Raw genomic sequence first — 68,305 nt, forward strand, 5'->3', positions numbered from 1 at the left:
TGACTGTGGGGAAGGGGGGTGTGTGTGAGCGAGTGTCTGCCGTGTGCCTGCGTGTGCATGCGCTCGCCTGTGTGTGCGCATGCAGAGGGGTGGGGGGGGGGTGGGGGCTGCCTATATGTGAAGCGCTCTGATACCTGATTCGGTTCGGGGCTGGGAAATAAAAAAAAAAAAAAAAAAAAAAAAAAAATGCTGAGTTACTCTGCGCATGCGCGGGTGAGACGCGCGCTCCCGCGGTGAAATCCGCGAAGGAAACGCTCGTGTCAGATTGGTGTCCACGCTCCCAATAACGGGCAACATTAGGTCTGAAGCAGACTCTCTCAATGCTCACGCATTGAGAGTACGTCTGCTCGACCTAAAAACAGTGGGAGCACTTCAAGTGTTTTTTAGACACGGAAAATGTTTTCCTCGAGGATTATCAAAGGAAACGGAGCCAGTGTTGCCAAGTCGAAAACAGAAAGCGGATAATTGTATACCCTTCCTTATTTAAATATACACCCAGGGGGTGCAATCCTATGCAGGCCGAAGGAAGGGAGGCCGCTCCAAGGGCCCTGCTTGCCAGATGCCCCAGGCCCCAGCTCACCTCTTCGGCGCCCAATCCAAGATGGCCTCCACAGTAAGGCGCCCAATCGAAGATGGCCGCCACGATACGGTTCCCAATCGAAGATGGCCGCCGCGCCTCTGTATCCTCTTGGTCTAACTTTATTGTCCCTGCCGGAATACTTCCGGTTCACCTTGTTTTGACTTTATTGTCCGGACAGAAGCATGCAGAGCCTGGGGAAGCCGAGTATGGAGGCTCCGGGGGGACCCGCGGGCAAGCCGGAGAAGAGAAAGAGCAAGGTGGGCAGCGCAGGGGGTGGCCCTACGGGGGCGCCGGGAGGGGCCTGGGGTGAGAGAGGCACTGCCGGCCTCTGGGAGAACCGCAGGCTGACCTGACAGCGGTGCCCTGCTGAGGACATAACACCTCGGTGGAAGGGCTGTGTCTCTGTGTTTAAAAAGGTGTCGTTAGGAGCACCAGGCCTCAGAGCTCTCAGGTTTTTCAGGTCATGTATCTCAGCCATTTTAAGTTTTCGTATTGGATTCTGGGACTTGTAGTCTTTATGCATTCATAGATGACAGGTCCCATAATGTAAAGACTAAAGCCTGGGCTGGTTGACATACTCCAGCATAGAATGGAAAGACTAAAGCCTGGACTGGCTGACATACTCCAGCATAGAATGGAAAGACTAAAGCTTGGACTGGCTGACATACTCCAGCATAGAATGGAAAGACTAAAGCCTGGGCTGGCTGACATACTCCAGCATAGAATGTAAAGACTAAAGCCTGGGCTTGCTAACCTACTCCAGCATAGAAAGTAAAGACTAAAGCCGGGGCTGGCTGACATCCTGCAGCATAGAATGTAAAGACTAAATCCTGGACTGGCTGACATACTCCAGCATAGAATGTAAAGACTAAAGCCTGGGCTGGCTGACATACTCCAGCATAGAATGTAAAGACTAAAGCCTGGGCTGGCTGACATACTCCAGCATAGAATGTAAAGACTAAAGCCTGGGCTGGCTGACATACTCCAGCATAGAATGTAAAGACTAAAGCCTGGGCTGGCTGACATACTCCAGCACAGAATGGAAAGACTAAACCCTGGGCTGGCTGACATACTCCAGCATAGAATGTAAAGACTAAAGCCTGGGCTGGCTGACATACTCCAGCATAGAATGTAAAGACTAAAGCCTGGGCTGGCTGACATACGCCAGCATGGACCTGGGGAAAGTGAGAGCTCTGCATGGTTCAGTCCAAGGCTTCCATCTAACAACAACAGTCATTCTGAGAGTTGCATCCGGGTTCACCTCATCCAGTTTGAGTAAAGTTGTAGCTCACATGTGTTCGTCAAATTATAAACTTGAATTGAATGTGCTGTCCTCAAAAACCCTTGTAGTAGAGTCCCAACGATAGGTAGACACTCCCACCTTCCTGCAGATCCCAGTTCCTGTAATCCATCCACACTATATGTATTGTACTATTATATAGCTCTTCAAGTTCCTCATGGGCCATGATGCATCCTGATTTGGGCGAGTTTGTTGGTGCCCTGTCAGTGGGCATGGTTGGTAGGATGCAGACTTTGGGCGTGTTATACCGCCTCCGGTGTTACCACGGGTGTTACACGTTTAAGATGCATGTGCACTCCCACATCAAGAGAGGTGCTATACTATCCATGACTACGTACACAGACTCTATTTCATTGGTCACAGCTGTCTATACCTACAGCACAAGAACATCAGATATTGAGCACTCTTCTTTAACCAAATTTGTCAATGCACTTCCATTTTTTGGGATGGAGTCTAATTAACTGATAGCAAAGAAGGCTGCTGTTGCTATCAGTTCTAACATTTTGCTACCCTGGTACCATTTGGAAATGCACCACCTTTCACAAAGTGTTACGAAGTCTTTAAGAAGTTTATTTTTTTATAGGAACCAAACTTATGCGGTCTGTATTTGGATCTGTTTTATGGTCACGTTACAACGTAAGAAAAAAAGAAAGAAGGAACACAGGCATATTATCAACAGATATATCGCCGCTTTTTCGGTACATAGCCTAATCTCAATATTATCAAGGCGTCGTTAACATTCATTATCGCATGTTAGCAGCCGATTTTACGCATCTCGTGACAGAGATAGCTATCGCTAATGAGATGCAAAGTAGGCGTTCCCTCCTAAGACAACATGGGAAATGATCGCAAACCAACATCGCAGTATTGACAACGTGGCCCCTGAACAGTGAAGCGATAACAAAAGTCATGCTAAGCCCCCATTATCGCATGATTCTAACACCTGCAAAAAACCTGGCTTCGCCTTATTGCTTATGGGAGGTGGATTGTATGGTTAAGTACACACTGTTGTATCAGCGAGCTTTTCTATTATCGCTGCTCAGTTATCTCTGGATTTCTCGCGATAATGGGTGTTTTCGCCGCTATCGCTGTATTTCTTATCGACTTTGAGATGAGAGTTGATAATACCGCGCTATCACGGCGATGAAATCCAGAGATAGCTGGCGATAAGAAAAACAGCGCTAAGCGCGCTTTGCGATACTTATCGCAATTAGTTGGTAATATGCACCACAGTCTTCGAGGTTCTGATTGATTTCTCCAGAAACGGCTTTAAAACATAATTGAACGAATGTGTAACCACTGATGTCCTACCTCATTGGATTGACACAGACTTGGAGTATAAATATTTTGATTATTGAATCAGCCTGTGAGTGGCAAGATGGGAATTTTCTAGCATCCAAGAATTTGTCATTATTGTGAAACGTGGGTCAGAGGGTAGTTAGTAGTTGTGCATTGTTAGTCACTGTCGGTTCTATATATATATATATATATATATATATATATATATATATATATATATATATATAAATGTATTATTGTCTGATGCAGTGTGGTCAATATTGGAGATGTTGGGAAGGGTACGTGAGGTTCAAACATGATGCGGTGATCCATTGCCTCACCATAACACACAATAGTCCTCTAATAATTGTTTGGGTGTTTTTTTTGTTTTGTTTTTAAAAAACGAAGCATTTATTCCAGAATGACTGTATGCATTATTATGGCGGAATGTTAGACCCTTCGTGGAGGAGTGGTCACTTATAAGAAAATCAAGATGGACCCGTGACATAGTTGAATTAAAAACCAACGTGGAGAAAAAGGGACTAGTACCCCATCACCACTCATTCAACGGTTTCAGTGGTGATGGGGGTATGAGTTCCCCTTTTCTCCATGTTGGTTTTTCTTACCCAGTGGTATTCCATTCAATAGAAAGGTCAGTTTGGCATATCAAATTGTTTTTTAATTATACTTTGTCACAGGGTCATTCTTAGTTAGAAATGCCTCCCTGATCTCCAGGCGTAGGCGCACTCTTCATCAAACCATGTTTTTGAAGAGCACGGGGATTCCTCTGATGAAGCATGACACTTGTGTGAGGCAAGAGGCTGTTGTGAAGTGTAGCATTGGTTTTAAGTGGTTCCTCAGGTTTCTCAGTTGTGTTCAACAGTGTCACAACTATCCAGTTATTGAGCTGAGGTTTGACTGTTGAAAGCTAAGGATCCTAAAGGGGTTGGTGAGTATTATATGTTAAGGGTGCACACCATATAATACACCCTGTTTCCTCACAGCAGGTACCATTGCAAGAGCAATGAGGCGAGTTGCTACACATTCCCCACCCTTCACTACAGTGCTCCCCAGGAAGGATCAACCTGGCTGGTGCGTGGGTGGGTCAGCATGGCAAGTCACTACATAGCCACCTCCCTTGGTCGCAGTGGGAGTCAGGCAGGCAGACGTACTTGCCAGTATCTTAATCCAATACACTTATATCAAATTTGGGGCAGCCTGTGCATAGCTATCTCGCTTCTGGGCACAGCATCAGTCCTCGGGACATCAAGAGATCTCCATCAACACCATTCCTTGCCACTTCGTTCCGACACCACCAGCGAACCAAGCTACTCACTAGGGAACCTTTAGATCGGGCTATTTCCATTAGGCAGCCGCCTCGGATTTTAACTGCGTGGCCTCTGCCTCGGACTTCTATCAATTTATTCTGGCTCTCGCCAATTTCCTGCAGTAGTTACCGTCACGGTATCTTTCTGTCCTTCTTGTACCTCGCCCAGTAGCCCTGGATGCCTCTCGTAGTCTCTGGACATGGTGTGCTTGGGGCGGCCAGTGGAGAGCTCAATAGAACGGGTGTTGCTCCCTATCCTATTTCTGGAGTAATGCTCAAGGCAGTTACTCAAAACCGAAGTATAGTCTTTAATCAGAAGAATTATAGAGAGCATTTAAAACATACTTTTGGAGTATTGCAAAGCCCTGAACTCAGCCTTAGTGTGTATTCAGTTCTCCAGGTTCTGAAAATGTCAGGAAGAAATCTATCTATTTATCTATCCTTTTAACATTTTAAGGAATTCTATAAAAAGGAAGCAGATGCTGTTGCCAGTGGTACTTGTGGTTCTGCTGACAGTGTCTGCCATTTTTAGGTCTCGTCCTATTTATCGTGCAAGCGATAATTGGACGAGAGTATAGAGGGCAAACCAAGCTCTGAAACCACCAGGTGGATTACGTCGAGTGCATGTGCTCGTGCACGCGCTTACCATTTGCTCCCCGAGCCGCCTGCCTCCGAGAGCTTCACTTCAAAGGGATCCGCTCCCCCGCCCCCTGCTTCACACTTTTCACGGCCACCAGGCCGTGTCTCGCATTTCTCCCCCCCCCCCCCCCCCCACAACAATGCCAAGAGCTTGTTTTGAAACTGAGAAGGCCTGTGGAGTGACTGCGAGTGGTATATTTGTGGTTGTTTTGTTTGGGAGTGTAGGCTGGCTCTTTTTTTGTGTTGCAGATGTAGACGGTAGGATGGGATGAGGACTAGTGTTGTTTGTGTGCATTGGGGGGATATCTGTTACTTAGGCAGAGCAGATATACTGTGCATTCTATGTGCGCTGAGTTCAAATGAGGCAAAGGTGTGCACAGTGTGGTGCTTATATGGTAATTGCAGGGTAGGTATCCTGTGCGTCGTCACAGTACGTGCCTAGCAGGTATTGATTGCACGCATAACATGTTTACAAATGGTAAATCATATAGCTGTGCCTGCCGCGCACCTGGATTGCAGAATGTATCCAGTGAGTGTATTGTATTGAAGGGAACTTCCGAGAATGTATGCCGTGGACACTATACATACATACATGCTCTGTATTCTCGGAGGTAAGGGACGTTTCTAGTCACATCGTGTGCATTGTTTGACTATTTAACGCGTCTACCTTGTTTCCCCCCTCCCTTTGATGTCCGCCGCGCGTGGCCTCTGCTTCACAGCCCCTCTCTGTCATGGAATCTCAAATTTGGGGACTACATCTTCAAAACAAGCCTGTTCATGTTGACACTTGCAATTAGAGTCCTTTCTTTCTTTCCTTTCATCCTTTCCTTCTTTCCTTTCATCCTTTCCATCCTTTCTTGCCTTCCTTTTTAGGGCTCGCCTGGCGTTGGAGCGCGAAGCGCTCCCGCCAGCGAGTTCTATAGTCACCTTCCTCCCTGCCAAGGGAGTGTGAGCTGTGAACGGGCAGCTCTAGACCGGTGAACGAGCCGACTCAGGTCCGTGAACGCGCGGGAACGTCAATGTGCACGTTCACGCGCATCACGCTCCTGTCCTCCCGCGTCTCTGCCGAGGCGCGCTCCAGGCCGACTTTCGGTGTGCGTCACAGCGTGTTCCAGCGGCCGGAGGTAGGTAAGTGAGGGCCGGGGGGGATTTTTGTTTATAGTTTTTCTGTAGGGAAGCTGTTGTATTCTGTTTAGTTTCTAGTTTTTAATTGAGAATGTCTCACGGCTGCATGCACTCTCCAGAAGGTTTGGTGTTTTGAAAACTGCACTTTCCTTCTCAGTTGCACTAAAAGAGCCTTGCAGATGATGTCCACTTTTAATCTCTGACGTTTTAATGTCCTTCTACGGTTATACAAATGTCTGAAAGCTCTGGTGAACTGCCAATGCCCTTTTGCTTTCATTCTATAATTGCAATGGTTTTTAATAACCGCGCGAATAAAGATGTGACACATGAAAGTGTTTAAGACCACCACAGAGCACACGCTAGAAGCTGAAGCAGGCTGGGTTCAAAATGTCTCCCTAGCAGGACTTTAATGGGATGAAAAAACTAGGGGGTCTCTCAAAGGGGTGTAGTCAATGTAATTAAGGACGTGGCATAAAATATAGCGAACCCAAAAATCTGTGCTTAGCATAGTGTGCCGCCCAATTTGTATTTTGCTGTTTGGAACGCGCTTGTTCAGAAAGTGTCCTTTTACTGCATCGTGACATAGTTCCCACAATTCATGCGGAGAGTGAGGGATTCTGCCGTCTGTCAAAAGCAGACAGAATGTAAACAGCTCTTAATAGTTTTTGATAAAAATATTTAGCACTTTCCATAAGACTGAAAGCACGTGGGCAACCTTGGTTTGTGTTATCCACTTAAAGTATTTTCCATCTGGGAAGTACAGAGCTCTTCATCGCAGAAGCCTAACGTTTCAAAGGTAGCAAGCTGAGATTCCTAAAAAATGGCGAATATACTTTAGTTACTGTAAAGAGAAAACGGTACAGAACATTAGTCAACCATTTTCATGACCTTATTTAGCCCCCCCCCCTTAATTACAATACAATATGATCAGTGATTTTGTATATATCCAAGGCATTGTATAAAGCTGTTTTTAAAAACAAAATACATGCATAGTTCTGTTACTTGGGTGGATCTTGAAAACGGGGAGAGGTATGCACTTTTTTTCAGCTACTCTATTTCTGTACGAGGGTTGCTGCCGAGCTCATTTTGGCAAACGCCGTATTTACAGCGACGAATCGTCCACACACACACCCACAGCTGACCCGGACTAACAGCCAAGGCAAGTGGCGTCGCGAGTACATTAACATTAACAATGCAGCCCCCTGGGCCCCAGTAGAAGAGCGCCGAGCGCAGCAGCCACGCACCCACCTTCATTTTTATTTTACTGTAAAAGGCATACTGTGCAGTGGCTATTGACCTTGCATGATTCTGGGATGCAACTATGATGCTCTTTTCTGGCAGTCAGAATTAGTTTCTTTTGTTCACAGGTCAGTACAGCAGTCAAGAAAAATAAAATGCATTATGTTTAATTATAGCCACTCCTAAATAAAATCGCTAAGGCTCGCATTTCGAGTAGCAAAAGCAGTTACCATTACTGCCGTGATTCTGATCGCCAGGAACGCCGTGTATGTTTAGGTTTTTTTCCCCTCTTAACCTGGAGAGTAATCTCTAGGTTAAAGTCTGTAAAGTCTGTAGGATAATTTGGGGATGTGCTAAGGGACAAACGAGCCTTGAGAGAATCACATTGAAATGTCTTTAGTAGTTTGCATACTAATGTTCAGGCATAATAAAGCAAAACCGGAAACTGCTCGAAGACCTTCAGCAGTAGCTTATGCATGCTAATAACAAATGCCCCATACAGCTGCCACAAGCACACAGTCCATGGGCGTCCAAGTGATACTTGATGAAAAATGTCTTAACAGGTAATGGGGGAGCTGTTTAGCCAAAGTCCTTATTTGCTGGATTCATTGTCCGATGGTAATTTTAATTGGAAGCCATGGAATGTAATGCAGCCCTACAACTCACTGACTCTCCCTCCCATTCACTGACTCTCCCTCCCACTCACTGACTCTCCCACCCACTCACTGACTCTCCCACCCACTCACTGACTCTCCCACCCACTCACTGACTCTCCCACCCACTCACTGACTCTCCCACCCACTCACTGACTCTCCCACCCACTCACTGACTCTCCCACCCACTCACTGACTCTCCCACCCACCCACTCACTGACTCTCCCACCCACTCACTGACTCTCCCACCCACTCACTGACTCTCCCACCCACCCACTCACTGACTCTCCCACCCACTCTCCCACCCACCCACTCACTGACTCTCCCACTGTCCCGCTCTCCCACTCTAAACACAACACATATTGCATTACAAATGCAATAGGTGTCACATTTGCGAAAGTTTAAGCTATTGGCATTGTAAATAACAATGCTATTAATTTATCCATTTTCAAAACCAACACATCCAAAAATATTGTCATTTACAATGCCAATAGCTCAAACTTTCCTAATGCGAGACCTATTGCATTGCAAATGCTTGTTCTTTCTTCCATTCCTTCCTTCCTTTCCTCCCTCCCTTTCATTCCTTTCCTCCCTTCTTCCTTCTTTCTTTCTTCGCTTCCCTTCCACATTATCACTCAGCACCACCACAGCATCACTCAGCATCACTCAGCGCCACTCCAGGATCACTCAGCGCCACCCCAGCATCACTCAGCGCCACCCCAGCATCACTCAGCGCCACCCCAGCATCACTCAGCGCCACCCCAGCATCACTCAGCGCCACCCCAGCATCACTCAGCGCCACCCCAGCATCACTCAGCGCCACCCCAGCATCACTCAGCGCCACCCCAGCATCACTCAGCGCCACCCCAGCATCACTCAGCGCCACCCCAGCATCACTCAGCGCCACCCCAGCATCACTCAGCACCACCACAGCACCACCACAGCATCACTCAGCACCACCACAGCACCACCACAGCACCACCACAGCACCACTCAGCATCACTCAGCACCACCACAGCACCACTCAGCACAATCACAGCATCACTCAGCGCAACCCCAGGTTATAGGTGTCACATTTGCTTAAGTTATAACTATTTGCATTGTAAATGACAAAGCTATTAATTTAGCTATTTTCAAAACCAACACATAAATAAAAATTGTCATTTACAAGACCATTAGCTCAAACTTTCCTAATGCGAGACCTGTTGCATTGCAAATGCTTGTTTTTAGTTTGTTAAACACCACCTTGCTGTGAATTGGCATGAAACATGGGAGTAGGGCTCAGATGCGAGTCTAGATTTGGAGTGTGACAACACTTAATTACTTTGGAAATATTGAAAGCAATTATGACAATGCACTTTTGTAAAACTGAAACATAAATGGGTGCACTCAAAAACATATATCGCTGTCTCAGGACGTACTGCTCTAAGCAGACCAATACATTTGCTTATGATCATGACGATCCGCGTTGAGTAGGGATGTCCCACATGCATTCAGCCCATTTAGATTTTCAATCGCTTTCTTATATTACAACTACTCTATAATATTATCTGTAGCTAAAATTAGATTACTAGGAAAAAAACATAAAAATAAAGTATTGTTGATAATGATCAAAATGTGCTAATTGTCTTCATGACCCTCCTGTTGTGGTGAAAGGGAAAGAGCCAGTGACCTTTTTCTGTGACATCTCGCTACGGGTTAGATTGTTATTATTTAGAATGTGGCCCGTTGCCAGGATCCTAGCTTCAAGGCACAGCAAACATCAATTATTCACTACACGACGAGAACATAGAAGAATATATGCATATCACATACTTCAAAAAGTGCTTTTGCAATACGCGATAAAACAAATATCTTCAAACCAGAACAGATGGCCTAAGGTATATTGTTTTAATTTAGAGTGACGGAAGCGCTAACCTGAGTAAGGCATTTGTGAGCCCCTTGCAGGTGCATAGTGGTTGACTAGAGGGATAAAAGCCAGTATAGGAGAGCCAGGATGAAGTTCAGCTGCCTGCAGCTGAATGCTGGAAAGGCGGAGTCACCTTTAAGGCGTTGTGCTTTTGCCATAGGATCCTCAACGAGAAAGGGCCAGGATATCTATGCCCCCTTCTCACTGCCTATTGACCGGCTCGGAATCTGAGGTCGCTGGGCACGGCGAAGCTGATCGTGCCTAAGGTTCGTAAGGTACGGGCAGGAGGTAGTTCCTTTAGCTTTCTCGCGGCTAAGGCCTGGAATGACCTACTTGTGGAATTGAGGATTTGTCCATCTGAGACATTGTTTCGAAAACAATTAAAAACCTGGCTCTTCTAATCTCCCCCAGTGGGCCAGTGGTTGGCCTTCTCGCATCTTAGGGCCTTGAGGCTAGGACGTGGGGGGTCCGGGCCAGTTGCTGTGGTTTTACGGTGTCCTAGCCTGGGGATATGCGCTCTACAAGCTTAATAATAATAATAGGAGAGCCAGGAGTCTTGACCGGATCCTATTTTAAAGCACATATTGAATGGTTTAAGACCATTCTAAAGCTTTGCTCTTGTTACATTCCTAGGTTGGCCTCCAAATTTGGTTGGACGTAATTTCGGGATGGTTAGTTTCTAATTGTGGCCACAGCAAATGAGTCTGGCCGGTTAATGGGAAAGGAAGATGTCCATTAGATACTTGGTGGCTTTCCCTTTTTAACTTTTTTTAAAAAAAACCTAACTCTGCGCTCTTACAATATTTCTATCTGGATACCGCCATTGCTTGGCATAATAGGTTGCAATGTGCGATCGTCAGCATAGGACATATTTTGGAGAAGACCTTTAACTGAAAGTAGGCAGATCTTACCACATCCAGTATCTATTTCGTGAAGCAGTGACAGGGTACATCACTGTGATGACGGGCAGATGACTGGGTGTACCCAGAAGGCCAGATCAGCGAAGGAGAAAGACTGATGGATTGGCACTCATAGAAACCTCTGTTTTTCCAATGTTTTGGTATAGTTCATATGGTCACATCCAATTTTTGATGGCCAAAAGGTGTACAGACAACCTAGAGTCCTCTATAAAGTTGTTGCTGAGGTCAGTAAGAAGTTGTCCTTGGCGCATGTTTCACAACAGATTCCCCGCTCTAAATAGACGTGCAGTGCTAATGTTGGTGTCTTTGCTGATATAGTGAACTAAGCAGTCAAGTGGGGGGAGGTCTCGGTCGTGCAGTTCTAATGGTGGCGTCTCTGCTGATATAGTGAACTAAGCAGTCAAGTGGGGGGAGGTCTCGGTCGTGCAGTGCTAATGTTGGCGTCTCTGCTGATATAGTGAACTAAGCAGTCAAGTGGGGGGTGGTGTCGGTAGCGCAGTGCTAATGGTGGCGTCTTTGCTGATATAGCTGACTCTGCAATCAAGGGGGGGAGGTGTCTGTCAAGACAATTGTCCCAGGCTGATCTGTTGGATGCAGTGTATGAAGACAGGTCATAGCCCTTCCCAGCCTTTGTCTGAGATACTGACCGAGTTCTTCAGATGCAGTTAGATTATGTATCGGGCCTCTGTGTTGGTCGTTGAGTATGACTAGTGCTAGTGGGTGTCTCTAAACCCTGCAAGCCATTTCCCTAATGTGCAAGATGCAGTATCCCTTCCTCTTAAAGGGCATACACCTTATTTTCTCCTGACATTGGTAGAATGAATACCTGGGCTTCTAGAATCTGAGCCACAAATCGTAGACTAGAGGTGCGTCTGAAATTGGAAGTAGTAGATGAGTCAAGTGCACTTTTTCAAACAGTGAGAGGACACAACTTGTTTATTGACCCCTCTGCAGGTCTGCATTAATGATCCATGTAATGTGCAGAGCCTTTACTCCGATATATTACTTTCCTAGGGAGGCGGGGCATGTTCTTTAAGGAGTCCTGATGGTCTTAAATTAGCGACAAGGATAGCCATGTACTTTCTTGAAACAAATTATACGGACATCCCCTTACTAGTGAAGTGACCTGGCGGGTAAGGCAGAAAGCCTATGCCATTGTCAGATTCAACTTTGAATCTTGTCTCAATATCTTGACTTTTTGAGGGAATAGCAGTGTGCCAGGCAGAGGTGGTGAGGTTACTTTGAGGTTCACTCTGTAAGCTACACCTTAAGATAAAAGGTGATTGGTTCGGATCATTTAGTGGCTTCAGTTCACATATAAGAAGTTTGTCTTTACATATGCAAACCAGCAGGTGACCGTGAGGCAGTGGCCCTGTCTGGTTTTGTCGGTGGGGATATTGGTTTCGTATGAATTGGCAAGTCAGAAACTGTAGAAATCCATATCGACATGCTTCCCGGGCAACTGATTTACTCTTGGGGACAGGAAGTATCGTCCATGCCCTCCTTGCAGGGCAGTCTCACACCGCACACCCTATAATCTCTTGTTGTTTGTTTCACAGAATGTCAAGCGCTACTGGGAGGGGACACCGGAACAAGAACCAGGATCTGTTGCACCGGAGCCGAAGAAAGCCAAGGAGGACGGGGCTGCTGGACTGATTCTAGACCGGAAACGGAAAAGGAACATGAAGAAGAAGAAGAAGAACCGACTCAAAGAGAAAGCAGCTGCTCCTGGGAAGAAATTCATCTCTGGGGTGAGCTGATGACTACCTGCCCTTTGGAAGTTGGTGTTGCAAGATTAGGGTTGTGTATCATATTTAACTCCTGATAAAGTATCGCTTGCATCCTGAATGTTGCATTTTATTGTGGCATTGATATTGTTCTTCATACCGCTGACCAGGTCGCGAAGAGCTCAGATTTGCATCAAGTTCCTGTGCTTTCAGAGCGCCTGGTTGAAAGTGTGTTTGTTGCAGATTGTCCACTATGACAGGTTTTGTGTCAGGTGTGTGCAGCAGCATTGTGGGCTTAAGCATGCAGAGTTGCAGCCAGTGTGAGAATAGGCACCTTCTTGTGGGTGGACACCTATCCGCTTTAATTTAGGAGTCCGCTTGTTGTGGATTCGTAAGTGCACATGTAATGTACATCACTCAGGGACACCACCACATCACTCGGGGACACCACCACATCACTCAGGGACGCCACCACATCACTCGGGGACACCACCAGATCACTCGGGGACACCACCAGATCACTCGGGGACACCACCACATCACTCGGGGACACCACCACATCACTCGGGGACACCACCACATCACTCGGGGACACCACCACATCACTCTGGGACACCACCACATCACTCGGGGACACCACCACATCACTCGGGGACACCACCACATCACTCGGGGACACGACCACATCACTCGGGGACGCCACCACATCACTCGGGGACGCCACCACATCACTCGGGGACACCACCACATCACTCGGGGACACCACCACATCACTCGGGGACGCCACCACATCACTCGGGGACGCCACCACATCACTCAGGGACACCACCACATCACTCAGGGACACCACCACATCACTCGGGGACGCCACCACATCACTCGGGGACGCCACCACATCACTCGGGGACGCCACCACATCACTCGGGGACGCCACCACATCACTCGGGGACACCACCACATCACTCGGGGACACCACCACATCACTGGGAACTTTTAGGAGGCCAAGTAGAAGTTAATGTGTTCATCTATACACATGAGACCTGCCTAATCCACTAGATTATACTCTGTGCCCAGCTCTTGGAGGCACGGTTAAGCGATTAGAGCACCTTAAAGAGCCCTCCTAGCAGCAACTGGAGGTCACCTGTTGTAGGCGCTATTAAGCAGCCAGTATATACCATATGGAGTTAACCAAGGAAGTGGAGGGGAGCCGTCGCATTAAAGCCTTAGGTGCAGCATGAAGCAGCCACTGGGAATAGGCCTGAGAAGTGTTGCAAGTGCCTTGTGGTTTACTGGGAACAATGGCGCGATCAAGGACTATTGGTCAAAGGTAACTTGCAGTGTCCTGCTGCACCAGCGCTTAGGCCCTCATGCTGTGTTTTTCCCTGCAAGCTGACATTTCCTAACGAGTGCCAGATGGTACCGAAAATGGATGTGCTGTTTTTAATGAGTTCATTTTAAAAAGGGTTTCTAAAGTCCAAAAAGGGCTAGAATATCATGATTTTAACATGGAAACTCGCAGTCCTGAAATGTGGCAGCCTCATTGTAGTAATCGTAATATTTGAGAAAATTATGAGAAGCTTGCGAGATAAAAAATGCGCGCATCTGTGTGCAAGACGCAGCCTGGATTGGGATGTGCTCGGACTTCTCTGCTCAAGAAGAAGATGTGATCTTAGATTCTGGCAGCTAGAGGTAACAACAGTTTTTAGCCGTTCTCACAAAGGTGTAGTGTAGTCTATGACTTCTGATTGCGCAGCCTTTGGTATTTCCTCTTTCAACCCTGATGTCCTCTCACTCTGTTCTTACGCTTCCTCCAGAAAGTGGACCCTTTCCCCGGCCCTGCTCCAATACCCGAGGAGAAGGTGAAGAAATTTGAACGTGGAACGAAACCCGTTCTGGTAAGTACACAGCAGACGTTGCTGCCTGCACCTGAATCTTTTGTTTTGTGGATGGTGTGGCGCCACAGGAAGCAGAGTGTATTGGCAGTGAGGCACTTTATTTGCTCAAAGTACACACTTCACAACCTGTGCCTCCTGGAACTCTGTGCTGGAACTTCCCCCCAATATGTCTCCCATGTTTTAAACCATAATGCCACATTCCAGTTGTTCTAAAGCTCAGTACAGTTCTGTTGTTGGCCATAGATGTACACTCCATATCTTCACCACACCCTCTTTTCCGTTAATCTACAGACTCCTCTATTCAGCTCCTCTATTTTCCAATTTTGTGACCTCCTTTTGCACTCTCTCCCTCTACTCTTAGCCACTTTTCACACTGCTCTTTGTTTCTAGATTGCCCTTCTTTTTTAAGATCTTAGGAGTGCCTTACATTTTTTGAATCACTTGTGCCCAGTGTTCAGCATCTAATGATTTGCTTTTTCCCCCATTTGGAAAAGGATGCAAAAGGCACTGCGCTCCCAGCAATGTAACCTAACCCTGCATAATCTCTCTAACCTCGGATCCCCACAGATCTGACTGCCTTCATGTGTATTTATAACTAGCACTTTAGGCGATCTTCTGAATTTTATGGATCTTCATACTCAGACTGCTTCTACCCAGGATTCTTTGCATATATGTCTCTGTGACACTGCTTCCAGCCACATCTTAGCTTTGTCCTCTCCCTGCAGAGCCTGGTGTCGAATCGGAGACTGAAGCATGAGCTGACATCCCTCGAAAGTAAAGTGGAGCTGGCCAAGAAGCAGGCTGCACGCTTCGATATGTTACTGCCAGAGGAAGCTGGGTAAGGAAGTGCTTGGACTAATCTCATGCTTTATATGCTACGCTCATCAGTTTCATAAGAGCTTCTGAAATCATTAAAACAAGACCACTGTGGTGCCTTCCTCCCGTTTCCTCTCCTCCTGCCTTGGCTTTCACCAAGATCAGAATACCATGGTTGAGCACTTTTGACTGTGGCAGACATTTTTCTCTCTCCCAGATTCCTGGAAGGCGACGAGGGAGAAGACACCTGTATTATCCAGCAGCAGGACATTGCAGAAGCAGTAGACATCACCAGCGGCTCAAAGGTGAGCATGGGCCTTGTGTACATTTCTTTTATCAGTTACAATACCTTTAATGTACACTCGCCACATCTAATCCCTTTCTTTCATTGCAGTATTTCAACCTGGTTCTGAATCAGTTTGGTCCATACAGAGTGAATTATTCGCGGAATGGCAGGTAATAAGTGGAACCCAAGGTTTGTGCAGCCCATGCACATACAAGTGCAGTTAAGGTCCATTCCATCGCTGTATACACAGTCCAGTGAACTCTTTAGACCGGCCTGCGCATACACCAGCTGTCCATGTCAGAGCTATGTTGGTGGCTTCTTGTCCTTTTCTTGGTGGAGCCTTATTTATTAGCAGACTCTTTGCCACTTGTCATCTCTTGTTCATGTGTTGTTTGCTAAACCACTTTTTGGATAGATGATGATCTTGCATTTTCTCAGCCTCCCTGTTGTTTCTCCACAGGCATCTTCTCCTGGGAGGTCGGAGGGGACATGTGGCCGCCATAGACTGGAACTCCAAGCAGCTGACCTGTGAGATGAATGTAATGGAGTCAGTCAATGATATCAGGTGAGGGAGGCTGGGCACGTGGGTAGCTGTAGCATCACTACATGCACAGCACTTGTTGGTGTCTGCAGAAAAGAGTTACGTATGTGTCAGCTATGATGGCTGGCTGAAGAGCTGATCAGTGCAGCACCCAGTCAGGGTGGTTAGTCATAGACCTTGTATGTCTAACTGTAGGGCTGACCTTTGGATGCAGCAGAAACTCTGAATGGCTGCAAAGATTAGCTGTGTGTGTGTGTATCCGTCCAAGAGGATGACTGTAGGGGTGGACAATGCATATAGAAGCTCATGTGTGCAGCTGCACTGGTGGACCATAGCTGTAAAGCTGGATGGTACACTCTGCAACATTTTGTGCATGGCTTCATTAGTGCACCATCATTGTTCAGTCGCAGAAGGTGGCTGTATAGATGTACTACGCTATAACTAGTCCCTGGAAGTGACCGTGCTGATGGACTGTGCATTGACGACAGCACCGTTGTGCCACTGGTGTTTGTATCTAAATGGCTTTGATCTCAAACGTAGATGGTATGTTCTCCCAAGGCTCAGTACTTCCTCTGTTACTATAGGGTGTGTTTGGTTACAGTCTCTTGTTTGCAAAAGCGGAGCCAGTTTCCTGTGAGAATTGGTGTATTTGACTAGTTAGCTAAAGGGTGTTGAAATGATGGTACATTTTATTACGCTATAACTTATTTTTGCTGACATTCATGCGGGGGAGGTGTATATCTGATCTCTGTGAATCAAAGAAAATAACTTATTGAGGCCTTGCACCAGTGTTTATCTTCAATAAAAAAACAAGTGATGTGACCCTTGTATTCTGGGTAGCTTGAAATCTTTTTGTTAGATTCTTTGGCGTACCAAATGACGCACAATACCAGAATCTAACTATGAAGATAATATTTAAACTATCGTTCTGGAGTGAGTCGGCACCACACGAGATGCTGGCACCGTGTTGGAGGGGCTTTAATGAAAGCAGAGGCTGCTGGTGTTGCTCACTTCCTTCCTCCCCTAGGAAACCTGTGCCCCCTCAGTCTTACTAGCCTGATGGACATGTGACCCTTGGGCAGGCATGCTTATTTACCCACAGGTCATTATGAAAGTTGTAGATAAGATGATTTCCCAGCCCTAGTTACCGTATCCCAAGTACGTGTTTGTGGTTGTTTTCACTGACGTAACATCCTTATTTTATGAAACTAAAGTAGCTATCTTTGATATTTTATCCTAACTCATTTTAACTCTCTAATTTGTCAATTTTTCTGCCTATTTCGGTCTTCTCCAACCCCATTAAACCAGTCTATTCCACCGTAAACCTTCCCAGTCCTTAATGACGCAAAGAAGAGAAGGAACACCAGAAGCTTGCCAGCCATTGGGAGAAAAGGAGCGGATCGTGCCATCTCCAGGACCAGTCACCCGTGGCTAGAAGAGGAAACTTAAACGAATCACAGAGAGGGCCTGCTTAGCACCTCCAATAGCCTCTCGCTAACTCACCTACTATCAATCCAGCTGCAAATATAGCGCCAGTGAGCCAGCCACATTCCATCTATCAGTGATGGCAGCTGAGAGCCAACTCCTAATGCACAGCAAAACAACCAGGACTGGCATACCATTGCCTTCATGTGACCAGCAGATTGTGAAAGACATACCGTGCTGGTTGCCGGTGAGGCATAGGTCTTCTTTTAAAGCCATGTGCTGTTGTCACAAGACGCTTGCAAAAAATGGACCACGGTACCTTCAATCTCTGGTCAGGCCATATATAACTGTGAGAAATCTGAGATCGGCTGGGGAGAGGGGGATGTCTGTTCCTAACATGAAAGGAGCACGCAGGTGGCAGGTCTTTCAGGCACCGAAGTTGTGGAACTCATTGCCACTGACAGGTCGTCAGATTCAGGCAGCCTATGTGTTTAGGAAAACAAATAAAACTAGGTTCTCTAGTGTGGGAGCTAGCAGAGTTTTTTTGCTGCATTTGGGGCTGCGTACACCTGCACCTAGCGCTGGGACACCTCTTTTGAGGCAGCTGCACACTTTATAAAATGCACTATTATTATTATTAGTGCTGTGTCTCTCTAGTAAAATCAATTGAAACTACAAAATGTGGTAAACTTGATCAAAGGATGCTTTGCTCCTATTGCACGGTGAAACCGTGAGCTCACGCCAAGCCGAGAATAGCCAGTGTTTATCTAATTCCAAGTCAATCCATTTTACCAAACTGTTCAACACAAGTCTGAATGCCTCCAAATAACGGACCTCCGGAGGTGGCCTTGGTCATGGATGAGAGGAACATGGTTATCATAATTGTTCCCAAAACTACAAGGAGAGAATTGAGGACACAACACTCTGGGGAAGATGAGCCGGCTTCCCTTGGGCAGCGAGCGGGTCATAAGTATGTGTTTGGTGCAAACTAAAAAATTGTCAAAAGACTGAACATTCTCCAGTGGGATCAAAATACAGATTGTATTATCTTCAGGTGCAGCGTAGCACTTTGAAAGCATTTTTAAGAGGAAGTGGAAGCCTGCAAAACACACCAGCAACTCAAAACCTTTCCTCTGAGTTAGCAATGGAGTAGAACACTCTTACACTGTTCTTTCTTTTAGCTGTGCCCAGTGAGCCCAACTGTACCCAGAATGTTCTGCACAGAAGATCCCCTGTGAGCTCCATCACTGCTCATGGCAATTACTTACAAAATATTGCAGAAATACTGTAGGAAAGTACCTTGTTTGGACATGGTTATCCCCCACTTTTTGCCTGGAAAATCATGTAATTTCAACTCGAAGTGCTCAGGGTCCCTGCCAACCAAGTCCCCCGTGCCAACCAAGTCCCCCGTGCCAACCAAGTCCCCTGTGCCAGATCTCATTCCCTAAACTGTACCTTTTGTATTCACAATTGGCACCCCTTTAGCTCACATAAGTCCCTCGTAAAAGGTACCCGTGGTACCAAGAGCCATGTTGTTAAAGAGGGTCCCTAGGGGGCTGCAGCACTAATTGTGCCACCCTAAAGGACCCCTCTCTGAGCACATTCACCCTGCCACTGCAGCCTGTGTGTCTTGGTACGGGCAAACCTGATGAGTCGACATGGCACGCATTCCATGTCATGCCCACAAACACCTCATGAGATATATGTAAGACACGCCTCTAGCAGGCCTTAGCCCTAAGTCAGGGTGCACTATATTTCCTGTGAGCGCATAGCTGCGTGAGCAGATATACCCCTGCAGATTCCTTGATATTGTGAGTACCCAGGGAAGCCATCGTAAGAACATGAGCTGGATGCTAATCATTACAAGTTCCCCAGTTCCATGATGGCTTTACTGTAGTATGGGATGTTTGGTACCAAACATCTCCGCGTAATAAACCTGCACTGAATCCAGTGTCCGATGTATTAAAAATTGAACACAGAGGACCCCGTAAAGGGGTCCCCTATAACCTACAAATCCTTAGTGTGGTGACAGACTGGTCTGACCCAGCCTGCTACCACCAGACCGTGTTCTGACCTCATGGTTGAGAACAATGCCTTTCCTGGATGGAGGGGTTCACACCTCCCCTCAGTCAGGAAGAAACATCCGCGGCGGGGAGCTTCAAATGCCTTTCTGTCTTTGTAATACAACTCCAGCCCCTCCTGTTAGAGGGAGCAGGTACCCCCTTCCTGTCCACACCCCCTTTTTAGCTGGAGGACAGATGGGAAAACTTAAAAAGAATAGGAGGTGCGCCCCCCTCTGCCAACTCCATCCCTCAGGTGCCGGAGGTGAGGTGAAGTACACTTTTCAGTGCCCACCATCTTGAAGATGGTGGAACATATCCAATCGGGGCCGGGTATATGTCCTCTTTCCACAGGAGGTGGGCATAATTGAGGGTGTAGACACCCAAGGTAAAGGGCCCATTGGCCACTACTTGATACTCACTTGTAACGCCCCTAAACCTAGTATTTAGGTATCATCCCCAGGCCCTGAACTTCAGTTCCTGATGACCTAAGACGAGTCGGACACCACAGAGTCGTATCAGCAGAGAAGACTGCAGAGAACTGCTGACTTAGCCCCAGCCCTAGCGGCCTGTCTACATCCTTCGACAAACCTGCGCCAAAAGATGACTCTTCCTGAAGCCCAGTTGCCTCCCAAACCTTGGGAGGACTGCCTGCCTTCGATAAAGACCAAGATATCCCGAGAACTGCAGACCTGTTCGCCAAGCCACTATCTTCAAAGTAAAGACTCTATGACCTAAAGAACCGCGAAGCCTGCCACCGGTTCCACCTCTGCACCCGACGCCTCCGGCATGAGTCCAAATGCCCCACCGGTTCCAGCAAGGTTCCCCAGCATTCAAGAGCAGAGTCCACTGTGAGCTGACCTCTCCCAGACACCTTAATGTCACCTGCGGAGATCCCCCTCCCTCCTACAATGCTTGCTTTAACCCCTGGAGACTGGTCGCCCAAGACACTGCTACTTACCTGTAAGCAGCCCCTGTCTGATTGTCCCATTCCCATCATTGCATGATAGCAACAAGTGGTTTGTGTTGCAGGTTGTGCTGATGCTGTTGCAGATGAATGGACACACCTGTTGGCCCTGGTGACTTACGTGTTTCCCTCTTTCAGGTGGTTGCACACCGAGAACATGTTTGCTGTGGCACAGAAAAAGTGGCTGTACATGTACGACAATCAAGGTGTGGAGCTGCATTGTGTGAAGAAGTTCAACGATGTGCTGCGCATGGAATTCCTGCCTTACCACTTCCTGCTGGCCACCTGTGTGAGTCTACTGCTTTCAGGGTGGGCGGGTGGTAAGTTCAGGTGGATCAGGGGAGCAGCCTCTGTGCTCACGTCCCATTGGGAGTGGGATTCTAGTTGTAATGTGTGCACAGTTCTCCTATTAAGCCCTCACTTTAACATTGTACTGCCATGAGGTGGCCATATGTGTATTAATACTCCTTTGTGCAAAAAAGCCCTCCTCACTGTATGAAAAAAGTTGTTCAGGATGTGGTGTACAAATATATACAGTGTTAGAGTTTTGGTACCCTCCTATCCATAACCCTTGTTCTCCAGGCCTATGACCTGTTAAGTCCTATGTTTTGTGTTTTCCTTTCTGTTGTCTTAATTTTGTATTATCAGGTGCTAGTCCATACACGCTAGTGCTTAATTTGAGCCGATGGTTTCCGGTGCTCAGCACCAGCACTTAACTGTCAGCACCCTCTCTAGTGACAGTCAACCAGATGGTGGCGCTGTCTGTCGAATTTTGAGAGGAGACCAACAACAGTGTGTAATAAGTCAATATGCATTAAAAATGCAGCTCACATCATGATTTTAGATTTGGGTGACCAGGAATAGTCTGAATTGTCACACTTGCAGGAGTTGTGTGTCCTGTCATTGGCAGCGTTGGCTGGGGCAATGGGTGGTGCAGGCTGCAGTGGCCTCCCGATTAGGGCATTGGCACTTTTAAATAAATTAGCACTAGTACACACACTTAAGGTAATGATTTTTAACCTCTCCCACCCATCCCTTTAGAGTGCAACAGGTTTTCTGCAGTATCTGGATATCTCCATCGGGAAGGAAGTCGCTGCCATCTGTACCAAGTCTGGCCGCCTGGATGTCATGGCTCAGAACCCATACAATGCCATCATCCATCTGGGGCACCATAATGGTGAGTTTCATCCTGTGGTTTATCTTCCTTATTGAGGTTAATGACTCCATTCAGCATGGTATAACATCTTCGTCCCCGTTATCTTGATTCATCCTGCTATTTGTTCACAGTTACCCTTGTTACCAATAGGGCCCAGAATAAATTGTTTATGGCCTATGTAGCCTTTATAATTAATCGGGCAACCATAAAGAATTCCTTCTATTTTCTACTAAAGAGTATGTCTGTAGGGCTTAAATGAATTTATACTTAAAACTGTCCAACATTACATTTTGGATTGGCTCAACATTGAAAATTCATTTATGTGCCTGTTCATAGATTTCCATTTGCGCCACATATTTCTAAAATAATAGTCTGGGCATGCATGAGTTCCTTCATGCACTTTGCTATTTGTAATATTTTCAGGACCAGCCCTAATGAGATTCCGGTTTCGAACTACCATGCTGGGCCAAGTTAATTACTCTGATGGTTAGCTTGACGGTTCAAAGTCTCTCTCTGGACCAAAGGGACATCCACCTGTCTCACCAGGGGTACCCTTTGAAGTCTTAGAGGGGAGAAACCAGTTTTGCAGTGTCCGTGATAGAGCTAAGCTGAGGGGAGAGGTCTTGATGACCATCAATGGATTCTGGCATCTTTAAAAATCCCACAATGCTCTGCAGGTGGGCGGGCCAGCCTGTGGCCTGCTCTCAGTAAATGTCAGTCAGGAGTGGATGGGTGATGTGGAATCTCTGGATTGGGTAGTGATGCCCACCTACTAGCGTGTTCAATGATGGACCTTTCCCTGATTGCAATGTCACGGGGCATGTCCCTCTTGGGCTCTGTTGAATTCTTGTCTCGATATCCAGTGGCTCTGTCTTCCCGGATTCCTCTTGGGGAGAGTAAAGGGTAGGCTTTCTGGAGACCTTGAAGCAAGAGTGTCCCCTTCAAGCTCTTGCAAATCATTATAAAAAAACGATGTCCAATATATTGGATGAGAAGGCTCCAAGTAAACCTAGAAGGCAAAACGCCAAGATGTCTGCACAGTGGTACAATAATTACGTCCACGGAGAAGTCTGCTCCGATTGAGTGAACAGAGATGGAAACCAAACTCCTCAACCTTGAATCTATTTCCTTTCTGCCCTGAAAAAAGACCCAAAACAGCATCTTTGAGGCCAAAGCCACCTATTTCAGACCATAACTAGGCCAACCGAGAAAGAACCAAGAGAACTTTGAGCTTATTCGGTCACAGACAATCCCCCAGCTTATCCATGGAGGAAATCAATAAGATAATACATCCATTATCAAGAATCCCAGCTCTATCCCAGTTTTCATTCTGAAGTCCAGCATGGTGTGGAACATATCACTCCAAAAAAGAGGGATTGGTATCACAAATACAATAACATCCATTCACAATGAAGACGTGATTCCCTCTGGGCTCAACAAAGAGTACATTTGAGCCATCTCTCCTTCCCGGACACAGTTGATCAACATCTCATTGGCATAGGGAAACGTCACGGAGTGTCTGAAAATGGGTCATCACACCGCTCCTAAAAAAATGGGAGCCAACCCAGAGGACATTAGCAATTTCCGTCCAGTAACCTCCAATTCGTAGCTAAAATTCTTAAAATGCTGCATCTCTGTTCAACTAAACAACACATAAATGCGCCCAACCTGCTAGATAGCTTTCAGTCTGACTTCAGACTGGGTTATGGCACAGAAACAGTCATTCTTTAGATCGTAGACCATGCCATCCACGTGGAGGATGAGGGAGACTCCTGCCCGCTCGTACTTCTGGATCCTCGACCTACGAAAGTCGACCCTAAAATCCCACTAAATGTCCTTGTGCAGAGAATAGGGACAGGTGGAACAGTTATAAACTGGTTCTCATCCTTAGACAACAGACACCAGCTTGTCAAATCGTACAGACCTCTAGTAGAACCGACCACCATGGTCCAAGGCTTTATTCTCTGCCCTCTTGTTTTTAGTCTGTACATAGAACCCCTAACCACCGTCTGAAAAAAGCAAAAATCTCCAGCATCTCTACGATGAGGATGGTAACATTATCCCAAAGTTACATCTCTAGAGACAATCCTTTAGCTTAACCAAATCCTCGTAGTTATCCAAGCCTGGTTGTCTGTCAATTAACTAAAGCGAAATTCTCTTAAGATGGAATTGTTCCACTCCTCGCCCTTCAACACCTCAATATCCATCCAAAATGATTAATCTCGTTAAGTACGATAGACTATGACCTGTAAACCATTGGATGACTCACATCCCTCAAGATCACCATTGACAAGGAGTTAAATCTTCAAGCATCCTTGAAAAACAAAGCAAATAGTGCCCAAGTTAGACTTAGCCACAAAGGATGAAAGGTTTCATGTTTAAGGCTTCAAACAAGTGTACAGGTTCTAGTCCTCTCCAGGCTGAATAATGTTAACGTCCTCCTTGCGGGAGTTCCCATGCTGCTCCTCTCCTCCATTAAGGCAATCCTGAATTCTTCTGCAAGTCTTATCTTGGGAGCAAGACACTTCAGCCGCGACTCCTCAGTGCTTATTGCACATCACCGGCTCCCTATCAAAGCTCGAAGCATCTTCAAGGGGTCTGCATTTCTCACAAAGTCCTGATTAGGTTCCTCCAGAATACTTGGCTCAAAAGCTCACACCATCCTATGGATGCTACTTGGAATGCAATCGCACTCCTTCTAGAACTACTGAGGTTCAGGAAACGAAGAACAAAATGTAGCTCCTTTTCAGGAAGCTCTCCCAAAGTAGTGCATCATGCCCACGGATTCACACCAATCCCTTGTTTGAGTCTTTCACAAGAGAGCAAACATTCCTCATAATCCAGAGATACTTTTATGATATAACTTCTGTCATATCCCTGCACATTTAGGCATCTGAATCCCATGCCTGCCCCTGGGTCGGTTATGGAATCTGACCTAACTCCAGCCTGCTGCGCTTTCTTATTGATGTATGTAACCAGCTACTCCACTTCTTGAGATGGTCTCTACTCTATTCTTCTCCCAGTAGTACTTTATACTTTGGTTGTGTTTTGTGCCTGATGTCTTGGCCATTGGCTGAATATGGAATGGAATGCAAGTAACTTGCAATTCCACAGCAAAGCGCTCTGGACACCCTGGGACCTATTTTGCACTTTAGTAAACCCTGTAAATAAATAAATGAACCAGTTGTGGCTGGATGTGCCCTAGAAAATGATACCCCAGACTCCTGCTCTCCGTCCAGCACTTAAACTCCCTCCTAATCAGAGAGACACAATCCCCTTTTTCCATTGGGCTTTACTATTCCTTTTCTTCTTCCCTTGAAGTCTGCACACTTTCTGATATGCCCTCCCCAGACAAGTTCCTGAGCCTCTGGCTACTGACTGCCCACAGGTGAGAAAATAGCCATTCAGTGCTCCAGGGAATGGTTACTTATTAAATGTACTGTCATGATTCATACCCTGCTACCCACCACTCATACTAATTATTTCTAACAAACAAACAGAGCACCTGTCCATCGCAGTGAGTTGCCCTCATCTCTTTTTTTTCCTTAAGATTTTGTCTTCCTGACTGTGGTGGGGCTGTGTTTACCATCCTGCTTTTAAAGAAGAAGAGCCTTTAAAGCATCTACAGAAGCAACAACATACTGAGTGTCCTGTCTGTAGATGAGTTTATGACCGCAAGGGGGCCATTTTCTGACATATGGTTCCTGCTGTTGGTGTCTTAAAAGGTGTTTTCCATCGATTGCTCTCCCAAGATATTGGCACTCGCATGCGCAGATGAGTCCTCTGGTTTTATGTAAGAACAAAGTAATTGTCAGACTCATGGCTACCGCAGTCAGTCAGTTATCAGAGTGTTCTTTGCTAATCATCCAGTCGAACTATCAGTTTTGTTAGCTTTCCTCTTCCTGTCGCGGAAGCAAGGGATTTGCGGCTTCAATTAATCTAAAAAAGACTTAATTTTTTTAGAAGTCTGCGTAATTCCAACACATTAGCCTCCCCCTCCAAGACATCTATTGTCCCCATTAGTTCTTCCTCTGCTGTTTTCTTGTAAGGGCTTCCTTTTCAATCTCTAATGTATTCCATCCTCACCACTGACAGGCACCGTCTCTCTCTGGAGCCCGAACCTGAAGGAGCCTTTGGTAAAGATGTTGTGCCACCGTGGACCTGTGCGGGCCCTGGCCGTCGAAAAGACTGGCACGTGAGTCAAAGATGCATCTGGCACTCTTTTTTGAGCTTGTGATATAAGTTTGTGAGATTTGTACCTTGAGGCGCGTTAAGGGTCAAAAGAGTGAGGTGAACGTGGAGACAACAAAGCTGGAGCTGTAAAGGTTCTGTGCTCATGGTGGAGAGATGAATGGAGGTGGCTGCATGGATGGGTGGAGGGCTGTCACTTGGGAGGTGTTGGAGGGCGCAGTGTAGGGAGCCGTGGAGGAGGAAAGGTTGACCGGCGTAGGAAAAGTCAAAGGTTCACTGAGTGTAAGAAAATAATGAAAAGAGAGTTAATGTGTGGGTCAATCTGGAATATGAAGTGGCGGGTCGGCTGAGAAGCCCCTTGACTCCCAGCAGGAGAGTGATGGAGCGGGAGGGGATTGGGGGCATGCCCGTTTCCATGCCCGATAGCATGCACAGGTCGATGGGCGGTGGACTTCCCTATAAGCTGCTCTTGAAGTGAGAGGGTCTCCTACCATGAGGGATAGTAGTCTGTTCTTTCTCTGTGACCCTCTCCTTCCTTTCCTCCCCTTGCAGGTACATGGCCACCGCAGGCCTGGACAAGAAGCTGAAGGTGTACGACATCCGCTCCTACAAGCCTCTGCATTCCTACCTCATCCCCGGGGGCGCTGGACACCTCTCCTTCAGCCAGAGCCTTCTGCTGGCTGCCGGCTCCGGCAACGTTGTACAGGTAATGCTCTGGGAGATAGGGGGGGTTTAGGCTTGATCTCTGCATTGTGTACAGACTAAAGGGGCCATTCTTAGATTTACTACTTTCTGGAACTCGCAAACGTTGCTAGTAGTTCACCTAGAACGTGCGTAAGGCGCAGTGTCCAGCCATACCACTGGGAATGTCATCTGAAATGGTCCACAGGCACCCCTTCCCCAATTTGTAATTCTACTTAAAGTACACTTCGGTGCTGGGAACATAGTGCCCGTTGGGCAGATGCACATTTTTCGTTTTTCTCTTTTCCCTTCATGGAGAAAACGTGTATTCTTTTCCAAGACTGGAGGTGATCCATTCTTCCTCCCATCTTGGAAGGGCAGTTACTCCTGGCCATTTACTAGGGGAATCTACTATTTCCAGGGCATGAAAGGGCGGATTTGAGCGCATAAATACCAACAGACGTACACGTTTGTGGGAGTTCAGAAAGTTACATGGCTACCATAGCCTTGCTTCACCTGTATCCCACCCCTTGCGTGGTACTGGCAACTTTATATTCCTTCACAGTCGTGGAAGAGAAATATGCAGTAGTAAAACCATTTACGCCTGCCAGGAATCCCTTTTAGGAATTTCTGGCCGGGGTAGATTTATGGACAAAAAATGCTTTTGTGGCTTGGATTTGAACACTTTTTGAGCGGGCTTTAGGGATTTCCTTCAATTTATGTGGTCAAAGTCAAGCTCAATCAAGCTTTGCTCTTGGTTTTACAATAAAGGTAAAAGATAGCATACAAGCTTTTGTGGAAATCAAAAACTACTTCGGTTTGTAGAAACAAATGTACGTACATTGGCACATTTGATCATGTTTAAGCTAAGAGCACTGGAAATATGTAGTGGAATGACTGAATTATGCAGCAAGAAAAAGCTAATTAATTTGTGTAATGTGCCACATCCTGGGGCAGTGTTACTTTGCTGTTTTAAGGCACAGCAAAACTGTGGGAAAAGATGAACCCCGTTAGTGTCAGTTTAACATCACAGTACACCAATCCGTAACGGTAAGGTGGCCGTTTAATCTTTTCAAAGCACTCGCTTCTGTATACCTCTGTGTATGAAGTGCTTCGTCTCTTGAGGACCCTGCTCAGTGCAGAGTGGCTGGTGGGTAGGATTCGCGGTCCTCTGTAGCCAGCGGTGTGTTTGACAGGGTTGTTCCTGCAGGTGGAAGCAAGAGTCACAGAAAGGCCACCCTGTGCCGTCATCCAGACTGAGGGAGGATCTGACCCAAGTGATGTTTCTGAGGCTGGCACCTGGGTAACTCTTTCCCTTACTTTCTCTTCTGTATCTAGGTTTATAAGGACATCCACCTGAAGCCCCCGAAGCAGCCGTACATGACTCACGCCCTGCGGCAGGCGGTCCATGGGCTGCAGTTCTGCCCTTACGAGGATGTTCTTGGCATCGGGCATGGGGAAGGCTTCACAAGCATGCTGGTTCCAGGTAAGAGGACATCCGGATTACCCCTAATATTACTGCAGCTGTTTATTGGATATCAGTTTTGTGCAGTGTTGTAAATATATGCCCTTTACTTTTCTACACACTTTGAGCTCTCTTGACTCCTATATATACACTTGAGCACTCTGTCTTACACGTTTCCTAGAACATTCTCCTACCTTCTTGACCCTCTAATGATAGTTCCTTTAAATGACTAAATAAATATATTGTAATAATACTTAGTGGTTTTTCTGCACATCAGTTTGTTTTAATTATTTTCACGATTTATAGACGTTTGTGAGCTGTAATATAATAATGTAAGCTCAAATAAGTTGATAATTCTGTTAATCTAACTTTTCCTTGAATAATTGGTCCAGGACCATTGTTTCTTTATAATAACCGATACCCAGGTCCAGGGACCATTTAAGAATACCCCATTGTTTTATAATGACAAATGCAGCATGGTATGCGTATGTCACGTGAATGATAACATCTGTGCCTGTAAGGCCTGTGTAACCTGAATCCCCAGCCTGTGAGAACTTTCTAAAGTGTTTGTCTTTATGATTCTCTCTGCGCCAGTGCCTGCAGTCTCTTTGCAAAATATCTCCCAAATACTAGCCACGTGGCAGTGCATATGTGTGGCTCTAACAGCAGTGTAGTTACACTTGGGTCAGACTTTCCTTAGGAAAGAAATGGTTTTTTTTAATACCTTGGCTCTGTTTGCCAAATACGCACAACATCCTTTTTTAAAAAAAAAAGGTTCATCCACCTCGGCTCCTTTATGAAAAGTCTTGCAGTGATGCATTATGCCGGAACTAGAAAAAGGGGGTCGGGGTCCCAAAAGGCTGATTTCCCATTGGACAGTTTGGTGCTAGATACAGAGAAAAATGTCTAAAGGGATTCGATTTGGTGTAAATCCGTACACTGTTTGCAAGAAATTAGTTTTAAAGAGTGGCTCGGGTATTGAATGGATTATAAAGTTAGGCACATCTGGACTTTTGGTGTTAAGATGGGCCCTGGTCGTCTACTTTAAAGGGGACTAGTCAATACGGTTTAGTTGGTCACAACCTGAACAATATGCTGTGGTTGCTATTGCGTGGTCCCTGCGTCCTGAAAATACATTCAATATATAAGGGGGCAGGCTCTGCACACCCTGACTCCAAAAGACGTGTAGGGCCCCTCACTTGATTGACTGACCACAACATGGACAAAATACTCACTCTACCCCCTTATAAATATTTTCTAGGACTTGGGGACCTCCTCGTTGAGTCCTGTAACGGCTGTCGCAAGATATTGTTCAGGTTGGGGTCTACCAGTCAGGATTGACCAGTCTCCTTTAACGAGGATGACCAGAGCAAAGCTGGGCATGTCCCAACCAGATACTTGTTGTTTTTGTAACCTTAATTTCTCAAAACAGCCAAACTGATTTACACCAAATCACAAAAAGTACGCTTTGTGGATAATGTCTGGCTTATTGGCAAATGTGGTATAGTTGTGTTGCTGTATCATCTACTAAAATTCCCTGTGGAGATTGCAAAGTTAAATTGCTTTTTGGGACCCCCAATATTTTTCACTTTCCGCTTGACGCATCACCCGAAACACTTTCCAGGATGTAGTTGAAGGGAATGTACTTTTAAAATAGTTTTGTGAAGGTTCGTCAACTGGCACCAAAGTTCTTATCAAAACAAAAACCCCTTGTGCAGCCTTTGTGTCTATGGGCTGCTGTCAGGAGGCAAACACGTGTGTGCTATGTGTTTGTGTGAACGTGTGGTAGTCCCCACCTTGTTGTAATCTGACATGGCTGAAAGAAGCCGAGTCACTGTATTCACAGCTGTATTCCGGGGAGCACGGATCAATTTTGGATTGACTACCCACGTTCTGGATGACCGGGGAAATTATGGGTGCACGGTCACATGGAAGGCAGATCACATATTTCCTCATCAAAAGCAAGATTTCCCAATTGGTGGTGTTAACTTTTAAGATATACTGTTATTTATTTATTTTTTGATGTAGCTTGAACAATGCAATCACCTACAACCAGCAGGTCGGTAAGTAGCAAAGAAACTCTTAACAGAACTAACTACTCCTGAGGGGCCGATTGCCCACCAGCAGCCCCCATCTAGCCTAGGTTTTCCAAGTCGCTACTGCGTTCTCCCTCGAGGCTTGTCTATAACGCTGCTCCGTTGAATACTGATACTGCAGTGGGTGTACTCCTCAATGGTATCTATCCCTAGATAATTGTTACTTCCTCCAGTATTGTTCACAGAGCTTTAACATTGCATGGGGAGAGTCAGTAGCATATCACTGCATTCTGCAGAACACTAGTCCAGAATACTGAGTTGGTTGCCAATGTTTGTTGAACTTGGGGCAGTGCCAAAGTAGGTGACGAGTAAACTTGTTGCTTTTCAACCTTTCCGACAGAGGAGCAATTTTCCATTTTCTATCATATTTGCTTTCTCAGGTGTTTTGTACCAGCAGATGAGAATCTTGTACATATCCTCCCTCCAATTCACATTTCTTATTTCCGCTTTCGATTTGCCAAAGGCTTTCTCCTGTTCGTCATTGGTTATCGTTCTGCCTCCTTTTTTGACCTGAGCTTTTGTGTGGTTGTGCAACCAAGGTTATCATTTATACAAGATGGAACCCAAGTGCTTATTGTGTCCGCCACTCTTCGCCTGTTCCTCAAAGAGTGTGAGCTTATATGACACTCCCTCCCTTTCTGTCAGATTCATCGCCTAGTGGAAGACTTGTAGGTATCTAAACCCCTCTATTTCAGGAAGTTAAAATTCTCTTTCCAGCCTTTCAGCGCGTTTAGCATCACTCCCTCTAAATGAGAAACCCCAACATCAGGCATCCACATTTAAAGTCATCACTGTCCAGATCCAGTGTGAAGTTGGGGTTCTTGCACCTGAGGCTGAAGTGTCGGGTGTGAAGCTCTTGATCTTCTCCAGTTTGTCCCATACATTGAGTGTCACCCCCGGCATTGGAGATGAGTATAACCTCCCTTTATGTTTATTGTCTAGCCACTAACTTTCCTGTAAGATACCCCTGCAATGGTGTGGTCTATAAATCAACCTTTGCTTTTCGGTTTCCATCTTCCTGCACACTGCCAGGAAGCGTATTTGGGCCCTTGGAAGTAACCAACCAGTAGCAGGAGCACCAATCCACCCTGGAACACTGGAAGATTGACGAGTCTATTAGTTGCCACTCTTGCTTTCCTTTTTTATCGTATAAAGTTAAAACTGTCGGAGGATGGAGGATGGCAGTGAGCGAGGGAGGGTTTGGACCAGACGGCAGATCTTGAGAAGGACAGATATCTTTACTCAAGCATTCCTGCTGAGCAATGAAAAATAGTGTATGTGCCACTGTTACAACTTTTTTTTTAATTGTCGCCTGCATCACTGGTTGTTTAAAGTGATAAGCTGTGCCATGGATGGAGTAGTTTGGACTCCCTGGTAGGTCACAGCTTTAGAGGATGCTCATACGGGCATGTGGAAAGAGAAGGTCAGGATGGGTGCTTTGAAATTAGGGCTTCTGACTTCATTATGATGACTTTGAATTCAGAGACTATGCTGTATTTCTCCAGTTCTGCCATCAAACGGGATGGGGAACATATTTAATCTGTGATCAAGAGCATAATGTCGTCTGCAAAGATTGTTATTTTGTTTGTGTTCATGTCTGGATGGACTCTCCGAAATCGTCCAGACTCAGTATTCAAGCCTCAGGGAATTCGAGAGGTGATAGTGGACAATTTGGCATGGAATTCTTTGACTTTCAAAGACTTGGGAATTTGTGGGTTCACTGGTAGATATGCCTGTGGGTTTTGATAGCTATCAACCAAGTATGGAACCCTGGACCAAAACCCAAAAACTTCACCAGTCATTTCTTAAATGTCCAGTTCAATCTGTCAAATGCCTTTTTCACATCAAGAAAGAGATGCAGGCCATACCTTCACCTCAGTTGGACATTATCATCAAGTTGATGGAATTTCTTCATATAGTAGTCACTTGTGTGACCCAAAATGTATCTGACTTGTTTGGGTGTCCCACTCCTGGTATAATGGTGTTTAGTCTTATCACTAAAATGACTGTGAACAATTTAGTATTCAGGTTCAAGGCAGATTCTTGTAGGCTCATGCTGAGATCAGTCTTTGCCTGGTTTTGGGATAAGTTCTATAGAAGGGAGCAGCAAAGGGTTGGATACCTTTTCCTTATTCCCAAAGGAGTTGATGAGCCTTGCTAAAATTGGGGTCAGGGGCCTGTAGAATGTTTTGTAAAACAGAGATGCGTAGCTATGTGGTCAAAGCGCTTTTCCTAGTATAGTGGTAATAACCTCCTCTAAACCTACAGGGTCTCTGCCTGTATTTGTCACCCTTTGTCACCAGTATGTGTGCATGTAAGCTAAGCATGGGGTTGGGACTCCTCCATTGGTTACTTTGCTATACAGGCACGAGTCTGCCTGCTTTCTGACCCGAGGCGTAACATGCCCGCTCCCGTTCAGCCCTTTTGTCAGCATGTGTTTTGTTGAGGCGTGAGGACGCTAAGACACAACCTGTAAAAAACACCTTAAACCTATCTCATAGTGCTGAAATCAGCATTGCTTCTTAATCATGGTCTGTCCTACAATTTCTAAGCGCTTCCCCAATCTCTGCTTTGAGAGCTTTGTCACGGAGGAGGTCATCATTGAATTGCAATTCAACTCTTGTATTTTGGGCCGAGGTTTTGAGTGCTTTGCTGTAATGGGGGAATGGCCTGAGAAGCTACTTAGCTTTTTGTTATTTCGGCGATTTTGGTTTTCAAACTGTTATTCGAAAGTGATCATGTCTGGCCTAAGTATGACGGGCAAGCATGTGAAATGATTCGCCGGTGTAATTCGGGTTGTGAGACCGCCTGCTCATTGATATTACCCATTCCCTAAACTGTGTTGTAGCTGCACCAGACCCCCAAATCTGAGTGCTGTACAATACTTGTCATTTGCACTATGACATCTGGCTCAACCGCCACCTATAATGATGTCTCCTTCCACTACTGTGAAAATGTCTGAGATAGTGAGTTCTTGAAAAGTTCTTGATTAGTATTTGGCCAATATATAACCATCAGACTCTCGGAATCCTATATGAAAATCACTGTTGAGCATTGAACCTCAAATTCTGCCTTTTGGTGGGGGTTCTGAAAGAAGTATTAATTAGGGAACCACCCGACTTCAGTCCGCTCCAATCACGTTTGAGGAAGCTGGTTTCTTTGAGAAGGCCGCTCTCGACACCCGGTGCTTCCAAGAGGTTGTTACTAACCAGGTATTTTGCCGTAGAGTTAGTTCTTTACAGTTCGGCTTAAGATGTTTACCATGCTAAATACATAACAATATCTACAGCATCACAAAGATGGGAGTCCCTTTGTGTTCTCTGCGGAATCTGGCATGTGCATAATGTAGGTATATATGGTGAGGTGTGTGATGTAATCTGCTGTACGCGGTCCATAGAATCCCTCCTTGTCCCGTCTCCCGGATCCCTCAATTTCTGACGGAACATAAAAGTGAACACTCAATCCCACATTCTCCAGAAACAAGATTTCATTCTGACCCCGTATAGAGCAGTGATGGTCAACATCTTTGCCCCTAGGGTTCCTTGTTACTCATCCTGCCTTTTAGAGTCCTCTTAATCTACCCCCGCCCCTTGATGGCCTTACAAGGATACAGCCTGGACCAATCTCTGATATAGTTCTGTAAAGTGGTGCCTGTGATACCTCTTGTGTTAACTGAAGCTGGTTCTGGTTAGGACTTTTCCCCAGGTATTGCCTCTCCTAACCTCTATGGTTGTAGTTAAATGTAGTGTTAACGTGGCCTAAGACCATTAGATTGTGTTTGAATTTTTTTTTAAAGGTACAAGATATTAAGCGATTTGCCTACAATCGCAGGATATCGAACCATGCCCGGGTTCCCCAGTTCCAAAGTGGGACGCTCTAATCACCCCTTAAAAACAACATATACTCTACCATCCCCCAGGTAAAACACTGTATTCCCAGACCAACTAATGGAAATCGTTACAACTAACTTGACCCCTTGCTCCAATGACATATTCCTTGGCGACTTCAATCTTCATTGAGAAGTCCCCTTAGACAAGCAGGTCAACGCTATCAAAATCTTCCTAGCAGACCATTCCCTGATCCAAGCAGTTTCAAATCTCACCCATTCCGAAGGTGCTACACTTGACTGGATCATCTCTGAAGAAAAAAATGGTTGAATCTAAAACCCTGGCGACTATCAAACCCAATAACCACTTCAATTACCCTCTCTTCTCAAACTGCCTACCCCCATCTACCATATCACCTCCCCTCTCTGGGCCAAAATCATCAATGCTCCGCTCTCGCAAGTTCACATCCCGGATTGCTTAAAAAATTGGTCAAGTCACCCCTATCCTAAAGAAACCAACAGAAAACCCTTCCGACCCTAATAACTTCCGACCAATAACCAACATTCCCATGCTAGCAAAGGTTTTGAAAAAATGTTTTCAGCAACAATTAAACCAACACATCACGGATTTCAAACTACTGGACGACTGCCAGTCGGGTTTCAGACCCGGGCATAGCACAGAAACAGCAATTCTTCATATAGTAGACGACGGACTACTCGTTCTCGACCGTAATGAAACTTGTCTACTAGTCCTGTTCGACCTCTCATCAGCCTTCAACACTATCAATTATGACAAAATTCTGAAAAGACTGGAAAACAGGATGGGGCTATCTGGCACAATCCTTCAATGGTTTAAATCCTTTCTGGAAAACAGAACGCAAACGTTTATGGTGAATACAAATCTTTCTCCCTCTTCCCCTAACCTACTAGGAGTACCACAGGCTCAACTTTATCCCCTGCGCTATTCAACCTCTATGTCGAACCACTAACCAAACTACTACAGAAGGCGAATATCTCCTTCCACATGTACACGGATGACACTCAACTTTACATCAAGATCACTTCCATTGAAGAGATCAAGATGATGAATCAAGCTCTTGAAAAGACCGTCCACTGGTTAACGACTAACTTCCACAAGCTAAACTTGCAAAAGACTGAATTCCTTTTAATCTCCCCTCCAAAAAACTCTCCGGTGATAAAGGAATGGACCAAGATGATCACTGCTCTAAATTGCACGCTGATTCAGGTGGACTCCACCAAATCGCTTGGAATCACACCGGATAAGAACCTTAACATGCAAACACACATCAACCTGTTGGTTAAAAATGCCCGCTTTCACCTCGGCTATCTCTGAAAAATGAAACCATTTATCGAGAACCCTGACCTCGGATCGAAGTCGGAGTACAGATGTACTACCCTATCGGGGCTTCCCAAAATCTCAACAGCCCCCTTAAAAGCCGGTCTCAACGCAGCAGCTAGACTCCTAACCGGATTTAGGAACTTTGGCCATATCTCGCCACACCTGAAGGCGCTCACCTGGCTACCCTATGAAGCTAGAATTCACCTAAGGATAGCCTGCATCGCTCATAAAGCGTTGCACCACAATACCCCCCAATACCTATCGAAGAAACATACTATATCTGGAGGAAACAGACACTCTAGGAGCTCCGACAATCAACTCCTGAAACCTTCATGCTTCAGCAAGAAAAAAACCTTTGACAGAGTATTCCCTGGAGCTGCACCAAGAATATGGATCTCACTACCTCTGAGCATCAGAAAAATCTCCTCAACACCATTATTCAAAAGGGAAGCCAAATCATTCCTGATGGGCAAATTCCTCCCTTATCTCCTTAACAATCCTTACTAGGGCATACCTCTTGTACGTAATGTTGTATGGGAGTGACCTGATTCTGGAGACATCCGTTTCCACTAATCGTGGCCTGGGGCACTTGGCTGAGGAGGCTGTCATTGGATTCATTAAAACCAGGGCTATGAGAAAGCTGCATCCCCCTCCATCCGTAGAGCGTCCCAGACCGAGGATCATAGCTCGCTGCTCGTGCTCGGACAGATGTCTGAACCAAGGTATCCGTGATGTCCGTGTCTTCAGCAAAGCAATGGACTGTAGTGTGGCTGCTAGCCACAAATAGTCAACCATCATGAGTGTGAGAAATGGGGCAGAATTTGGTTAGATCCGTCAAATGGCAGTTCCCTTTCTTCTGTGGTGAGATTATCTCGATAGCCTTAAGATTGAGTGGCATAGTATGTGACCCGAGGGAGCGGTTCACCTGATGGCGGAGGTAAGAAGCAATGATCCTTATTTTCAGAGAGAGCAGTCCATGGACCATGAGATGAGCCGGGGCTTGTTCAGAGCAGGAGACGCTTTGGATCGACCGCCACCATTACTGGTGGAATGCGAGGCTTTTTGTTTCAAGGGTGGGACTGATATTTTAACAGCTTTACACACATATACGTTATAAGAAAACCTGCATAATACAGGACTTTTAGTGGCATTGGGCAAGCTCAATTTGTCAATAACTTTGAAAAGTTCCAGGAAAATGTTTGATGGAGAGAAACTTCTCAGGAGAGTGTTATTTAGGTCTTTTGCGTAAAGAGCTGTAGTTCCTGAGATAACCAAGACCAATGTATCATCAACACTGTGTGTTCATCTCCATTCACACATGGCCAAATAAAGTTAGTGTTTTTTCAGTCTACTTTTCTAAGTGCAGACCATCTTTGTATCTAAGCGGGCAAATTGGGACCACTTGAATAAAGCAGAGCTTGTCACATTTAAATATAAGGAACTCCAGTCAACCAAATGTCTTAAACAGACCTTCTGTAAAGTCGAACCCTTTCATGGGAGTGACTGAAGAATGCAGGTTGCAGCTCTTCCTTCTCGTCTGGCTCAAGTCGCAGCCCCATATTCTCAACCCTTCCATTGCTGTGTCTTAATCTATGATACAACGCTCTAATACAACTTTGGTGGTGTGTAACGCTTTATAAAGCTCCTAAATTAAATGAATAAATGCTATGAGGCTGATTCATGCTTCCTTCCAGCATGCGGGAGGTTCAAGTCTAGTATTTATTTTATATGACCTTTGAGGCATAGTCATCATTTGCTTTCGTAAATGTCTCCCATCTTCTCAGCTCAGCCCCACGTCAGATCACCCAGTCTCGGTGCCTACATTTAGAGTAGCCCCTAAAAATTCCTACGGAATCACCTATAAATGTTCAAGAACTATCTAGAATTAAGGAAGTCCCCAAGACCTGACTTTTATCCCGAAAACCTAATTCTGTGACATTCAATTGTTTTACAGATAAAGGAAGTACTCACCTCCTTACCTAAGACAAGTCAAGGCCATTGAAAAAATGCGATGGGATGCCTGCGCCATTTTCCTTGTAATTATGGATTTGATCATGGTTTGCTCATATCCACCCTCTGCAGAAAATGTTCAAGATTTCAACAGAAAAACAAATTTTGTCGCGTAAACCGAACAAATGCTACAACAACAAAAACACTGCACAGGGTGCAACGCTGGTGGCAGTCATTTTGCATAGGTTTACTGCTCACTTTGCATAGGTTTGCTGCTCACCTTGCATAGGTTTGCTGCTCACCTTGCATAGGTTTACTGCTCACTTTGCATAGGTTTGCTGCTCACTTTGCATAGGTTTGCTGCTCACCTTGCATAGGTTTGCTGCTCACCTTGCATAGGTTTACTGCTCACTTTGCATAGGTTTGCTGCTCACCTTGCATAGGTTTGCTGCTCACCTTGCATAGGTTTACTGCTCACTTTGCATAGGTTTGCTGCTCACCTTGCATAGGTTTGCTGCTCACCTTTCATTTGTTGATTGCTGGATTCAGACATTAAACTAGTGCTAATGAGATGAAAGGTTTGCACAGATGGCGTTAACACGTCTAATTGCTGAACTGAGAAATGGCCTTTGTCATTTTAACTTCTTGCTGACATATATAATTTACCCAGGGTGTAAGCAATTATAGCTGCGTTGACATATAATGTTTTGTTTCACTTTTCATGTTACACCTCAGACACTGTTGTCAAAGCAGCAGTTAATTCAGGAGGCACTCTGCTCACAGAAATGTTCTGCACAATGTACATCTATTTTAAGGTGTGATCTCTTGAACCTTACTCTGCCTCCTAATATGAAACGTACACATTTCTGAATTCGCTTTCACAAGTATGGCTTAATGGAAATCGGTGTTTCTAGGGCGCCAAAGTGTACAGACAGAGTAAAAGTAACACTAACACCAAAGCATATATGGGCTATGCACAATAAAAGAGGCACACGTGTTACCAGAAGTGTGCACATGTAGCACACACTTAGCGCCTTGACACCTACAGGTATAGTGCGCTCAATATATACTATCTTATCTTATCTTATCTCATCTTATGTGGGCTTGTTTTCTGCTGAGCGCAAGTTGTAATGATTTACACAAACTATTTTACTCTGGTAGTTAGAAGTAACAGTGTTAAACTAGTATTCCTGCTATTCCATGTGAATTATCTTTTCCGTAGAATCTGATTAAAGTGTACACTTTTCTTTAATTTTTCTTTAACTTTGTATTTTGCTTAGTATTTGAATCCCTTTAGTAGCTATGGGTGTCAAAGTAACAAAATAGGGAGTAAAAGGTGCCACATTATTTGCCTTATGTGATCCAGTATAATCCTTGTGCTCTGTAATTTGTTTGTGTTCTTCCGCATAATTCCAGTGACTCTGGACAGACCCTGTATCCACCAGTCTTGGGGTACCTGTTATTTCCATCTACCTTTCCTTCTCTTCTTACCAATGGGTCAGCAAACTCTAGTTCGTGGCAGCTCAAAGGAACAATTTGCAGCCTTGGAAAAAACTATAATCTTAATATCTGTGGTACCTTTGAAACCTACTTAGATGGTGTACTCATATTCTGTCTTTATTCCCGCCCTCTGAACACTATCAGTAGTTGGTTACTTGACTCCAAGGATTTTATTTTGTGTGACTGGTGTTAAGTGCTGGAGGATAGATGGTGCCCCGTTGAGTACGCCCTGCTTGTGGTGATGGGGTGACTTAATTCTATGTAAGTGTAGGGCATCAGGGCAGAGTATATAGCTGTGTGAAACTGAAATTTGAAGTATACCGGAACCAGTGTTACCTAATATTAAATGTATTTATTTTCTTAAGTTATTGACAGTTTTTTAAGACCTGGGAGATTTAGTAGTGATGGTTATCTTTAATATTGTCTAGTTCCTCCGACTCAGTAACACAATCGCAGCCCAACCCATTGCCCTACGTAAAGTTGATTAACCCAATGTGGGATTAATACTCTGCCAGACAAGCAGCATGGACCTATGGGGGAAAGGAGTGCAAGAAATACACTGAGATGGACACATATTTTAATGTTTTCCGGCATCGCAAGAAGAATCCTGAAGAAACAAAAAAAATGGCATGAGCACAAGTCATCTAAACACCTGCTGAATGGATCATTATCCGCATCACAGGCGCCTAATATAGACAGAACTCAGTGGTTGGATGGCTCTGAATTTGGTAGAATGTTTTGATGGTTACGGGTCAAAAGACCCTATAGAAAGAGGGACCTAGGCAAGTGTGCAAAATGTTACTGGATGGAAGTTAGACATCAAATAAGAACTGGGGGTGAGATGAATCTCTCTTTCCTGAGATAGGTAATACTTGCTTTGAGTCTGAAGAAGATATCTAGGACCTAACAACACGTAAATCAGAAAAGCCATTCATTCAAAAGCATCAGTCTCTCAAATTTCTTTTAAATATTCCTCTTTAGTGTCTCTTGCCTGTGCTACACGTTGGGAAGAGTAAGTCCTCGTTGCCATCAGTAATGCTGAATGGCATTGCGCCCCACCTCCGGAAAGCAATCAACATCTCCTTCGAGACAGCAACCTTCCCGGAAAGCTGGAAGCACGGCAAGATCAGCGCCCTACTGAAGAAACCCTAGGCGGACCCCAAGGACCTCAAGAACTTCCGGCCCATCTCCCTGATCCCGTTCCCGGCAAAAGTAACAGAGAAGATTGTCAACAAACAGCTAACCCGCTACCTCGAAGACAACAACATCCTGGACCCTTCCCAATCCGGCTTCCGCAGCAACCACAACACCGAGACCGCCCTCATCGCTGCTACAGACGACATCAGGATCCTGATGGACAAAGGAGAAACAGCCGCCCTCATCCTCCTGGACCTATCAGCAGCCTTCGACACTGTCTGCCACCGCACACTACGAACACGCCTACACGACGCCGGGATCCAAGAGAAGGCCTTGGCCTGGACCACATCCTTCCTCTCCGGCAGAACCCAGAGCGTCCGCCTCCCACCCTTCCGCTAAAAAACCACCGAGATCATGTACGGCGTTCCACAGGGATCCTCCCTCAGCCCGACGCTATTCAATATCTACATGGCACCCCTCGCCCACGTGGCACGACAACATAACCTCAACATCATCTCCTACACCGACGACACCCAACTGATCATATCCCTCACCGAAGACCCCCACACCGCCAAAGCCAACCTCCACAGAGGAATGAAGGCCGTCCCCGACTGGATGAAGGACAGCAGACTGAAGCTGAATTCAGACAAGACGGAGGTCCTCATCCTCAGACCCACCCCCTCAGCCTGGGACGACTCCTGGTGGCCCACATCGCTAGGCACAGCCCCGGAACCCACCGACCACGCACGCAACCTGGGGTTCATCCTCGACTCCGCCCTCTCCATGACCAAGCAAGTCAACGCCGTCTCCGCTTCCTGCTTCAACACCCTCCGAATGCTCTGTAAGTTCTTCAAATGGATCCCTCCCGACACGAGAAAAACCGTCACCCAGGCCCTCATCACCAGCAGACTCGACTACGGGAACGCCCTCTACTCAGGAACAACAACCAAGCTCCTGAAACGACTACAACGAATCCAGAACGCCTCGGCACGACTGATCCTCAACATCCCCCGACGCAGTCACATCACACCCCACCTGAGAGGCCTACACTGGCTCCCCGTCAACAAGAGGATCCCCTTCAAACTCCTCATCCACGCACACAAAGCACTACACAACACAGGACCCACATAACTCAACGACCGACTCATCTTCCACACCCCCACCCGCAGCCTCCGCTCTGCCAACCTCGTCCTCACCACAGTTCCTCGTATCCGGAAAACCGCCGGCGGCGGCAGACCCTTCTCCTACCTCGCCACCAAGAGCTGGAACGCTCTCCCTACGAGACTACGACAGACCCAGGACCTGCCGTCCTTCAGAAGACTACTAAAGACCTGGCTCTTCGATCAGTAGCAGCCCCCCTCCCCCCTCCAGCGCCTTGAGACCCTCACGGGTATGTAGCGCGCTTTAGAAATGCAGTGATTGATTGATTGATTGATTGTTTAGCTGTGAGAGATTGTCTTGGTTTCTAAGGACTATTTACTCCTCAATTTTCTTTCACACATCGCATAGTATTTTCTTCTTCTTGAGGCTCTTGCTGAAGTACTTCCTTGAGACAGACTTCGATGGATAGGTGGAGCTTGAGCAGGGTGTCTGAGAGCCAGATCTATGGGCCAGCAAGCAAGATTGTAGGCTCCTACACATTTACAGATTGTTCATATAATCTGTGTGCAAACGGTTGAGAGCATTAGGAAGAGGTGCGCAAAATATTTCTTTTTTAAAACGTTCATCAAAATCAATAGGAAATGCTGCAAAGTCTTTTGTTTTACCTCTTATACGTGAAAATCTTGACGTTTGTGACGTTTCATGTCACACACTTGCTTATTTAAAATTAACAAAATGTCTGTGAACTGGGAGCCAGTTTAGTGAGGTGGTTTGTGATCTGAGTGTCGGTGGGGGGGAGGGAGTAATGGGGGGGGGAGTTGGAGCGCAAGTCTGGCTGCTGCATTGTAAAGCCCTGGAGATGTTTCGTGGGCTGTGTGGAGATGCCCACGTAGAGAGCTTTGTCGTTGTCTAGTTTGCTGGATATCAGGGCCAGGGTGTCTGTTCATCTGCTGTCCAGTAACAGCCACTCAAAATCCTTTTGAGGACTTTGAAGGTGCAGAATCAGGATGATACCACAACGTTAATTTAGTTGGTAATCAAGATTTGTTTGTCCATCACTGTGCTGAGGTTCCTGGAATCCTTGGCGAGGTTGGGTGCTTGTCCAAGTTTGGCTGCCTACCCGACTGGAGTCCGAACTGGAGTTCAATCTCTGGTATCCATACAGAGATTGAACAGGATGCACTGTGGAGTGTACCCTAGCCGTCTTCCCAGTCAGCTCGTAGAGCTTATCTGGCAAGCATTTCGAGCTGACCCGCGAGGCCCTAAGAATTCAGAAACTACCAGGTGTAAAAAGAAAGTGGACAAGGCGGGTTATCGAGGGAAAATCAAAAGAGACAGCATGGGTCAGTTGCTTCATACAACTCATGAACTTCTATGAAATAGCTAGATATGATAAATGGATCATGTAAATTATTTCTCAAATTGCCATGGCCAGTGTTCTATTCCAAGTATCATTAAGGCATGAGTATCTAATCCGTCTCTGAATGGAAAAAACTAGTACCGGAAGTGCAATTAAAGTACAAGGGGATCCGTCTTTTATTTGAGTGCCTTGTTGTGAAGGTGATGTGTCAACGCTGCTCACATATGTTTTACAGGACTTGTTGTGTTCTGACAGTGTGTTTGTTGCAGAGGTTTCGATATGATCTGTCTTTCAATTATGTGATATGTGAACTGGAAAGATAAACTTTCATTTACCTGGTAACATTTATCAATAAATATGCAGTACATACAGCTGCGTCTGAACAGCGCTTCGCTGCCTCTTATGAGGCGAAAAGCCCTTTCCATATTGCAATGTGTTGCTGAGGTCTTTTGGTGCTGTATGTGCAGCTCGAAGGTGTGTGTCGATTACTGCGTTGAAACACTGCATGAAGCAGAGCGATGTATAAGGGGTATAGTCACATTTGCATATACCAACCATAAGATTCCCAGATTTACGTCTTCTGGTAACTGATACAATAGCGTGACTGGATCCATCCAGGATTGGCACCGATGCAGCCCGGGTGTAACCAACACCAAAGGAGGTGTATGTGATCCATACAGAATCGACCCTGGCACAACCCAAAGTTAACCAATGTACACCACAGAAATAATGAAATCTACCCAGACTCTGCCAGGTGAAAAACACACAAGTGTTTTATACTTAAACATATGCAACTGGCTTGAGACGTAAATAATCTGCCATTCCCTTTAAAATCGTAAATGTTTCCCCGGCACAATGATAAGTGCCAAGAGTTGATAGCGAGGCAGATGGGTTTGGATGTTTACCTCCCATCTTCGGGTGGAGGGAGTCACATCTGCCAATGGCTAGGGCTGCAAGGCCATCCATCCAAGCACCATTATTCCAGATGCCATCCTTTGAATAGTAGAGTCGCTTGGTGAGGCAGATTGGGCTTCAATGAGGACCAGTGCAGCGGGAAGAGGTTAATAATTTTAAAGGATCAACTCAGCGGTATAGAGACATCTACTTTCACTTCAGGCAGAGTCCATATTGTTGGGATACAAGGTCAAGATTCAATAGTCCTGAAGAAGTCCCTGATATGAGGAACGAAAAAATTAAACTGATCCCGGATTCCTTTGAAGCTCTGTCTCTGGATCGGGAGGGTGTTGAGGTCCCCCATCTAGCGGCCTGCTCCAGCCCCAGGGCCTCCCTGAGGGAGTTCCCAGATGTTACCTTAGAGCAATCACTGATGTTGGCCCAGCAAAGGTCTTATCTTCACTACCAGATGTGATTAATCCTTGTGTGAATACTATTCTGAACACGGCTCTACGGGAGGGGCTGATGCCACATAGGTGGAAACATGGAAACATCCTTCCATTATTGAAGAAACCTTCGGCAGATCCTGAGGTAGCATGTAATTACAGACCGATCTCGTTTTTGCCTTTCTTTTCGAAGGGTCTGGAAAAATTTGTCTTAACAAACTTTGTGGAGACCAATGGTTTACTGCACCCTAGCCAGTTGGGCTTTCGAGCCAATTTTTGTACTGAGACGGCTTTATTGGAAGTTGCAGAAACTATTGAAGCTGCATTGGATAGCGGAGGCAGTGCCGTTGTGGTGCTGCTGGACCTCTCTGCAGCTTTCGACACCGTGCTCCATCCGAGACTTCTGGAAAGACTCCGTGATGGCGGTATTGGAGGCACGGTGTTGAGTTCGTTTGCATCCTTTTTGGCTAACCGCTCTCAAACCATCTGGGCTCCTCCCTTCTCGGCGGTTGTTCCTCCTCTGAATCTGGGGGTGCCTCAGGGCTCTATTTTGAGCCCAACGCTTTTTAATTTGTACATGGCCCCCCTGGCCCCTCTCGTTGAGAGCTTTGGTGCCAAAATAGTGTTATACGCTGATGACACTCAGCTGTTGTTTACCTGCGAGAAGGGAGCTGAGTTTGATGGCAACTTAATTAACACCTGTCTTTCCAAAGTCTTCTCTTGGCTAAGTCACAATCATTTAAAAGGCAACCCAGAGAAGTCCGAGATGATCTTTTTTGGGCCTCAGCCACCGGATATCTCGCATGAATGGTGGCCACAGGATATGTCTCCCCCTCTGTCGGGCGTTTCTACAGTGAAAAACCTGGGAGTCAAGATGGATTCCACCCGAAATTTCCTCCCATTGCTCTCGATCCCATACAGGAAGACAGTGGTTCAGGCGTTGATAATCTCCAGATTGGACTATGTTAACTCCTTGTATCTCGACCTGCCTGAATATCTTTTGAGCCGACTACAAGTGATCCAGAACTCAGCAGCCAGGGCCATTTTCCTGTTAGGTTCTAGAACTCCGACCACCCAGCATCTGTCTTCCCTTCATTGCCTTCCAGTCCGGAAGAGAGTTCAGTTTAAAGCATTGGTTTTGGTTTTCAAAGCCTTCCAAAAGATCGCAGCTCCTTATCTCCCTCAGCGCTCCCTAAGATCTTCATCTCAACTTTTGATCACTACTCCTAGGGTGTTTCGGGCCCGGATCGGGGGTAGATCTTTTCACGCAGCTGCCTCACGGTTGTGGAACAGTCTCCCTTTCGCGATCAGACAGTCCTGACCTTCTTACCTTTAGGAAAAGGCTTAAAACCTGGGTTTTCCAGTTGTGAGTTGTTGGCAGTGTTCTGGTTGTGTTTGTTACTTAACATTTGGATGTTTTTTAGTGCCGGGACACTCCAGAGAGTAGCCGCACACTCTATAAATATGCGCTAACATAACATGTTGGCTGTACCCTACCCTGTGATTAAGTGAAAATTAAAGGGCTGCGTGGGTTGTGTGTTTTTATTTAAACTAAGGAGATGAAATCAATTGAGGCATATGTACTTAAGTGCACAAATAACTGCTTGATAGACAATGGTATATGAGCACAGTCGCAGCATAGCATAAGCAGAAATTAGTAATTACCATTCTTGTGTTTACTCTTTTTCTTTCTGTAAGATATTACTCAATATATTACATCTGAAAATTCTGTGAATAAACTTAATATAAATATTTTTACCTAGTTCTAATGCGAGATTTTTGGTCCTACGGCTTATATTATTTGTTGCATAATTCAGTTTTGCTGTTGATATTTGCTAGAAAAAAATTGTCAAAAAAATCGATAAGAATTATTAAAATACTTTGCACATCAGGTGATCAGCAGTGAATTCACTCTGGAAATTTACTGTTTAGACGTGTGACGGACTGTTTTTTAGTAGAACAATATGTTACTTTTAGGGACATACATCCTTTGAACCTTCACTCAAGCATGGCTTTATATGTTTCATGCACATATAAAATCTTTGTGATTTAAGGTCCCTGACTTAGTGAGCCTGGAGCCACATGTCCTGAGTGTGGCTCCAGTCTCATGTACCCCCTCATGGACTAATGCAGGACACTCCTTACCTGCAAAGGACCCCCGTGTGCGCGTTTATAGGCGTTAGTCCTTTTGTATACCCCTTGTTTCCGCTAACGTGGATTAGTAAGTTACTCCCTATGATTGTACGTTGCACCCACTTGTGATCAGCGTGGAGCCACCATTCATCGCTGCGTGTGCCCTCATCGTATTGCTCTGCTGCAGACCGGTTGCTTCCCTCGCCTCATACACTGCTCTCCTCTCTTGTGTTGCAGGCGCCGGGGAGGCCAACTTCGACGCCATGGAGAGCAATCCCTTCCAGAGCAAGAAGCAGCGCCAGGAGTGGGAGGTCAAGGCTCTGCTGGAGAAGGTGAGTGGTCAGACGGCTCCTTCAGGGAGGCGGGAAAGTGCCTTCGCTTATGGGATCATATAAACAGACCTGGAAGCCAGCGGGTCCTGCTGCACAGGGAGTGCTTGTGGGCCTGGAATCAAAGCACTCATTGCTGTGTGGCAACTACTGTGCTATGCTCTAGGCATGCTTGATCTCAAGGCAGGCACCACATCTTGTCTGGAACAGGGTGGCAGTGTAGTGCAATAGGTGGGGCTTAGTCTGGAGTGGGGAAACTTTTCATTGAGCAGGGTCGACTTATGCATGGCAGGATTCCTTGTTGTTGTGGTTTGGGTGCTATGCACAAGGCAGTGGCTAGTCTGTGAAAAGTTGCACACTGTCAGGCTGTCCTGCACCATGCAGACTCAGTGTATGGGAGAGGGCACACCATGTGATTGTAGAGGGCGTGTAGTCAACAATTTGTGCATGGAGGTGAGTGTGCCACCTCGGCCTATGACCCACTTAGCAGCTGTTATGTTTAGTAGAGGACTGCCCCTCTTCTCTGGAGACCTGATGCCCCAAGCAGAGTTTACTGTATGGATGTGTACGCCACTAAGTGTAGTAGTTAATCTGAGCACCAGAGCACAATATGTTAGGGTAGCGATTGGAGTATAGTGCGAGGAGTATCGTCGTAATGGTAATGGCACCATGCCTTGGTCATGGTGGGAGGAGGGTATGTTGCAGGATTTAACCAGTGGCAGAAGCGTAGCATCTTGTAATGGTGACTGGAGTAGGACACAAAATAAGAGTTGGGCTAAGAAGCGAACGCTGTGTCCTTTGTGGTGACCGGATACAGCGGATGAGGCAAGAGTTATCCAGAGGTAATGGTGGTGCGCTTTTCCTCTTCATTGGCATTGTAGTGTCATTGAACTGGGACCTGATAAGTCGGTGGGGGATTGAACACACATTAGTGGGTGGTGATACCGTGGTTTGCTCCAGGCGGGGATTAGGTTCTGGAGCGAGGTGCACCAAGCCACGGAGGCAGTGTGGGCAAGTTGTAAGAGTCCTGCCATGGTCTAGGGTGGGGAGCGTACCCTGTCGGACGAGTTCCTTCTTCTCACGCTCTTCTTTCCTCATCATTCATAGGTGCAGCCAGAGCTCATCACACTGGACCCTCTGAAGCTCGGCGAGGTGGACTTCCTGACCATGGAGCAGAAGCACCAGGAGAAAGTGGAACGGCTGGTGAGTGCGGTACAAAGGACGTTCTGGGAGACCGGGACCACTCGGGCAGTGCTGGTGGTCTTCACGTGAACCATGACCATTTCCTCTCCAAATTGTCGATTTGTGATGGCATATTGGCCTGTAGAGTGAATACTTAAGGGCATGGGGGGAGAGTTAGATGTTTGCACTGGTTGTCACTGTAACCTCATAAGTACTCTCGCATCCTGCTCTCCACCCTCGCAGACTGCTCGGGCACCCTAGCACCGGCGACAATGGACCTCACTCTTACACCTGATGTGGCTTTAAACCCTCAAAGAGGGCACCCTCATCCTAGAGATACACAGTCCTCATCATGCCCGGCCTCTGTCTATATCCCTTATGCAGCATCCTTTGCTCCTGATAGTCCTGTTGCCAATTTGAGAACTCTTCTGTCCTGTTCACCTTTCATTCTGTCCGTTAATGCTGCTTTTCTTGGCCTCAACCACCACATTATTGAGCACTGGGATAGTCTGTCTCAGAGTTGAGCTGTGCTGGGCCAGTAATAGACCCACCCGATATTTATTTATTTTATTTTTCAATATTTGTATAGCATGAACTTGACCCGAAGGTATCGGAGCGCTATTCAGGGTTTGCACAGAATATTTACACAGAAAACATATGGGCAGAAAATAATGGGCATACAAGGCAAAAGCATACAATAGTAGGCATTCAGATAAAATGCACATTAGAGGGTGTCGTGGATGGACGAAAACGTTTGGAGGTACCAATGGTGGGTTATTACAGAGGTAGGAGGAATAGATGCAGTTATTTCCAGAGGTGGTGAAGTTCCAGCTGCAGGATGGTGTTGAAGTGTTATCAAGAGAGTCGATTATTTTAGGTAGGATAGTTAAGGTACTTGTTGAGAAGTAATTTGTTTTTTTCTGAAATGTAAGAATGATTAGTAGTCACGTAGATCCTGTGGAAGAGCATTCCAAATTCCATGCGCATTCCCAGAAGAACGAAGGTTAGAATGATTTTTCTTGTTTCATAAATTTGGGCGGAATCAGGAGTAAAGTGTTAAGAACTTCGCAAAGGCCTCTTGATTTTGATAGCTTGTTTGAAAGGTAGGTAGGCTTTTGGGTTATGCAGGCTGTTTTGAATATACTTCTCTCTCAGATTGGTAGCCAGTTGAGTTTCTTAAGTGTGGGTGTGATGTGATCATAGCAGCTCTCCCAGGAGAGGAGGCTGACTGCTGCGTTGAGTGTAGATTTCATCGGGATAAAGTGGCTTTTCGGGGTACTAGCGATTATTGCATTGCCGTGCTCCGGCTTAGAGAGGAATAAGAATTGCACTACAGTCTTTAGGTCTTCCAAGGGGATGAAGGGTTTGATTGTTTTTTTTTTTTAGGTGTTTCAGTGAGTAGAAGGCACTTTTTTATGTGGCATAGATATGCCTTTCATGGTTAGGCATTTGGTCTAGTGTGATCCCAAGATATTTAACAGAGTTGGCGATAGATAATTTACAGTTTAAAGCAGTTATGTAACACCCCTGGGGTTGATATGGAATTTACCTTTGCAACTTTACCTGAATTACAAACTTAGGATCCCTACTCCCCTATGGATGTTTGATCTGCCCTCCTTACCTAAAATATGGCTGCTTGCCCTTGTGGAAGTAGTGCAGGCAGTGCCCACATTTCCTCTCACAAAGACATCCTGATATTAAATCTGGCGGCTCTGGACTCCTAGAAGCTGTTGGCCTGGTGAGTAAAGGGCTTGGGGGAGATTGGTGGTGCTGATATTTCTTGTGAGTTTCCACCTGGACAAAGCCAAAAGTAAGAGTTGCTTGTCTGACTAGGAGAAGGTTTATTACCCCAATTTTGGATATGTTGAGGAGGTAGAACTGGGCTGCTTCATATTGGAAGTGAAGAATGACTGTTTCAATGGTTTTTCCTCCTTACCTTTTCCATGTAAACTACTCCACACCTTTCCCTTCCCTTCACGTTCCATGTGTCCTGCCTCGCTTGTCAAGGCTGCACAGGTCTCTTCTGGAAGGACAATGAGTCCTTAATGTACAGCTGGGCCCTCCACAGCTGATCCGTTCTCTGGAGCAGTGTCAGAGATCCATGTGGGTCCCTTGTCCCTGTCACTACTCTTGAGCGAGTCTTCGCGAGAGGCAGTCCAAATATACTGAAGAAAACGTGGAAAGAGTTTAAAGTTTCTGGGGTAAAAGAAGGTAACATTTGCGGGAGATAGAAACCTTTGGAAATGATGATGACTTCAATTAATGTTTGTCTAATGTAATGCTGTAATTAATGAAAAGAGCACTCGCTGAGCCCTTTTTTAATTTTCCTGGAATATGTAGATTCTTGCTCCTCGCACTCTTCGCGTCAGCCCCCTAATGTGGGTCCTGATGTCAAGGTCTCTGCGTCTTTTCCTGTGTCCCGTGAACACATCTCCACATCCTTTGTGTCCTGATGCCCCCTCCTCAATTGCTTTTATGTGTACCTAAAAACACTCATCAGAGTGCTGCATTCACGGAGTATCTTGGGCCAGAGGACTACATTGCATAGACTTTCAGTGCGGGTCCAAACTCCTCATCCCAGTCAGCAGCTCAGCCAAGCTGTTACTACAAAGAGTGTTCTCATTGTGAATTAACAGCTGCCATTAGGCCTTGCTTCATTCACCCACTGACAAATCCTCCATTTCTGATGCCTTTGAACTTGTTCTATCTGCCTGAAAATTCAGGCAGAGATAGACTAACTGGAAGTCATTTCCAAATATCAGCAAGTGGCATAACAATGTGAAGCATATCCTGAATCTTAGATAACTAGTAATCATGAGCTGTTTGAAAAAATACCCATGCCACTGATTTGGAAGGTCCCTAATATTGACCCTAAAGATTCAGGAGAACATTTTGCACCAAGCTTCAGATGGGTACTGGCTGCCCGGACCCAAGTGGCTTCCTGAAGCAAACACCGGATATACATCGAACTGATCCATCTCTTCCCATTAAGGCTCGCTGTCCACTGTCATGGTGCACACCGCCAGCCTGCCTTGTGCTGGTGGATCCTGGAATAACTTCTGGGTGGAGCCCTGAAAGACTCTTTCCGGATCTCCGGTCTTCCTGCTAGCGCTGTGAAGCCCAGTGCAGTGATCTTCAAGCCCATGGGCTTGAATCTGGGGAACGCTGAATGTTGCTCATCAACCTCTCTGGGATGAGAGCACTTTGTGTTCCTGATTTACCTGGAGAGTTCTGCCGTCCTTGGAGTGTCTCTCAGAGTATCTTAGCTGTGTGGTGTCACACAGACTGCGTGCTCTGCTCCTGTCCATATTAGGTTGGGTGCCTTTGACCGACTGATGGAAACAGCCAGGAGTTGCTTTTATTCTTTTGCACAAGGGCTTGGATGAGATGTTATTACATAAAAGGCTGTATGTATCACAGTAGGTGCTAAGGTTGCTTTCTGACATGACAAAGATGGAGTTTTGCTAACCCAGTGTTTACAGACTTTACACGAAAACAGTTGCTTGAATCAGGTAAAGGAAAGTGTAGTTGGCGGGTGAATTCATGTGCTTTGCAATAAATGCTTCTGGTCTAAAATTCTTATGATCTTATTTAGTTTTGCAAATTTAAATGAGACTAGGAGTTTCTGAGTAATAACGCGGAAGGGTGTGATCTTGACTGACGCTTGCAATCCATATGGCTGGCCTCAATAGACGACGAATACTGGGGGGAGGGGGCATCAACTACTCCAAACACCCTTGATGAATCTTGGGTTGAGAAGGATTGAATGCCCTGGTAAGACTTGTGTCTTCTTTAGCTGCCTTTTTACCCCTCAAACGGTAGCTTGACTGTGCTGGTACTGAGTCTTGGACATTCTCCATCCATGATCCAACTCGAGCACCCAGGACTCCCATTCTAGCAGAAAGGACTAATTCTCCTCTCTTCTATGGCCCAACTTTACAGCTTGGTTCTTTAAAAGAGTGATTTTCTGGCCATGCTGGTCTCTTGAGCAGGTCTTAAGACCAGGTGTGCCAACAGGAAAAGCTGAGTGTTGTTTGACAGTTAATGGATAGGATTCTGCTATCAGACTTTGGAGCAGAACATCCAGACATTTGTGTCAACATTTGACAGGCGTGTCTTACACGAGAGACACAGGGCTTCTGGTAGGTTCCAGGGAAAACTCCATCATCCCTATTGTGGCCTCGATGAACAGGATTTGCTAAATGAGTTTTTATCACAATATTGCAGTATCTTCGCCTCAGTGCGATTTGATTTTGCCGTTCATCATGCACCTACCTTTGACCACTGACAACCAAGATATAAACGTCCTCATTTGGTGGACTGTACTCCTCGTTGACATTACTTCTCTCAGGAGGGTCAGTGAGCATCGGGCTGGTCAGCCAAAGGACCACCTCATTCATTTGACAAGTGACACAACGTTATGCACTTTGCCTGTTCCCATAATATGACGTAAATCAAACATCAATCCTGAACTGCTCCTACTTCCTCTTCAACCTTGGTCTTGTACAAACCTTCCCGATAAGACATTGTTGACATGGTGGGGCTCTGAAGTTTCACCTGGAGAGGACTCATCCTCCCATAGACTTATGAAACTTTTCTTTGCACCAAGAATGCAGCCAAAGAATACAAACCGGTCCATTGGCTTATGTAAATCACTGAAAACCTATGTGGTTCCTATTTCATCTGCCTTCACGCGCATTTTATCTGAGCCAAGGTGGCCGTCTCATCTTTCTAGATGCTTACAATCGTTTTGGAGATGTGTAGTGCACCCACATGGTCTGCCGCAGGTATTAGTGCTATGAGGCTGCTCCTAGGTGAGAAATATATTCAATCAGTAATTCAGAGCCTTCACACACGCCTGTTTCTTGGCCCTGCACATGCTTGCTTCCAGATCGTTCAAACGTCATTCTCTGAAATCTAGAGGTGTCCCAGTTGTCGTGCTCTGAAATCTGTTGCTGCTATGTTTGAAAAAGGAATATAGCGGTGAAGGAGCAAAGTAAGATGACTTTTGTGGTGATCCTAGTCTTGTGATCTCTCTACACCTCTGGCGGGGTGGACATGAGGAAGGTGGGGGGTTGTGCGCAAAGCGATGTGTCTCCGGGCTCCTTTAAAACAACATCATATTTTTAAAGAACACGTTCCAAGCCTGCATACTTAATCCTCGCCCATTGTGAAGGGATGATAATCTACTAAGAGTGCAGGGACGTCCGTGACGCAGGTGTTTGTCCGTTATACACCCCTACTGTCTGTTTCTCACCCACACCTGTCCCCACACCCTGTCGCTTTTACAATTGTAATGCCCCTTTTTCTTCCGAGCAGGGGTACGATCCACTAGCCAAAGAGAAGTTTGAACCGAAGCACAAGACGAAGGGAAGGAGCTCAACGGGCAACCTGCTGAAAAGGAAGAAGAAAGTGGCACACGAGGAACTGCGGGTAAGTGTGGGCATGGAGGGGCACCCCACGAGGGCATCTTCTGGACCAGGTAGGAATTTGATGGGTAACCTGTTGAGACGGAAGAAGAGCAGCGGGAGAATCTCAGGGTGGGGGGGAAGCACACCAAGACAGGTGCACACTAGACCAGGTGAGCCCCTGGAAACAAGCTGCACCCAACTGAAGGACCCCAATCAGGACGACCCTGGTCCCGGTAGCTGGCGGGCTGCTTCAGGGGGGACCTGGCCTGGCAGTTCTGGCTGGACTTTTCTGTTAGAGCAGGGTCAAGGCTGATTTGCTTATGCCCCTAACTGAGGTGCCATGGTGGGCAAAATAAAGATGGATTGGGAGGCTACCCGAGCTATTGCCAGTGGTTAAACTTATTGCAAGCGTTGCTCCCACCGCCCTTTGTATGTCCAGGGGGTTCAGGCACACCTTTTGGGAGCCCAGCTGGTCAGCGGGGCTCCGGGACCAGCGGGGCTCCCGGACCAGCGGGGCTCCCAGACGTTGCGGACCAGCTGGGCTCCCAGACGTTGCGGACCAGCTGGGCTCCCAGACGGTGCAGACCAGCGGGGCTCCCAGACGGTGCAGACCAGCGGGGCTCCCAGACGGTGCGGACCAGCTGGGCTCCCAAAAGGTGGGCCTTCCACATGCTGGAGGAGGTATGTCTGGGGTGTCTAGAGTGGACGTAGCAGGGAGGGGAACTCAATGGACAAATAATCTGACTTGCAAGGAGTGGACGGGAACCCACTGGATATGGTTTCTGGGGTGGACTGGGAATAACAGACGGCTGGGATATATTAGAGGCGGGTCGAGGGCACAAACCCAGGCACACCAGGGACTTGCATACTCTGGACAAGTTGCACCTGAGTCGGAGTCTACCATCTGCTCAGACATGTAGCTGGCACTACTTCGACCTATGTCATTGGTGTTGTAACCGTCTTGCCTCTGTATTCCCAGGTGCTGATTCGGAACTCTGTGCAAGAGAAGGAGGAGCAGGAAGCACAGCGGAAGCAGAGTGAAAAGACGGCGATAGCTGTCAAGAAGTCCACCCTGGATAGGTTCATCAAGTAACCTGCTGAAGGAGCGATCCATGCCCCTTAGAAGGGGTGCCCAAAGTGATGACATTGAAGAGATCAGTGGGAACTCTGCCCTTGCTGCCGGATGGACTCGGAGAGCCGGCCGTGCACAGACTCTACTGTGGCAGTAAGATCTCACTTTGTACCTGGAGCCGGCTGCCATTGGTGGTGTCTGTCCTGCTCATTCCACACCTGATGGACAGTGCCCCCTGACCCAGCAAGAGCCTGTCTTCTCCACTGGGCAGAGCGAGAGCTGGACAGGGTCTTGGCCAGGCTCGTTGAGGGACGAATGACCACAACTAAAGGTCCTGGAGGTGGCCCAAGGGTTACAGACGCAGCTCCAGATGTCATTTCAGACATGTACTGTTTTATAATGGTGGCCTTTTTGTATTAAAAATGTGAGGACTGTAAGACTAATTCCTGAGATCTTCTGGCGTTGGCTCCAAAGCTGTCCACCCAACTTACTTTTTGCCTGACCCCTTCTGTGCAGTCACTTCACCTGAACCTTTGCTGGGTTCACTTTTCAATAGAGACCATTGATGTCCTGTTCCTAATGACCGTATTACGATTATAGCCTAACTAAAGACCTGCTGTCGCCATGCTCTCTGCCTGTAGTTAGGACTCCAGGCAGCTCCAGTTCTTGGCCAGCCTCATTGTTCATGTTGTCTGTGTCTGAAATCCACCACCACCTCTGTGACAATGAAGGCCAGGGCTTATCCTTGGGGAGCCTGGGGGAGGAGGGAGGGTTAAGGAAGAAAGAACATCTGGATCGGTGATGGTTTGGATGCCGGAGAATATGGAGCATGTGTGGGTTGGATTTTGTTTTGGGGTGTGTGGATGGGGATTTGATGTGGGTTTGTTTGGTGGATGTGGTGAGCAGTGATTGAGTAGGCATGCTTTATAGATTGACTAGTTTGGGTGTTGCAGTTAGATCATGGGTGTGTTTGGTCTTCTTGTGTGCTTGCTGATAGAGCTTCAGTTGTCTGACCATAGTATATATGGTGGTATGGGAATCGTCTGGGTGTGCTACAAAAACTGCAGGCTCCGGGAATGTGTATATTAGAACATTGACCAACGGGGCTCCCAGACAGTGTCGACCGACGGGGCTCCCAGACAGTGTCGACCAACGGTGCTCCCAGACAGTGTCGACCAACGGGGCTCCCAGACAGCGTCGACCAACGGGGCTCCCAGACAGCGTCGACCAACGGGGTTCCCAGACAGTGTCGACCAACGGGGCTCCCAGACAGTGTCGACCAACGGGGCTCCCAGACAGCGTCGACCAACGGGGCTCCCAGACAGCGTCGACCAACGGGGCTCCCAGACAGCGTCGACCAACGGGGCTCCCAGACAGCGTCGACCAACGGGGCTCCCAGACAGCGTCGACCAACGGGGCTCCCAGACAGCGTCGACCAACGGGGCTCCCAGACAGCGTCGACCAACGGGGCTCCCAGACAGCGTCGACCAATGGGGCTCCCAGACAGCGTCGACCAGCATGGATCCTATACTACGTCGACCAGCGTAGCGCCCAGACGGCGTCCAGCCAGCGTAGCTCCCAGACGGCGTCCGACCAGCGTAGCTCCCAGACGGCATCGACCAGCATAGCTCCCAGACGGCGTCGACCAACGGGGCTCCCAGACAGTGTCGACCAACGGGGCTCCCAGACAGTGTCGACCAACGGGGCTCCCAGACAGTGTCGACCAACGGGGCTCCCAGACAATGTCGACCAACGGGGCTCCCAGACAGTGTCGACCAACGGGGCTCCCAGACAGTGTCGACCAACGGGGCTCCCAGACAGTGTCGACCAACGGGGCTCCCAGACAGTGTCGACCAACGGGGCTCCCAGACAGTGTCGACCAACGGGGCTCCCAGACAGTGTCGACCAACGGGGCTCCCAGACAGCGTCGACCAACGGGGCTCCCAGACAGCGTCGACCAACGGGGCTCCCAGACAGCGTCGACCAACGGGGCTCCCAGACAGCGTCGACCAACGGGGCTCCCAGACAGCGCCGACCAGCATGGATCCTATACTACGTCGACCAGCGTAGCGCCCAGACGGCGTCCAGCCAGCGTAGCTCCCAGACGGCGTCCGACCAGCGTAGCTCCCAGACGGCATCGACCAGCATAGCTCCCAGACGGCGTCGACCAGCGGGGCACCCAGAATATTAAGAACAGCTGGCCTCCCAGAGTATTAAGAACAGCGGGCCTCCCAGAGTATTAAGAACAGCGGGCCTCCCAGAGTATTAAAGATTATTAAGAACAGCGGGCCTCCCAGAGTATTAAGAACAGCGGGCCTCCCAGAGTATTAAGAACAGCGGGCCTCCCAGAGTATTAAGAACAGCGGGCCTCCCAGAGTATTAAGAACAGCGGGCCTCCCAGAGTATTAAGAACAGCGGGCCTCCCAGTGTATTAAGAACAGCTGGGATCCCAGAAAGTGTAGAACAGCTGGGGTCCCAGGAAGTGTAGAACAGCGGGGCTCCCAGACGGTGCGGACCAACGGGGCTCCCAGACGGTGCGGACCAACGGGGCTCCCAGACGGTGCGGACCAACGGGGCTCCCAGACGGTGCGGACCAACGGGGCTCCCAGGCGCTGCGGACCAACGGGGCTCCCAGACGGTGCGGACCAACGGGGCTCCCAGACGGTGCGGACCAACGGGGCTCCCAGACGGTGCGGACCAACGGGGCTCCCAGACGGTGCGGACCAGCGGGGCTCCCAGACGGTGCGGACCAGCGTGGCTCCCAGACGGTGCGGACCAGCGTGGCTCCCAGACGGTGAGGACCAGCGGGGCTCCCAGACGGTGAGGACCAGCGGGGCTCCCGGACCAGTGGGGCTCCCAGACGGTGAGGACCAGCGGGGCTCCCGGACCAGTGGGGCTCCCAGACGGTGAGGACCAGTGGGGCTCCCAGACGGTGCGGACCAGCTGGGCTCCCAGACGGTGCGGACCAGCTGGGCTCCCGGACGGTGCGGACCAGCGGGGCTCCCGGACCAGTGGGGCTCCCAGACGGTGAGGACCAGCGGGGCTCCCGGACCAGTGGGGCTCCCAGACGGTGAGGACCAGTGGGGCTCCCAGACGGTGCGGACCAGCTGGGCTCCCAGACGGTGCGGACCAGCTGGGCTCCCGGACGGTGCGGACCAGCGGGGCTCCCGGACGGTGCGGACCAGCGGGGCTCCCGGACGGTGCGGACCAGCTGGGCTCCCGGACGGTGCGGACCAGCTGGGCTCCCGGACGGTGCGGACCAGCGGGGCTCCCGGACGGTGCGGACCAGCGGGGCTCCCGGACGGTGCGGACCAGCGGGGCTCCCGGACGGTGCGGACCAGCGGGGCTCCCGGACGGTGCGGACCAGCGGGGCTCCCGGACGGTGCGGACCAGCGGGGCTCCCAGACGGTGCGGACCAGCGGGGCTCCCAGACGGTGCGGACCAGCGGGGTTCCCGGACCAGCGGGGCTCCCGGACCAGCGGGGCTCCCGGACCAGCGGGGCTCCCAGACGGTGCGGACCAGCTGGGCTCCCAGACGTTGCGGACCAGCTGGGCTCCCAGACGGTGCGGACCAGCGGGGCTCCCGGACCAGCGGGGCTCCCAGACGGTGCAGACCAGCGGGGCTCCCAGACGGTGCAGACCAGCGGGGCTCCCAGACGGTGCGGACCAGCTGGGCTCCCAGACGGTGCGGACCAGCGGGGCTCCCGGACCAGCGGGGCTCCCGGACGGTGCGGAACAACGGGGCTCCCAGACGGTGCGGACCAGCGGGGCTCCCAGACGGTGCGGACCAGCGGGGCTCCCAGACGGTGCGGACCAGCGGGGCTCCCAGACGGTGCGGACCAGCGGGGCTCCCAGACGGTGCAGACCAGCGGGGCTCCCAGACGGTGCGGACCAGCTGGGCTCCCAGACGGTGCGGACCAGCGGGGCTCCCGGACCAGCGGGGCTCCCGGACGGTGCGGAACAACGGGGCTCCCAGACGGTGCGGACCAGCGGGGCTCCCAGACGGTGCGGACCAGCGGGGCTCCCAGACGGTGCGGACCAGCGGGGCTCCCAGACGGTGCGGACCAGCGGGGCTCCCAGACGGTGCGGACCAGCGGGGCTCCCAGACGGTGCGGACCAGCGGGGCTCCCAGACGGTGCGGACCAGCGGGGCTCCCAGACGGTGCGGACCAGCGGGGCTCCCAGACGGTGCGGACCAGCGGGGCTCCCAGACGGTGCGGACCAGCGGGGCTCCCAGACGGTGCGGACCAGGGGGGCTCCCAGACGGCGCGGACCAGGGGGGCTCCCAGACGGCGCGGACCAGGGGGGCTCCCAGACGGCGCGGACCAGGGGGGCTCCCAGACGGCGCGGACCAGGGGGGCTCCCAGACGGCGCGGACCAGGGGGGCTCCCAGACGGCGCGGACCAGGGGGGCTCCCAGACGGCGCGGACCAGGGGGGCTCCCAGACGGCGCGGACCAGGGGGGCTCCCAGACAGTGTAAACAGGAGTCTCACAAAAAGCAGAATACACGGAGTGACAAACGGAGAATAAGAAAACACGCCAAACTAATAGAAGCCATGCTGTTATCGTAAGCTATTGGAAGTGAAGGTAATGCAAAAGGAGATTAGGTGTGAATACCGTAAACCTATCAAAGAAGCAGAGATACGCTATAATGCATAGAGAGTGGCCATGGCAGGGAATGGCAAAAAAGAACACTTTAAAATTCTAAGAGGGGTTGGTCATACAATAGAGTTGGAAGCAAAAAAAATTATCCTGTCTCAACCGATGTGTGAACCATTTGGAGGAATTCCACAGGGAGGAGAATGGGACCAGGAAACCAGTTGCAGGTCTAATAATGAAGAGTGGAACAGAGGACCCGGGGAGAGTCTAAGAATTCTCTTGGGTTCCCGTCTCTCTCCAGGAGTGGAGAACATTATTAGTGGGGTTAATCTAACCCAAAGCCCAGGTGCTCCTTGCGCAGCCAGTGTGGTGAAAGAACATGACCATTTTCTCCACCATCAACGGAAGAACCTTCAGCACCTCAGTGGCGGGAAATGTGTCTTCCAACGTGTTCAAAACAAGTATGGACTAGAACCATTACTAAGAAAAAAAATCATCCTGGATGTGACTGATCAGGCAAGGTACCAACCCGCAGCAGGATCACCATTCCTGACCTGGGTCGCGGAGAAGGTGTTCACCAGGCAGTGGTCACACCACCTGGATGCATGCGGTTTACTGGGTGATCTTCAGTCTGGTGTCCGTTTTGGAGTCAGGTCAGTCTTGCTGGACAAACTGCTAGACATACCGGGATCGTGCATCAACATTGGTGTTCCTTGACCCGGCTTCCACTCGAGATAGAGCATGAAATATTGGAATGGCCAAGGAGTTTAGCCAGAGTATCTTAGACCTCCCTGGAGGTGTTTAGATCTTTCCTGGAGCACCAGTGGGACAACAGCACTACTTGAGATGTTTGCATGTGGAGTCCTCGTCATCCTCTTAATTGCCGCTGTTTTCAGCCTAATGGCCGTAGGAAGCTGGCTCGCTATATAGTAACAAAATGAGGTGCACTGTGCAGACAGTCCCAGTGTCCCTTATTAGCGTACAGGGAATTGCTTTAACAATCCCATGGTGCTCCATTTATGGTAGTGTGGGCAAGCATCCTTCAGCTTATCCGTGGGGGGGAGGTGGGTTGAGGCATTTGTTGCACACAAGGAGTCCACAAATGAGACACACACTAATTAAGAAAATCCGACACCGATTCAGTAAAATAACAGATTTTTATATTAATTTAGACACGGAGCTCCTTGATAGTAGGTAAGTACTTTTCAAGTTAACGATTTTCAGAAACACAAATACAGTTGACGGGTTTGAGGCATGAGCCTCGAACGCTGTAATGTTATCCTAAGGGAGAAACATACACTGCATAGGGGTACTTGCAATGGAGTTATAGGGTTGTGCTTATGGACTTGAGGTAAGTTGGGGAAAAGGTCTTTAGAACCATCAGCAGTTTTGTTTTACCTGCCCTGGTGTGTCTGGGTGCAGAGGTGCTGGTCGCAAGGGAAGCCTCGCACTCTACCGCTGAATTCTATAGAGAAAACCTGTAACAGCAAAAGGCTGCAATTAGGGACAAGTCCATCAGAATCTAAAGGGGGCCTCAGTTCCTGAGGGCCTTTGGGGCAAGGGTGCACCATTGGTAGGCTCGGATTCAAGCTGCAGGCCTCGGGTGCAGAGGTGTTTTGTCGGGCAGGTTGCTTGCATTGAAGGCTCTCACTTTTTAGGCTGACCTAGAAATTGGGCAAAACAGGACAGCAGGGCCACTCCTCTCTGAAGCTGATGTTCCATTTCGGTAGGTCAGTCATGGCCGTGTTGGTGTCCGGGCTTGACACTGAACTAGCATCGGCTGCAGCAAGGGGTCTGGTACCCCAGATTTTGGTGCCAGTCACCTCTCGAGGGTCCTGGTGTCTCCAAACATGGTGGAGAAACAATCTGATCTCCTGGAGCACTTTGACTTCCTTCTGGGTGGCTGTTGCATTGTGGGACCTGGTGGTCAGCAGCTCGGAAAACCGTACGTTGCGGTCGGTGGCTGCAGGGAGTGGCTCCTCCACTTCAAGGGAGATCCTGCTGGTTGCCGAAGCAGGATGGACAGCTGCAGGACGAGTCGGGTCTTCGCAATTGTTGAGACAGGAGCAGACAGGGTTTGGCACCTGATCCACAGTTCTTGCGTTCTTTGGTCTTTCTTTATCCTCCTTCTTTAGTCAGGTGAATCCGAGTCCCTGGAATCGGGCAGCCACCTAAATACTGAATTTAGGGTCATTAAGGGGAGTGAACGGTTGTAACCAATGGGTTACTTACCCTTAGGGTCACTACACCCCCCTATATGACCGCTTCCTGTGGGGAGTGGGCATAACCCTGTCCTAGAGTTCCTAATTCCATCAAAAACAAAATGCTGGATCCATTCTTTCATGGAGCACATCAGGTAGCCCATTTTAGGGATGTGACTGGCCTGGTGGTGCAACACACCTACCGCATAGATAATTTCCCACCTGTCCTGGTGCTCAATGGGCCTCACGGCAGTGGTGGCATCTCCCAGGTCTGGGGGAATCCAGGGTCACATATCAAAGGCACCATGGGCTTTGAAGCCATGGGCTTCATATTCCAAATCATTACCCATCCTACTGGAAGAGGTGTGAACACCTTTCTCAGGAGGAGGAATTGTTTCTGGCCTCAGTGTGGACTCCCACCTTCAGGGGGTCAGAAACATGACTGTGGTGGCAGGCTGGATGATACCAGTCAGTCAAGACCGTAGACAGTGTCAGGTTTTTGAGGGGGCACCTCTAAGGCGCCCTCTGGGTGCATGTCAAAATTTATCTTGCAATGGCAACAGTACAGATTTATTAAGACAAGGTGTAAGATGGCTTCCCTGTTCATTTGTACCATCTAGTAATTGAACTAGACAGCACAGGGGCATATCTGCACATGCAGATCTTCCCTCGCATGTAATACAATGCACACTGCCTTAGGGCTCCAAGGCCTGCTGTAGTTGTGACTTACATATATTACATGCAGTGACTTTGCCATGGCGCACAAGGAGTGTGCCATGTCGTGTTTTCACTCATGGTTTGCACAATGACGCGCGGTCTACAATGGCAGGCAGCACTGGCTTCACGTGGAGGAGCGAGTGAAGTTCAGAATTCAGACCCTGGGCAGGCTGGAAAGAGAGACCAAAACACCAGTGTAGGAGGCTGGCTCAGTATGACTTGCAGAACAGCGAGACCAGGAGCAGCAGGAGTCTTCCTTGATGCCGTCTCGGTTCCAGGTGAAGTCCAGGTGCCCAGACGATCGAAGTTAGGGCGATGAGGTGCTCTTGTGTCCTGAGGACCTCAAGACACAAGTGGACTTCATCCCCGAGCAGCAGTGCCCCAGGAGGCACGTTTGCAGAGTGGTGTGAAAAGGGGCCTCGGACCACCTCTCTGCAATCCAGCTGTGTGGCACTTATTTGAGGTACCTGATGGGCTAGTTGGCCCCCAGGGACCCTCAGGAGGCAAGGGGACTTCATCCCCCAACCAAGAGTGCGCCAGGAGGCGTGTTTGCTGTGTCCACTCTCAGCAATCCCACTATCTGGGGCTTACTGGAGGTGCCAGGTAGGCTAGTCAGCCTCTAACGACCCCCAGCAGTGAAGGGGACTTCAATCCCCATCTAAGAGCATGCCAGGGAGCGTGTTTGCAAACTGCTGGGCAAAGGGGGCGTGGCATGCTTTGAGAACTTACCATTGCTGCTGTATGGGACTTACTGGAGGTAATAGGAGGGGTAGTTGGCCCCTAAGGTTGTCCTTGGGGGCCAACTACCCCTCCTATTACCTTCAGTAAGTCCCACACAGTGGTATTGCTAAGAGGTCTTTGGAGGCCACCCCCCCTTTCTCCAGCACTCTGCAAACGCGCCTCCTGGCACACTATGCGTTGGGGTATGAAGTCCACTTTACTCCTGAGGGACTTTAGGGGCCAAGAAGCCCTCCTGGTACCTCCTTTAAGTCCTTTGCAGCAGAATTCCTGAGCGCTGGTCAGAGGCCAAGCCCCCTTTCTCCACAACTCTTGAAACGCGACTAGTAGTTAAAGAAGCATTTGCAATGTAATAGGTTTCACATTTGCGAGAGTTACAGCTATTGGCGTTGTAAATGTAAAAGATTTTTACTAATGTTTTGGAGTGGAGTGAATGTACGTTGTGTGTAGTAGAATTGTGTGGTATGTTGTGCAGTGAAATGTGGATAGAAAGTATGTGGTATTTAGTGTATAGGAATTATGTAGAGTGGTATTGTGTTAAAGTGAGCAATTATGTGGTATGGTAGTCTGTGTTGTGGAGTGGTAACCTTAGGTTTAGTCTTCCTCGTCTCTATGGAAGTTAAACTATAAACTCAATGAGACAAAAAAAAGAAGGAACCACTGAGGAGCACTTCCAGACCTAGTCAGAGGTATGAGCAAGGCCACAGGAATTATGCATTTGCCTCATAATCCATCATCTGCTGTATAATCTGCAGACTTGAACAAAAAAAATCTGGTTTCTAGCTCAAAGAGCTCAAACGTTACCAAAAATGCAGCGACACATGTTACAGCGTGGTGAAAGGTCCTTTGCAAAGCTGGAATGGTCAGCTGTTACTTATTGCTACATGTGGGTGTTAAATTGGTACTAATGGTGTGCAAATCTGAAAGAAACAGGTTAGTATTAGATTCCTTACCTTAGAATATCCCCAGGCGTCCGACTGGATCCGGAAATGTTTGCGGAGCAGTACCCTTGCGTGTCGGTAGGCGTCGTCTGCGGCTCTGCGTCCTTCGTCGGCATCGTGGGTGCCGTGATGACTTCGTCGGAGTACTTAGACGCAGCCTCTGCCCGCTGACGTCATTTCTTCTTTTTTCCGCGCCAGCAGCGCAGATCCGGAAAAAGTGGTACCGTAGTCATTTTTTGACTAAACTTTTTACGATCCCTTTTGATCATTTTTCGAGTCTTCGACTCCGAACGGTGCCGGTAGGGATGCCAGGTTTTAAGACTTGTGAGGACTGCAACTGACTGATGTCGGTCACCGACACCCACCGCCGGTGTCTCCACTGTCTCGGCGTCGACCATGACGACAAGACGTGCCCGACTGCCGGGCCCTGACTTCGAAAGCTAGGCGGGAGCGGTCCCGCAAGCGACTCGAGCTCCGGCAGTCGGCCCTGCGATGCGAAAGGTCCCGGTCCAGACGGAGGTCGAGGGACTGGTCGCGGGATCGGAGCCATCATAGCTCCGGGAGTCGACATCACTCCTCGGGTTCGAAGTCGTCAGGTAAGCACAAGAAGTCGAAGAGACGTCATCGCTCTTCCGACTCCCCCGACGCGGCCGGGGGTTTGGGTGACACCGCCCACTCCGTTGGAGTCGCGGGCGTCGTGTCCGGCCCCACACCCTCCGGTCCCTGGGCCGCACGCGACGCCGGAGGAGATCGAGCGTTTCCTCATGGCCATGAGGTCTCTCACTCCTCCGGCGGGCTCCGCGGCGCCTTCGGGCCCAGTGGACCCGTCTGGGGGCCCTAGCGGGTCGGGGGCTTCGGCCCCGACGCCGTCGGGTGCTTCGGCCCCGACGCCACCGGCGCCTTCGGGCTCGGCGCCGCAGGGCCCCGCTGGATCTGCTTCTGGATCCGGGTCGTCGCCGGTTGACCTGACGACCTCACCGGCACCGGTCCCTCAGGTGTCACCTATGGCGCCGTCTTCGGGCGGCGCCGTCCCCGATGCCTCCGTCGATCCGGAGCGGCGCCGCTGGGCGCCGCTTTTGACGCCGTTTGGAGAGTTTTACTTCAATGAACCGGCCCCATCATTTGACAACCCTGAGTATCAGGAGATGGGTGAGGAGGAGAAATGGGAGGGGTCTGAGGACCCTCTGACACGGGAGTGTCAATCCCAGGAGGACTGGACAGGTGGACTTGGTGATGCCAGTGGTCTGGACACCTCGCCAGACACTGGTTTTGTCTCACCTCCTACCGTGGCTACGGAGGAGGGGGCAACCTACAGCGTGATGTTGACACGGGCGGCCAAGGCCTTGGGCCTTGAGCTCCCCGTCGCGGCCGTGAGGACTAACCTCATCACTGAGGTCCTTAAACCGCAGTCAAGCTCGGCTGAGCCTCTGCTGCGTTTAATGAGGCCTTTACCGACGTTCTTTTGGGCACTTGGTCCAGGCCCGCTACAGGTTCGCCTGTAGATAGGAACGTGGCCAGACACCACCGCCCGACCCCGGGCGACCCTTGTTTCCTGTCCACCCACCCCACCCCTGAGAGCCTGGTTATCCAGGCTTTGAATTCCCAGACCGCATTCCCGTCGGCTCCGCCTGACAGAGAATCCAAGAGGTATGAGCAATACGGCAAAAAGGTATTCTCCCTGAGTCTGGGACTGCGGTCTTCCAACACCGCATGCCTCTTGGGCCGTTACACCCACTCTCTGTGGGATACGGTTGCGGACGTGCTGCCAGAATGCCCATTGGAGGTACGGGCTAAACTCGCCTAGGCCCTTGTGGAAGGCCGAGATGCAGCACGGTATTCTATCCGGTGTGGGCTGGATACCACCGACTCATTGGGCAGAGCGATGGCAACGACGGTGGCGATTCGTCGCCACGCCTGGTTGAGGTCCGCCAACTTCTCGGCTGGTGTCCAGAATACACTCATGGACATGCCGTTTGATGGCCGTCGCCTTTTTGGCGACAAGGCAGACCATGCGCTTGAGCGCTTTAAGGACTCCAGGGCTACGGCCAGGTCCTTGGGCCTCTCGGCACCGCGCCAGCAAATGTGTGCCTTTCACTCCTTTCGTGGCCAAGGAAGGGGCGCCCCCACACGTGCTGCCAGCCACACGCCGCAGAGTAATACCCAACGCGGTGGCGGCCGTGGACACCGCTGTGGCGGTGGTCGGGGACAACGGCGAGGACAGTCCACACCTTCCCCCGCAGCATCCGCCTCAAAACCCTCCTAGTCCGTGCTTTCAGGCCCATGTGACGCCAGTGGGGGGCAGGGTTCGCCATCACCTCCTCCACTGGCGCACTGTCACATCGGACAGGTGGGTGTTGCAAATCGTCCGAAGGGGCTACTCCCTCCCCTTCGAGGCGACCCCTCCAGCCATGCCACAGCAAAACCACCGTGTATCGGGGGATAATTTGCGACTTCTGCAGGAGGAAGTTACGGTCCTCTTGGCCAAGGGGCCATCGAGTGCGTTCCTGGGCCAGAAGTAGGGTGTGGTTGCTACTCCCACTACTTTCTGGTACCCAAGAAGGGTAAAGGGGGCCTACACCCTATCTTGGATCTACGGAACGTCAACGGCTTCCTCCGGAAGGAGAAGTTTAAAATGCTGACACTAGCTCAGGTCTTGGCTGCCCTGGACCCAGGAGACTGGATGGTAGCGTTGGACTTGCAGGACGCCTATTTCCACATCCCCGTCCTGCCGGCCCACCGGCGCTACCTGCGGTTCACGGTTGGCCACGAGCACTTTCAGTTTACCGTGCTCCCTTTCGGCCTTACCAGCGTCCCACGGGTGTTCACAAAGGTGATGGCGGTGGTCGCAGCTCATCTGCGCAGGTTAGGGGTTTCAGTCTTCCCCTACCTCGACGACTGGTTGTTGAAGGCGGGCTCGCCCCAGACAGTCGTCAGCCACCTCCAGACAACGGCAGACCTCCTGCACCAGCTGGGGTTTTCCATCAATGTGCCGAAGTCACACCTGTGCCCCTCTCAGAAGCTCCTATTCATCGGAGCGTTTCTCGACTCGGCGCAGTTTCGGGTTTATCCTCCCGAACAGCAGGTTCGGGATATTCAGGCTCTGATTCCACTCTTTCAGCCTTTATCCCGAGTCTCGGTCAGGTTGACGCTGCGGCTTCTGGGGCTGATGGCCTCCTGCATCCTCCTGGTGCATCACGCCCAGTGGCGGATGCGGGCTCTGCAGTGGGACCTGAAGTTTCAGTGGCCCCAGCATCAGGGCAACCTATCCGACCATGTCCTGATCTCGGAGGGCACTGCGAGACAGCTGCAGTGGTGGCTCATGGACCGCGATTGGGTCAGCGGCAGATCCCTCTCCCTTCCCCAACCGGAGCACGTAGTTGTGACGGACTCGTCCCTCCAGGGCTGGGAAGGCCACATGGGAGAGGCAGAGATCAGAGGCCTCTGTCCGGGGGAGTGTAGTGCAGGTGTTCACGGACAACACCACCGCCATGTGGTATTGCAACAAACAGGGCGGGGTGGGGTCGTGGACCCTTAGCCAGGAGGCTCTGCGCCTCTGGCAGTGGCTGGAACATCAGGGTGTGACCCTGGTGGTTCAACACCTGGCAGGTTCTCTGAATGCCAGGGCGGACGAGCTCAGCCGCCGGTGCATGATGGATCACGAATGGCGTCTGCACTCGGATGTGGCGCACGGCCTCTTTCAGCAGTGGGGAGAGCCGTGGTTAGATCTATTCGCCGCCAAAGATGACGCGCAATGTCATCAGTTCTGCGCGTTGGAATTTCCAAGACGGCACTTGCTCGGAGACGCTTTTCGTCACGAGTGGAGTTGCGGTCTGTTGTACGCCTTTCCGCCTATACCACTTCTGCCCAGAGTGCTGAAGAAGATCAGGCGCGACCGGGCCCAAGTCATCCTTGTGGCTCCGGACTGGGCACGAAGATACTGGTATCCCAAGCTACTCAGTATGTCAGTCGATCCCCCAGTTCGTCTGCATCTTCAGGAGGACCTTCTGTCGCAGCAGCAGGGGACGGTCCTCCACCCGAACCTGTCCAGTCTCCACCTCCATGCTTGGAGATTGAGCGGCGACAGTTGAGGCCATTTGACTTGCCTCCTGGAGTCTGTAATGTCATTCTGGCAGCCAGGCGTCCCTCCACAAAATCGGTATACGCCTGCAGGTGGAATAAATTTGTGGCATGGTGCACAGCAAAGGCTGTGGATCCACTTTCTGAGGTTCTTCTCTTCCTTCTTTCTCTTGCCCAGCAGGGCTCTGCTCTGGGCACTATCAAGGGCTACCTTTCTGCCCTTTCGGCCTTTCTAAGGCTGCCTGATCAACCTTCTTTGTTCAAGTCCCCTATTGTAACTCGTTTTCTGAAGGGCATCACACACATGTTCCCCCCTGTTCCGTTTGTGATGCCTCCCTTTGAGCCACTTCACAACTGTCCTTTCCGCCTTCTTACTCTGAAGACTGCTTTCCTGGTTGACATCACCTCTGCCAGGAGAGTGAGTGAGCTCCAGGCTCTTTCATCCAAACCCCCTTTCCTTTCTGTCCATCCGGACAAGGTTGTGTTGCGAACTAGGCCATCTTTCCTGCCCAAGGTTGTCATGGCCTTCCATATCGGGCAGTCTATCACCTTGCCCACCTTCTTTCCGCCAGCGCATCCCTCTAAAGAGGAAGAGCAGCTCCACCGTCTGGACCCAAAACGTGCGATTTCGTTCTATCTAGATCTCACACGCCAGTTCCAGGTGGATGACCAACTCTTCGTTGGTTACGTCGGCGCTAAGAAAGGACGGGCGGTGCACAAGAGGACCATCTCTCGGTGGGTCGTTTTGTGTATCAAGGCATGTTACTCCTTGGCGAGGAAGGAGCCTCCTGTTGGGCTGAGAGCCCATTCCACTCGGGCCACGGCGGCTAGCACTGCCCTGGGCCAGGGAGTCCCCTTGCAGGACATCTGTCAGGCAGCTACGTGGGCATCCCTGCACACGTTTGCAAGACACTACTGCCTGGACAGCCAAGTCCGGAGGGATGGCTTCTTTGCCCGTTCCATCATCCAGGACTTTCTGGTGTGATTATTGGTTTGCAGACCCACCACCAGGGTTGGTATTGCTGGAGTATCTATTCTAAGGTAAGGAATCGAATAC

At 48.6% G+C, this 68,305-nt stretch overlaps 1 protein-coding gene across 1 annotated transcript; it reads left to right on the plus strand.

The window, feature by feature from the left end:
- The first annotated feature begins 718 nt into the window (after positions 1–718).
- WDR46 (WD repeat domain 46) lies at positions 719–54,420 on the plus strand. The gene is made up of 16 exons (XM_078641613.1): positions 719–837; positions 12,530–12,721; positions 14,512–14,592; positions 15,318–15,430; positions 15,626–15,713; positions 15,803–15,864; positions 16,155–16,259; positions 20,826–20,976; positions 21,729–21,864; positions 25,939–26,038; positions 26,587–26,740; positions 28,054–28,201; positions 46,221–46,315; positions 47,420–47,515; positions 52,814–52,927; positions 53,885–54,420. The coding sequence occupies exons 1-16, from the start codon at positions 763–765 to the stop codon at positions 53,996–53,998; spliced, it is 1,824 nt and encodes a 607-aa protein (XP_078497739.1). The 5' UTR covers positions 719–762; the 3' UTR covers positions 53,999–54,420.
- The last annotated feature ends 13,885 nt before the right edge of the window (positions 54,421–68,305 follow it).

The sequence above is a fragment of the Lissotriton helveticus genome, chromosome 5_1 (genome assembly GCF_964261635.1).
Source record: "Lissotriton helveticus chromosome 5_1, aLisHel1.1, whole genome shotgun sequence".
Taxonomy (NCBI): Eukaryota; Metazoa; Chordata; class Amphibia; order Caudata; family Salamandridae; genus Lissotriton; species Lissotriton helveticus.

What these genes read in the sequence shown, in the direction of transcription:
- WDR46 (XM_078641613.1), top strand. Translation starts at nt 763, where the DNA reads ATGCAGAGCCTGGGGAAGCCGAGTATGGAGGCTCCGGGGGGACCCGCG. An exon ending in GAGTCAGTCAATGATATCAG is followed by an intron (nt 16,260 to 20,825) that starts GTGAGGGAGGCT and finishes TCCCTCTTTCAG; the next exon opens with GTGGTTGCACACCGAGAACA. An exon ending in GCTCCGGCAACGTTGTACAG is followed by an intron (nt 26,741 to 28,053) that starts GTAATGCTCTGG and finishes TTCTGTATCTAG; the next exon opens with GTTTATAAGGACATCCACCT.